Source organism: Solenopsis invicta, chromosome 1 (assembly GCF_016802725.1).
Source record: "Solenopsis invicta isolate M01_SB chromosome 1, UNIL_Sinv_3.0, whole genome shotgun sequence".
NCBI lineage: Eukaryota > Metazoa > Arthropoda > Insecta > Hymenoptera > Formicidae > Solenopsis > Solenopsis invicta.
This window is the reverse complement of record NC_052664.1, coordinates 32960296-33031703: the sequence shown is the minus strand read 5'-3', so window position 1 is coordinate 33031703 and position 71408 is coordinate 32960296. Positions and strand designations below refer to the sequence as shown.

Sequence of the window (71408 nt, the reverse complement as noted above, 5' to 3'; positions counted from 1 at the left end):
AAATTTGTTTAAAAAATATTTTAATGACATCTATGAAAATCAGTAAAAAATTAACTTAAGGGCAGGTTCCCGTTCTAAAGCCCAAAAAATGCCTAAATTTCAGGAATTTTTTTTCAATACAAAATAAAGTATTCTGCAATAACTTTTTTGTAGGTTTTATTTGTATATAAAAGAAGTAATTTACTGAATTTTTTCATAAAAAAATATTTCAAAATGGCGGCTCCAGCTCCCGCCAAAGAAGCCGCTCCCGGCGCGAAGTGACCCGCGCGGTACCTTCTACAGCTTCCGCATGTGATCTGAAATCAAAAAACAAAAAAATTCTTAAAATAGATTAAATTTGTGGGGCCCTATCGGTTTCCGATTTTTAAAAAAGCCCTTTAAAACGAAATGGCGGCCATTTAAACAAATACTCATTTTTTCATGCTTTTTTTTGCACTTTAACGTTAACAAAAAAATATTTATAATAATTTTTCGAAAAAAAACGCTCTGTCAGGGCCCCCCAAATTTAATTAGCTTTAATTTGAGCGGTGAAACGTTGAAATCGGTGCATTTCTCAAAGCTCTAGAGCGTACCGCGCGTCGAAAAACGTTGTTTCGAGAAAAACGCGTTTAATGTTTTATGTAGTAAAAAATCGTATTCAAAGTCAGTTTTTGACAACTTACGTCTAATCGGCTATTCCAACACCATACAGGGTCCCTTCTTCTTCTTCGAAGATCATGTTCTTTTGAATTTGCAAGCTGATTCTTTCAATTCTCGCTTGCTTTGCGAGCTCCGACAATTCTTGCTCCCGTGCGGTGATGCGTTTGTTGTCCGTTTTCTCGGCGAAGCTTCTGCTGTAGTTCCCAACGACGATTCCTAGTGTATTCATCGTTCTCAAAATAGATGAAAAACCTTCATTGAAGACACCAGCAGCTACATATGCTGCTATTTCAATTGTTTGTACACCGCAGTGAAGGTGTTTAGGAGCAAGTTTCCAAATGCAGGCGTTAAAACTTTCATTGTCGTTTTGTGTGTTTCCGCCGGTGCATCTTTGTAATAAATCGTCACTACCTACCGTAGACTCACCCATCAGGTATAGATAAAGGTTTCCCCTCTCAACTACGCCGAGAACGCGTTCGGCGAGTTCGGAGCGCTTTCACACTGCTCCGCCCAATCCCGTATATCTCGAGAACTACATCATATGTCGAAATATCGTTTCTCCCACGTATTCTCGATAACATAAGGATAAAAATTAAGCAAAAAAAAAATTTTCGATTTTTTCATCGATTTTGACGGGAACCTGCCCTTAATATATATATATATATATATATATATATATATATATATATATATATATATATATATATATTTATATAAATAATATACTTTAATTATATATATATTTCGTTTTTTCGATAACATCTATTGACTTGATTTATCAGTGATGTACATGTATTAGCACAAAGTGTTTATAGATCATCACGAGGAATCAATTCGTAGTGATCACAGAGATCAAGTAACGTTCACCGGAATCGCAACTTGGGTGACCGCGTGGAATTTCAGAAAAAAAATTCTTCAAAAAATTTCAATATTAAAAAAAAATTTGTTTAATGTAAAAAGAAATAAATTTTAACGTTTAAAAAACTTTTTTATTGCAAAAGTTTTTAAAATGTTTTTTTAAAAAAACATTTTTTTAATATTGTATGTTGATTGGGACGTGAAAAAAATGGTTAGAATTTTTGAGTATCGTATGCATGCATGCGAACAATATGAGTTTCATTTGGAGAACGCATTTGAGACTTATATCGCTCGCACGCATGAGTACCGCACGCATGCGACTGATATGATTCTCATATGATGACGCATCTGTCGGATACCGTGAGCTCACACCGTGCGGATAATCCGCACGGCATGCGCGCATTTTGTTACCTGAGTAATTTTATGTTGGACCATCAAAATAATTATGGACGTCCGAGCGTGATAATGTTGGTGTAAACAGTTTTGGCATTCCAGCAATCAAGTTAAACGTCCGATACAATTTTTTAAATGGTTTAACATAATTATTTTCCGATCTGTATTATAGCAAAATTGTTCTTAAAGTGCGCGATTCAGAAAGCCACGGTAAAACAATTTTGTATTTAATTTAATACATTTTATATATGACTATTTAGGAAGTAACACAAATATTGTGTAATATATTAAAAAAAAAAATATATATATATATATATATATAACATCGACATAATTTAGAAACAAATTATGAAAGCATTTTCTTCATTAAAATTAATATTATAATATATGTACATTGGCATATTTTATTTGTTTTAAACTTATTTTTTATGTTATTTATTTATTTGTGAATTATGTTATTTTAACAATGAAAAGTGTTTAATATCAATTTAACATAAAATATATTTAAATAACATAGTACATAATCATATTATACAATTAAAATCGAGAAAGACCCATGGACGATTATAATAAAATCTTCGTGCTGAAATAACTTTAGTTTTAATGTGAACATATATACATTTTTTTTATACCGTACGTATACTTTTTTTATACCGTACGTATACTTTTTTTATACCGTACCGTACTCATACGTTTTTATACCGTAAAATATGTATGATTATAATGGTTATTATACGTATCTTATACTGATCTGTGTTTATTGGGTTGTTAATAAATCTAAGTATATGAAGAAATGAATTTATTCTATAAATTGAATAATAATTTAATCTTCCATTTCATAGTTTATTAAACAAGTAATTAAAAAGTTTGTAAAACTTAAATCATCTTGATTTGTTAATTTTGTATTGTAATATCTTTTCGAAAATTAAGTAAAATACGCCAACGCTGATGTGTAGTCTGTCATTAAATCGTGAGCGTCGAACCAACGGCAAAAATAATCCGCCAATAATCTTTTTTCGTCGACCTTCGGAATAATTTAAAAGTGATTGTCGCTTTCCGTAAGAGCGAGAAGGACCAAAGATGACCCATGGACCCACTGACTCATATAGAAAGTGAAAGCAATTTTAGCAAAAGACAGAAACAATTTAAGGTAAAGAGCATTTCAAGTCATTTTCATTTTGTGTAGGATGTGTTACATAATTATATAATGGTGTATATTTGATTATACACTAAGGAAAAAATGTAACATCAATACAATTGGGGAATGCTCTTTTACAAATAATAATACAAATAGGGACGGAGATAAAATGTAATAAATAAGTTTAAAAAATAAATAAGTTTTAAAAAATTGTTCTAAGAGACCTGTCTTAAGGCGATGCTGGACAACATATATATATGTGCTTATTTTCATTCCGGCTTTTCTCTTAATTGGCTTTATTGATCTCAAAATCCTTTTACACGATTAAAGTAGTGACAAAAATATTTGCCGGAAACTATGATTTAATACGAAAAACAAAAGTTGATTAAAAAATTATAGTTTAATTATCGGCATCTGCAGCCGACTCGTGACAACATGTGCCCCATATAAAAGTTTTAGACTTGGTATATATAAAATAAGTAGTTTACGGCGAGTAGAATAAATGAAAGAACAATACGACGCTTGCAGAATGATCCTAGAAGTTCTAGTATAAGAGAAAGGCCTGAATAAAATTTGTTTATGTAATTTGCAAGCGGAATTGATGCGAAGAGCAAAAGTTTAGTTGCTCGATATTCCGACGGCGGCGTTGTAATCGAATTTGCAGCGAAGCGTATCGCTGGATCATTACAACGATCTAATTTATGGACCTTACTCAGGCTCGTAAAACTTTTTTAGTGCTCTGAGAAAAGTTTTTGCATCTAGCGTAACAATGTCGTTGATCGTAAAATCATAATAAAAATATATAACAGCTATAAAGTCTGTATCAGATTACGCATTAGAGATAGAGAATTGCGAGTTGAAAATTAGAATCCAACCAGTCAAAACAAAACGCAAAATTCAAATTATCTGACTGGTCAAATTCTAATATTTAACTTGCAATTCTCAATAATTTGATGCAAACTTTAAATTCTTTTTAAGAGAAATATTCAAATTGATATTCACTTAGATTATAAAATATATCATAATAAAAGCAATCACATTTTATAATCTATATGAATGCTTTGAATATTTGTTTACACGCACGCACGCACGCACGCACGCACGCACACACACGTATGTATATATGAATGCTCGAAATCATGTTTTGTTGCCAGAAAAAAACGTTGAAAATATAATACTAAAAAAAAATAATACTATAAGAAAATATAATACTATAAAGAAAATAAATCGTTCTTTTGCAGATAGACTTTCGAAAAAATTTTATTTTGGTATATTTTTATGAATTATACGTTATTATACAAAAATATTAGGAAATTTAAAAATGCTCTTCTACTCTCAATTCAATAAAAATTTCTCAAGAACACAAAAAATAGATTTGCTATGAAAATTTACAATGAGTGTTTTAAAAACGTCAACAAAAGTTTAATAATTTTTACATATGTTTTTACATATATTTTGTGTCCAATTTTAAGTTAATTTTATTGTAGAAGGGCATTTTTGAATTTCTGGTTTTCTTTTAATACAAAAAAAATTTACAAAAAAAAAATTTTTTGACCCGAGGAATCGACCTGGAACCTTCAACATAGCAGTCAAGAATCATGATCGTCCAACCACAAAGGTCAATTTACGATTCTTCTTCCGTAATGGTACTATAGCTGCTAAAAGTATTTGATCTTTTTCTCAAAAATGCTTGAACAACGGGTTCTATCGCAGTAAATGTGTGAATGAATATTACAATCATATTAAATTTTATAAAATCAATGACTAGAAACCGAGTTCCTCTCGTTAACGCAATATTGAAAAATTTTCGTCGCATGGTCGGCAAATCGAGATCGGAAATTACGTATCTACAGTTGTAACGAAAGAAAAGCAGACAGCTCGAAACGTTAGAGGATAGTTGGAGAGAGAAAGGGAACGCTTGAGAGAGAAGGAAACAGAAGAGTCTTCTCCGACTCAACGGCGCGCCGTTGCTTGTACGATCACGTCGTATGCTTTCTCTCTCAATCCAGCCTCAAGCGAGAAAGATGCGTGGGGAGCTCTTCTGTCTCCTTCTTTTTTAAGCGGTTTCTCTCCTTCTCGACTATCCTCTTCTGTCTCGAGTGTTCTCGCTTTCTCTGCAGTGTTGCCGGCTTGTCTTGTAATGAGGACAAGCCGGCAACACTGCATAGCTTAGTGAAACGATTTCAGATTTTCGTCTTGCGGAACCGAGTTGCGACGCGCGCGCGACGTATTGCTATTCTATGTTTCTCACTTATATACATATATATATATATATATATATATATATATATATATGTGTGTGTGTGTATATATATATATACACACACATGAATAATTATACGTATATTGAACATACGTTCAATTTATATGTATATATATATATATATATATATATTTTTTTTTTTTTTCCAATTTCGATTTTCCGACCATGCGATGAAAATTTTTCAGTATTGCATTAACGAAAGGAACTCGGTCTTTAGTCACCGACTTTATCAAATTTGATATAATTGTAATATTTATTCATACATTTACTGCGATGGAACTCGTTTAAGCATTTTTGAGAAAAAGATCAACACTTTTAGCAGCTATAGTACTATTACGGAAGAAAAATTCTAAATTGACCTTTGTAGTTGGACGGTCATGATTCTTGACTACTATGCTGAAGGTTCCAGGTTCGATTCCTCGAGACAAAATTCTTTTTTTGCAAAATGTAGTATTAAAAAAAACCAGAAATTCAAAAATGTTCTACAATTAAATTAACTTAAAATTGGACACACAGTTAAAAAATTTTACACTTTTTCTGACGTTCTTAAAACACTCATTGAAAATTTTCATGGCAAATATAATATCATTTGTTTTATGTCAATATCATTTGTGTTCTTGAGAAATTTTAATTTAATTAATAATACAAAAACATTTCTAAACTTCCTAATATTTTGGTATAATAACGTACATAGCATAAAATATTTAAAAATAATTTACAAATTATATATGTTACTGTAAAAGCCCGAACTACGGTAAATCCTAAGATTTTCCAGTAAAACCTAAGATTTACCAACTCTTAATGGTAAAAGTCCGAACAGTTCTGTAATCATCGTTCATTTCGAACTTTTACTACCATTCACTTGGTAAATCTTAGGATTTACCTCAAAAGCACGGTAAATGATGAAAAAGACATGTCATAACGTGTTTGGCGCAAATTTTATTTGTGTTATTTTTTACTATTCAAGAAGTATTTTAAAGGTGTTTTCAAATGACTAGTTACTAAAAATTAATAAATAAAAATACCGATTGAAAATAATTTAAAATAGGTAGAGATTTAACTAATTAGTAATATAAATGATTAATAATTATTCTCATATGATACATAAAAATGTGTAAGGTTTTGACTGATAGTTAATTGAAATAAATGCTATATACATATTTGTATAGCATAATTTATTATACATTTAATTTCTAATTAAAATCTTTAAAATACTTTTAATATAAATAATCATCCAAATAATTTATATTTTATTTATTTTAATCTCTATATCTGTGTCGCGCTTTCCTGCTTACTTTCCTTTTAAAAAATGTCCTTTTCAAAAATGTAAATCCGTGTAGCATCGTAAAATAAAATAGTAATTTGTTTAACAAAGTAGACCTTTCTAGCTATAAAATGCTTTTTTCAGAATTTCATTATCATCATTTTTTATAAAGTTTCACACTTGAAATATTTGTCTATTTTTCGGAATCAGAATAATGTTTGATCAATTTTGTTGTTATGAAGTGTATAATGATAATTATCTTATTTGCTATTTAATTTTTAATAATAATAATTTGTTTATTTAGGTAGTGGTATATTATTTTTTTAATATTATATGCTTTTGGATTATATATATATTTGTTATAGGATAATATTGGATATTGGATAATTGTTAGTCGGTCTTATTAATTTTGGTTATTGTCATACATATATAAGGTATATGATTCGTTATTCATTGAATTAATTATCAATTTGTAGTTTTATTGTACTTTTTTGTCAGTTCTGAGCCTTGGTTGTATGTTAATTCAATTTATATCTTGTCGCTACTACTGTCAATTCTACCATGACTACCACAAGTCTTTTTGAAGCTATTTTTCGTAATTAATTTTCCAATTGCCTGTATCTCGTTTTTCTTTTTAGTATTAGTGCTAATAAAGCTTGCGTCAAAATCTGTATGACTTGGGAACACGTATCACTGAGAAAACTTGCTGTCTATTTTAGACTTTTTGACATTCGTCGGTCAAAAAATTAGAATTGAACATTAACTTAATTTTCTAGAATTATATGGTTCTTGGTAACTCGACTATCGTTTTCTCTTCTCGAATTAGTAGCAATGGTACTGGAATTAAAGTTTGTATGTCTTGGGAACACAACTGGCTGAGAAATCTTACTGTCTGTTTTTAAAAAGTGACAAATTTGTATGTGGTGTAAAGCTGATTTAAATGATTCTGTAGCTTGAGGTCACACCACTAGTGTTTTTATTCTACATTCAGTGGTAATAAAGCTTATTTAAAATTCTGTATTGGGAACACGGGTTGTTGAGAAAATTGATTGTCTATTTTAGACATGTGACACTCGTCGATCACTAAATTGAAATTTTAATGTTATGGCATATTTCTCAGCTATTAGCATTCTCAACGTGTACAGACTTTTATTCTGGCATAATTACCACTAAGACTAGAAAAGAAAACGATAGTCAAGCTGATACAAAGCGTATTATTATTAAAAAATTAATAAAACATTGAAATTTCAATTTAGTGATCGACGAGTATCACATGGCTAAAATAGACATTCAATTTTGTCAATAACCCGTGTTTCCAACACATACAGAATTTTAAATAAGCTTTATTACCACTAAATGTAGAATAAAGACACTAGTGGAGTGACCACAAGCTATAGAATCATTTAAATCAGCTTTACACCACATACAAATTTTGTCACCGATGGATGTCAAAGGTGTCAAAAACAAATAGATTTCTCAGTCAGTTGTATTCCCAAAACATACAAACTTTAATTTCAGTACCATTGCTACTAATTCGAGAAGAGAAAACGATAGTCAAGTTACCAAGAACTATATAATTCAAGAAAATTAAGTTAATGTTCAATTCTAATTTTTTGACCAACGAATGTCAAAAAGTCTAAAATAGATAGCAAGTTTTCTCAGTGATACCTGTTCCCACGTCATACAGATTTTGACGCAAGCTTTATTAGCACTAGTACTAGAAAGAAAAACGAGATACAGGCAATTGGAAAGTAAATTACGAAAAATAGCTTCAAAAAGACTTGTGGTAGTCATGGTAGAATTGACAGTAGTAGCGACAAGATATAAATTGAATTAACATACAACCAAGGTTCAGAACTGACAGAAAAGTACAATAAAACTACAAATTGATAATTAATTCAATGAATAACGAATCATATACCTTATACATGTATGACAATAACCAAAATTAATAAGACCGACTAACAATTATCCAATATCGAATATTATCCTATAACAAATATATATATAATCCAAATAGCATATAATATTAAAAAAATAATATACCACTACCTAAATAAACAAATTATTATTATTAAAAATTAAATAGCAAATAAGATAATTATCATTATACACTTCATAACAACAAAATTGATCAAACATTATTCTGATTTCGAAAAATAGACAAATATTTCAAGTGTAAAACTTTGTAAAAAATGATGATAATGAAATTCTGAAAAAAGCATTTTATAGCTAGAAAGTTCTACTTCGTTAAACAAATTACTATTTTATTTTACGATGCTACACGGATTTTTTGATTAATATTCATGCAGTAATTGGTTTTTTTATAATCTGAACATGATTAGATGTGTTTTCCCATATATAATGAGTTTTCACTTCCCACAAAGCTTATCGTAACAGACTTTAGAGCTGAATAACTCATGAAACAAAGCTCCAATGGCGAATAGATAAATCAAAAGTTATTTGTAGTGGCGAGTTCTCGCTGATAAACCTGTTGTTTCTTTCCTGACCTTTCTGGTTTAAAATTTCATTTTTTTGACTGGGAACGATAACTTTCATATATGAGTAATTCTAAACATTGTCGTGATTCTAACGCTCTGTGTGTTTACCTGTGAGGAAATTTTTGTACATTACTAAGTTTCTAATCATAACATGTTGAATTGGCTACCTTTCTTTTATTACTAAAGCTCTTAATTAAAATTTTAACCCATATAATGTCCCAAAAATAAAAAGTTCTGTAAAATGTAAAGTATAAATGAGAGTGAAGACTCCGTGAATTGTAATGTTTAATGAATGGAGGCAATTTTAGCGTACATAATATTTATGTTTAAAAAAAATATTTATCTTTAAAAAAATATTTATCTTTAAAAAATATGTTTAAAAAATTTAAACGTAAATACATTAAAATGTAAATTTTATTTAGTTTTCAGAGGGTTCAGAACATAATAATGTAAAGTACACACAAGTACTATCGTGGGCTGACTATTTTAAGTTTGTATTTGCCTATCTTATAGGCAAACATAAGCAAACGAGAATAGAGAAACTATGAAAAATTTTTGCGTTTCATAAAAATGGGCGATGGGAATGAAGGATTCATTCCATATTGCCTACAAAATATTGCCATATTCATGTTTGACATGAAAATATAATTTTAGTATTATGTATTATATACATCATTTTCTAATGAAATGGCAATAAATGTGCTAAACATTTAGTCTGACTAACGTCAATCTCTTTTTGTTACATGCAGCGAAAAGAGATAGCGTAGTGTCAAAGTGCAATGTATATTGCCAACACATTACGTCCTTATTCAACAGCAGAAACCCAACAGGTCGGACAAAAAATTGTTTCGCATAAACTCATCCGCCTACAAAACGGCCCGAGCGTGCCTGTCGAAATATACGGTACTGAGTTGGGCAGTTTCGTTTGTTGAAAAGACAAGGATGAGTGCAGAACTCAAATGATAATGGATCTAAAAATATCGATATTATCGACATTTTTAGTTCCACTTAGTAGATGGCGCAGGACCGTCGGAGTTCGGCCGTCACTCCAGCATCGCCTTAAATCATTTGACAAACTGCTTAAGGTTGTAAAATATTGCACTATTAACAAAACTGAAAGATGTTTAAATTTAAATAATTTTGTTGCAATTTATTGCAATTGTTATTAAAATATAATAGTTGTTGACTTAAAAATCTATCACATTTAACAGAACTTTGCGTAATAAGTTGTAATAAGTATTTAAAGCATGTATGTAAACTAGCATAATAATATAATAACTAAATAATAATAATCTATAGCAATATTTAACTTAATTTGTAGGTCTATAAATGTTTTTGTAGAGCATTTATTACAATAGCTTATAGAACAAAATTTTACAAAGAAATTATTATGTAAAACTATTGTAATAAAATATTGATTGCTACAAATTGTAAAATTACTAAACAAAATGAACAGTAATAATCATCTGGCATTTTATATGTATTATATTATTTACATTTAATTGTAGGGGATATTTTTATAATTTGTACTATGGAATGTGTAACGCTCATAGAAATTTAGCACTAGTATTGGCCAATTAATTACTTATTTTGAATATCAGAAGCAATGCTTTTAATACTTAAAATAAATAATTAATTAGTCAGTACTAAATTTCTCTAAAGGGAAGAAGTAGTAAAAAACATATTTATTAATGAATTAAATATATTTACACATAAATGCCTACGCAAAAGTTTTACACATTACAAATTTTAATAAGATAACCCTGATATATAAGTAAAGAAACAATTTGTATAAATACAAAATATAAAATAAACATACAAAATTGCGCATAACAGACTAGGACTACATATTAAAATATAGATAGGTCCTTATCAGGGTATTGATTATTAAATAATATAATTTTAAAATCTAACAACTTAATTTTTTAGCATTACAAAAAAGTAATGAATTGATATTTTCGATGTAACGGTAACGGTAACGCGTTACTTTACGAAATCAGTAACGAGTAATGGTAACGAGTTACTTTTTACAAAACGTTCCTTTGTAAAAGTCGGGATGGGTATTAATGTTAACGGACGTTCATTATATTATAGTAAAATTTCCCCTTCTCGAAATATTATAAAGAATTCAAAATATTATAAAGAATTTTTTGCGAAAAATAAAATGCTTGTTTTAACGTTTCATGCTTACTTTTATCATTAATAAACTCGATTAGAATCTTTATTAGAATTAACATTGATTAATAAAACTCAACAGTTACTTTTGATCATGTAATTTATTTCGACACTAAAATAAATTATGAACATCGAGCATCAATATAAAAAGTCTATATCATTTAATTTATTTTAAGAAGATCCATAATATGTATAAATTATGCTTCCACACGCCAAATATAATAACAATACGAATAAAACTCAATGTAAAAGTTTTGACAAACATGGTTTTAACGTAAATATAAAATATTTTTATTGTATATTATAAGTTTAATATCTGACTTTGATATTATTTAATGTAAAAAAACGTAAATTTTTAAAATATTTTAAATTGAAACACAATTTTCTATTAAAGGACTATCGTATTATCCAATTTCACAAATCTTTTCTATCAATGACTTTAAGTATGACTAATAATGAATTTTACATTGAATAGATTTCACTTCAAGAGTAATAAGTGTGTAAAACAAAATTTTTGATAACATTTGGCATCAAATCACGAAAACAAATGCAATGTTCAATGGTAAAAATCGAATTCCGCGAAATCGATGCGAGCTACCTAGGCGACCAAATTTTTTTTTTGCTGCTTCTTCTATTAAAGGAGGAAGAGAGAGAGAGAGAGAGAGAGAAAACTGGAACCGGATTCGTTACGCAATTCGTGATGCGTGAGTCCAGTGGCTATGTAATTAAATGTCAAGGTCCTTTTTCTCTGTTATTCACATTGAATTTTATATTCGCATATACTTGACCGAAGCAAAGTTCCAGATGAAGAAATGACTATTTTAAATCGTTTGTATTTCGTTTGAAGAGTTATGAAGTGCATTTGAAAAGGTTTGTGAGTCCTTCAATTAATTGTAATTAATTTTTTATTTTTACACCGTGTATTTGGCCGGAAAAATTAACCGGAGCTAAATTAAACAAAAATCTTGTATGGATTCGTTTGTATTTCGTTTGAAGACTTTTGAAGTGTCGTCAGAAACGTTTGTGAGTTATCCAGATAATTTTAATAAAATATTTTAAAGTCATGTAATTGACCGAAATATAGATTCCAGGCGCTATTGGTCCTGAAGTACCAGAAGGCGCGTTCGGTGTAATCTCTAATATTTCGATACTCCTGGTTCTTTCTCGACAGTAAGGATAAACAATGTGCAGTAAGTCACATATTTCCAAAATATCTGGGGGGGCTATTACGGTTTTTGAAACGAGGTGAAAATTACAAAAGTGAGCAAATTCATTAATTGTTCATCAATAAAGTTATAGATATTCTAGTAAATTTGTTCACTTTTGTAATTTTCACCTCGTTTTAAGAACCGTGATAGCCCCCCTGAGAAGGTGCAATTGGTGTTGCAAAAGCGAATTGGTATTTAATCAACGAGATTCAGAGACGGAAGCACAAGCCCAGGATGATCCTTCCCGAGAAAGCAGTCTCCGTACTTCGTCTGGAACCAAGATTCATAACTCCAGCGATTAGAACCTGTCATTCGGATGCACTCAAATGCAAAGTACAATAGAATTAATTTTTTCAGAAAGATGAAAATGTATTTAATATTTACACATAAAATAACATTGGATCCAAGATCCTTGACGATAGTTGATGCATCTTTATTTATTTTTGCAAGTAATTTTTTTGGATGCTGTATTGATTTTATGTTCAACGCACTATATTTTATTGCAGGTTTGTCGTGCCATGAGATATTTTCCTCCTGAACAATGCAGTATGGTCAATGTTAAAGTGATCGGGTGTTTACTGTTTGTATGTGATGGCGACACACTATAGTTATACCGGTGATTCAAGAACAGATTGGAGTATTCCATCTGCGACTTGCTCTCTTTGGCGAAAGGATATTTCTTGATGCATTCGACTTTATTTGATAATCTAACGAGTTTGTATGAAAATGTCTTAGAAGTATGGGAGAACATACAGAGGAATGCCATTGAAATGCATGGTAATTTGTTATTTACATATTTTAATTACTGTTTAACAAGTAGTATACAGATTATGAAAAGGACAACGAATATGCACATGATCTTTTGGTATATTTCGTTCAAAACATGAGCATTCTGTATGGACCACAAAATGTTACTTATAACATGCATACTGTAATACATTTACCTGCTGATGCAAAAAGATTGGGACCCCTAGATTCTTTTAGTGCTTTCCCATTTGAAAACTATCTTTTCACTCTAAAAAAACTTCTCAGAAAATTTGATAAACCGTTACAACAAATTTGTAACAGGTTAAATGAACAATCGTTATTTCCTGCAGAAAATCAGCGGTTTTATAATCAACAATATCCTCAGCTGCAGAAAAAGATCAATGATAATTTACCATTAGGTTGCTGTAACGCACATGGTCAAATAAAATTTTCTTCGTTTGTCTTGACAACAAAAAAATATAATAACTGCTGCTACATCGAGGAAAACAATATCACAAGCATTGTTTGCATTTCGAATATTGATTATTATCGTGAAATTCCAACAATTATTGGTCAAAAGTTTACAAATATTTCAACGTTACCTAATTATCCTTGTGATTCAGGAAATTTAGGTATATATGTTGTTACAGGCTTATCGGCCTTACAAATGTGGCCAGTTTCTTTAATAAAAAATAAAGCATTCCAAATGAATTTTGAAAATGATTCAACATACCTCGTATTTCCCTTATTATATCACAAATTTTAATTTCAATTAAAAACAAAAGTAAAATATTATATATATTGTACATACGTTATTATTAAAATTATAATTATTTCAATAGAAAATTCAATAACAGCTTGATCTTTGTAACATTATATACTATTTTCACAATATTTTCATATTATTGTATTAAAATATGCATGTTATAAGAAGTACAGATAATGAATGTATTGATGCTGCTCTAAAAATGTTATTTGTAAAGGTGTGGTACGTTGTTATTGGCGACGAGTGGTGCTCTGTTGTACCCGACTCATGGGTCTTCGAAAGCGATTCAGTGATTTGGTGGCCACCGAAAAGTATCACTGTCACCACAGCAATATCAAAGGAAATACAGCCCAACGATACATGGAGTTTAACTCCATACAAACAGTTGATTGGCCCATTTGGTGAGTTACACTTTATGTATCTAGAACAATAAATATTATATTAAATGAGTGCATATAAATTCATGCTAAATATATAATGATTTTTAATGATAAATCAGGCATGAAGTTTTGCATGCGCATAGTATTTGAATTTTATTAGATTATTAAATTTGACAGATTTATACGTTTCTGCATTATGATTTGCAAAAAATGCTACTTTAAAAATATGTGTGGTTTAAAATAATGTTTTGCATTAAACATACATATGTGTTACATTATGTTTGACAGATTCTTTTCAAGAAGCTCGGAAAATCGAGAAGAAATCAGCAGATATCTCATCGGATGCTGATACTGATGCTATGCGTACTGCATTTGATGAACCATCCAAACGGCCGAAAAAAACTAGAAAACTCTCCTCCGATGAGTCTGACACTTCTGATGCCAGTTCCTGTAAGTTAAAAAAGAAACTACTATTTATTTGTGATACATATATTTGCAATTTACATTAATGCAAAAATAAAAAAACCTATAAAACAATTTGCTTCATACAGATTTAAAGAATGTTCGTAGTATAACTAACATATCATAAGATATCTTTTAATTGAAATATCTTATGAGCTGTCATTTATAACAAATATTTTTTGAATCTTTATGAAGCAAACTAGTTTTATATGTAAAGTGGTTTTTTATTTTTCCGATCATTATATATATCAATTTCTGTATTACAGGTAATATGCCGCCAATTTCCCAACAACGTAAAGGTAAGACATCATTTACAATCATCCATATCAAAAACACTGGTAATTTTGTAAAATACCCCCATCACCTCTGATTTTAATAAAATTAGTTACATCTAGTCGGTGTGACAGATATCCTAACCTTAAAAGTTGTCAACTTTAGTGCGTGATATCTCGGTTTGCGAGGAAATCCGACACTTTTTCTGCCAGATTTGTTCATTTCAGGCAAAAACGCGTCGAATGAGTCTAATTTTATCAAAATCGGAAGTGGTGGGGATATTCTACATAATTACCAAATTATTATTTGAAAATGTAACTTTAAACACTTACAATAATACAATAGGTATTGTTTTGCACGAATTAATCATATATTTTTATTGATGATACTATTCTTAATTTTATTTTAATTTTTGCAGAAAATACACCAAAAACAATTTCCACGATATCCCTACCAAAATGTTCGTACATTACATCAAAACAACGATGCGAAGGTAGTTTAACCAAGGCATCACAATCGCAAATGAATAAGCGTGCTACATTCTCATCCAACTACGAAAAGACTTGTAAGTTTATGTAAAGGCTTTTTTACCTGTGTTGTCAGGTGATTGAGAAATTGACCAGTAGGTATCACGTCTAAAAAGCGGTTGATTTGAAATTTAAAGCGGTAGATTATAAATTTCAGAAGTTTCATGTAATACATAAAACTTATATTTAGAAAAAGTTATTATTATTATAATTAATACGGTGAAACGGTAGACCTAGCAACACTGCTTTCTACAGTAAGCTATTAGTTAGTATTATAAGTCACAAGCAATAAGAATTGATAAATTACAGTCAAATATTCTCTTTAAATTGGACTGCGATTGGTCATTTTTTTTCTAATTATAACAATCATCATTGCTATCAATTGTGTATAATTTTGTTTGTTTTGCAGTAGACTCTACTCCGAAACGGATCAATGATTTGAACGGTATGAAAAATTATTTGACTTGAGTAATGCAGCTATGTGTATATATATTCACTTGGAAATCCTATTTGTAACTTTATTTAAATTTTTGTAGAAAAGCAACACAAATCTAAAAAATTGTCCGGCATCTCATCAGCTAATTTTGGGAAAACCAAGCCCGCAATGATGGAGCGTCATCAAGAATGGCACGATGAATGTTACCTATCTGACATACAAGGTATACATACACAGTATCAATAATTTAAATATAAATGTGTATAATGTTAATATTAAAATGTAAAACGTTATTACGATTTCTTAAAATCATAGTTTCTTAAAAAAATAATAAATTTATTTCTAAGTTTTATTAATCTAGTATACAGTATTGCTTCGTAAGTGCTGCATAAAAGCTATTATCACGAAATCTTATTTATTCTTTAATGCAAGTAAAAGTCATGATTTAATAATAATAAAAAATGATTTTGATAAGAAAAACATTGTTATGAAACAAAGAAATTTGCAAACATAGTTCAACATAATATATATTTTTTATTATATATATATATATATGATTTTCAGAATTACCTGGTTCACTGCAGTTAGATAAAGAAAATCAAACGAGGAATCATAATAACTGTTGTGGTAAATATATAACTTCCTGCAGAGATACATTATTAATTTGTTAATAGTTTTTGTTCTTTTAATGTTTTTATATTACTTATATTTTTATATTGTATTAATATTTTATGATTATTTTATACAGTCATTTTATTAACAGTCACTTTATTAAAATATTAACAATTTTAATTCTTACAATTTTGTAATATTGTTACAGGCGAATGCAGAGATTATGTCCAAAAAGAATTCAAAAAATTGTCACGACAATTGTATAAAATCGAAGCGCTGCTAAAAGAGCCGAATGCAGGACGAGGTGACGAGGTTGTAGGACAAGAATTATTACCGTCGTTCCCGCTGATGACGCTTCAGCAATTTTTCGAATGCGACAATCAATTGAAAGTGGATGCGAACATGAGAAAACAATTCGTGAGTCTATTCATATTATAATATTTATAAAATATTGTTTTTAATGTTGATAATTGTACTGCCTGTTAAGTTGCTGTTCTAATTTCCCAGAAATTAACTCGCTTTTTTATAATTTTATAAATTTTGTCACATTTATTATATATTATCAAAAACTTTTTATTACTTGTATGTATTAAATTTGATAATTTTATATTCAAAATTTGAAAAAAATTTCATATAAAAATATAACAAAATACAAATAAATATTTCTAAGTCGCAAAATTGAATAAAATTGATTTCAAAAATGTATGGTTGGTGAATACTAAATTAATACTATTAGTTGTCTGAATATGTTTAAAAATACGTGTATTTTATTTTCGCACTAACATGTTTTTTTTCAATCATAACATTTTATTCGTGTACATTTTTGTAATTATATTACAGGAACACATGATATATCGAATCGGAGGTTCGACAGGTAAACAATTTATTAGAAACATTTTATTACATATAATGTGTAACGAAATAGGGACCCAAATATCATGGACAGGCCAAAAGAGTGGTGTAGGTTTTAAATCCACATCCTTGTCCAAACTAATAATCGGTAACATTTATTCCATTATTCCTATTTTCCTATAACAAGATTTCCTATTTCAAAATTAACTTTCCAGTACTGACAACATTATTTCATCTCTTTTTAACATTAGAGTTCCGATAGAGATCAAACAACGTTTTCAGTATTGATTACAGTTAATTTCGGAACATAGCTTTATAATTTTATTTATATGTATTTCAGATTCTGTGATGAAACGGTCACCAGCTTCAACCCGTGCAGAATTAGAAGCTACCATGCAAGAATGGCTCCGTCGCTCAGGTGACAGGATAAGAAGTACGATTAATAATAATAAAATGTTTATTAATCAGTAAAACAAAGTTATTTTACTGATTAATAAACATTTACTGGAAGTCTTCCATGAGAAACTTTGCGAAACATTTTGTATCGTGTCTTGTCGTTTCAAAAAGGAATGGAACCGTTAACATTATAATTACGTGACGCGGCACTGGTTTTTAAAATATCAAGGAAATCCAGTGATAGTCTTAATTTGTAACATCTATGCTGTAGATCGATCTTACGGATACATAACAATTTCTAAACGATTATTGAATCGTAATTATCCTGTTTGTACGCGCATAAATATCGATAATAATGCCTAACAATTAGTAATAAAATCAATATATCCGATCGTTAGTTTATATATGCAAATAAAAGGTTTTACATCATACAAGCAATACTTTGAAAAATTTATCTTATATCTTTGTCATATGCTCAACGTTATGATATAGATTTTTTGATATATATTTTTTTTAATTCAGAGTGATTTATATGTTTCAAATCGAACTTTATGTAAGGCAGTAGAAAAATAACAAATTTTACTAACAAAGTTACAATGAAAGAAAAATTGGAAAAGTTAATATCCGTATTATGATCTTCCTACAGTATATGCCTAAATATACGAAGATTTGTCAAAGATGTCATTCTTATTTAAGTGGTATAATTGAAGCTAGTCCATCATACAAACTATTTAAATATCATTGGCGTATTAAGCCATTTTATGTTATGCGATCATCTTGCAGAAATAGCCATTGACAAAATAGAAAGAAGTATGTGAGCATTATTCAAAAGGATTCAAGTAAATGTCACGACGCCAAATTTTGTTTTAGATAATCGTAATGTCCGTACGATGATACTCTCACATACACACATGCGCGTATTTGTATAAATTTTCTTTTTTTTTAAATTTTCATACTTTTAATTTATAATAATTTTGTTTTATGTATTGGCTTTCAAAATATATGTATGAAGTAGTCATTGCATTTTTTATATGAGTAAAAGAAATGTGTGATGTGATAACGATTGATTCGTAAAACTCATTGCTAATAAAAAGATGTAATAGTTAACTTGATCTAGTTAAAAAGGAAACTTGGCATTCATATGCATGATTATGCTGGAATATGTGATATATGTAATGCTATATGTTTGGTAAAAAAAAAAGAGAGAAGTTTAAACGCAAAATAATAATTTTATTACGAGTACAAAGATAGAAAAAAAGTTATTTTCATATTAAGATTGTTTTATTTAAATAAGAGGAATATTTATTTTATTATTTAGCATTAAGAAAGTTAATTGATGAAATTACATTGTGACTAGATATGAATGTGGATAAAGTTTTTGTTTTATGTGACATCTATGAATATAGAATAGTTAAAAGTTTTTATTATTAAAATTGTTTTTATTATTATTCTTAACAAATGCATTTGTATATAATATTAATATTAAGCAAGATAATATTGTATACAATGAGTATTGTGATATACATATACACACACACAAACTTAAACAAATGCGCACAATGCACATACACAGATATAAACAGTTACATTCGCTTTATATATTATAACAATTTTCTTTTTTTTTTTAAATAAAACGAATCAAACAAGTGAAAAATGTCTTATAACATATTTTCCCGATTTCAATATTTCTTCCTTTACAACTGCATAGAATGTCTGTATGATGACTAACTATAGTCGACTTATAGTTGTCTCCAAATGTATGACTTAAAGACGTCTTTAAAAGTCGACTTATAGTTGTCGATTAAAGTGGGACATTGTATGACTTATAGACGTCTTTAAGTCGTCTAAAGTCGACTTACGGACGTCCATTTTCCAGACGTCTAGCAGTTATGGCCGACTCATAGTCGACTTAAAGTCGACTTTGTGCTGTTAGGGTAATAACATTTACCATCACTTACCTATTTTTTTCAAAACTTTATTTCTTTTTATTAGCAAAATAAAACTTATTTTATTACAAATTCAATGGTATATGACAAAGTTATGTTGCGGCATTTCCATTTTCCAAAAATAATTGAAAACCACTCCATAACGCATGGCACGCGCACCCATCCGTGCATTATGAAAGTGTCCCATGTGTGTAAAGGTACACCCAAGGACTTTGATTCTGTCCATGGGGAAATTTTCCAAACTGAGAAATCACCACTTTCTACATACTTGCAGTTTATGGTTAATGAAACGACTAGAGCTTATTGGTTGTTATATTAATCATAAACTGTATGTAGAAAGATAGCTACTTTTCAGTTTGAAAAATTTTCCCATGGACAGAATCAAAGTGGCTTGGGTGTACAATCGTGAGCTAAAAGATTGCAACACATTTTCTTCGATGGTTTTTGGAATGTAGACTTGCTCATCGAACGGCGAACGTAATTGGTTCTTACTTGTGGATCCAACCAATTACGTTCGCCGATCGATGAGCAAGTATATATTCCAAAAACCATCGAAGAAAATGTGTTGCAACCTTTTAGCTCACAACTGTACAATTTCATGGTGTCGCTTGTCGCCGAGATAAGTAGTCACGTGACCAAATTTTGTCCAGTTTCTTATCGCTAGCGATGCCGAAGAAAGTAGATTTGAATTCAACTTTTAGCAACGTTGCTTCACGTGATTTATCAAGTAATTTGAATATGGATATAGATGTAAGTACAATAAATAAATCAATTAATTAATACAGATTTCTTGTACTCTTATATTTATTATATTTATATTATATTAAAATACCGGAACTAAAAATTCGAATAAATAGAATGAATTCAGCTTGTTATACATAATTTTGAGGTTAATTGTGATCACATGCATAGTAGGGTAAAAATTATTATAATTGCAATAATTTCATAAAATTTTCAGATAGCTGTTGTACATACATACCTGCGGGATATGTGAAACAATCATCGATCGAAACGACATTCCGATGCTTGATTGTATAAGAGCATACAAAAAGTTCTTTGTGGATAATAATTATTATTTTTATCCAGTAACAGGTATAATATATACAATATAATAAAAGAGACGAGAGTCACAACGCTATTGTTGATGCGTACCAGTACTTTTGTGTTTATTGATCAGTTTCCATCAAATTGGTACAAACGTTTTAACCCGAGTTTGAGTCGACAATTAATAAAAAATCCTAATCAAGCTTTTCTCCACATTACATGGTGTGACTCTCATTAGCCCTCTTTTATTAAATTATTAAATCTCATAAGTCTTTCAAATATCTTAAAAAAAATATATATATGTAGGAAATATTTCTCGAAACATATCCTGACACGAGTTAGGAAACACTCTTGTAACATGTCCTAACACGTTCGTACAGGATCCAACCGTTACGTAAGCACGTGAACCGCGGAGCTGTGCGCCCAGCGCGCCCCTCCCGCACAGCTCGGGCCAATAGGGCCGCCCGAACGCGCAGTATATATGCGGGTGCGTGATAACGGTCGACATCATTCGATTTTTGAGACGTTGGTGTATAACTCTTCCTAGCAATAAACAAGTGTTACATTTCAACTCTGACTCGTCGATATCCTCTACTTCCACATCAACATCCTACAAATTTGGGGGCTCGTCCAGCCGGAATCGACGCAACTAGATTGAAATTCCGCGAGCTAAGAAGAAACAGCGAGAAAACAGCGAGAAAACAGCGAGAAACAGTGAGAAAACATCGAGAGACAGCGAGAAACGACGAGAGACAGCGAGAAACAACGAGAGACGACGAGAGATAGCGAGAAACGACGAGAGACAACGAGAAACAGCAAACAAGATGAGTGGCAGAGAACCGAGCGATTTCACCATCGTCGAGTTGAAGGAGAAATTAAAGGATCTTGGTTTAAGCCTAACAGGAAACAAAGCCGAGCTAATCGCCCGATTGATCGAAGCGGATCCAACGGGAGCGTGGATGCAAGACGCTCCGGAAGTTGCAGAGACGAACACGACGGGCGCAGCAGCTTTGCCAACCGCCGACAACCACCAAAGAGAGATCGAGTTATACCGGCGGGAAAAAAAGCTTGCTGATCGTGAGTTGGCTCTTGCCAGAGCAGAAATACAATTACTACGAGATATGCAGCGATTAAATGTGTCCGACCGAGAGCAGCGAGTAGAACGGGAAACAGTATCGTCTAAAATGAACATAACGGCCGTAGCAGATCTACTGGGCCACTTCAACGGAGATACTGGCGACTACAGAAACTGGGAGCAACAATTAACATTGCTGAGGAGGACGTACGGCCTAACGGAGAACTATACCAGAGTCTTAATCAGTATGAGACTCAAAGGAAAGGCTCTAGAGTGGTTCCATTCTGAACCTACTCGCGTAGAGTCCGCCGTCGACGACCTGCTGAATGAGCTGCGTGAGATGTTCGACCATCGACCGAACAAGATAGAGCTGAGAAAGACGTTCGAGCAAAGAGTATGGCAAAGAAGTGAGACGTTCCACGAATACGTTCACGCGAAGACAATCCTCGCTAACCGAGTTCCTATCGACAAGGACGAGTTACTAGACTACATTATTGACGGCATACCAGTGGTGAGCCTGAGAGATCAGGCGCGCGTCGGAGGATTTACATCGAAGGCATCATTACTGCGAGCTTTCGAAAAAGTGAATCTGAAGGAGAGACTGCCTGCCAGTGTTACGAAAAAGACGGAGCCATCCGGAGGTCGTCGTCAGGATGCAGAGAAAGCAGGCAAGAAGGAGGTCCCGCAGAACGAGAGACGGTGCTTCAACTGCGGCCAGCGGAACCACGTGAGTGCGGACTGCCCAACAAAGGCGGAAGGACCGAAGTGCTTCAGTTGCGGCGGACGCGGGCATCTGGCATCGAAGTGCGATAAGCAGCAAAAGACGGTGAGCGATACCGACGTTGTTACGAAAAGCGTCCGGAAAAGGTATGTGAAAGAAGTGTCAATTAACAATCGGAAATTAGAAGCACTCATCGACACCGGAAGCGATATCTGTATAATGCGCGCGGATCAATATATTAGAATAGGCGCTCCGAAATTAGAGAAAAGTGAAATTCAATTTTGCGGTATAGGCTCCGGAAATAACGTAACTTTAGGCGAATTTAATACAGTTATAACTATTGACGATAAGAACTATCCGATGCTTATCCGTGTCGTTTCGGATACGCTCATGAAACACAGCCTGCTCATCGGTGCAGATTTTCTAAAGACTGTAAAAATTACGATAAATGCGGAAAAAATCACTATCGATGCACTGGAATCCAATTCAAAAAATAAAGAATTCAGCGAGATATCTAAGATAGATTTAGATCTCGACGAAGCAAACAGTATAGACGTAACGCATATATCGAATACGGAATGTAGAGATACGGTTAAAATTTTAATTGACGAGTATGAGCCAAACAAAACGCGAGAAGTCGGATTAAAGATGACGATATTATTAAAAGACGATGAGCCTGTGTATCAAAGAGCAAGACGATTGTCGCCGTTAGAAAAAGAGCAAGTAAATGCGCAAATAAACGAGTGGATACGCGAGGGCATTGTGCAGCCATCTTTGTCAGAATACGCGAGTCCTGTCGTATTAGCAAAAAAGAAAGACGGTTCAATCAGATTGTGCGTGGACTACCGGCAATTAAACAAAAAGATAGTTAAAGATCGGTACCCTTTACCGCTCGCGGAGGATCAATTTGACTCATTGCAAGGCGCGAATTATTTTACTACGCTCGATTTAGAGAACGGGTTTTTTCACGTTCCGATGGACGAACAAAGCCGGAAATTCACAGCCTTTATCGTGCCAGATGGGCATTTCGAATTCTTACGAGTTCCTTTCGGTTTGTGCAATTCTCCAGCCATCTTTCAGAGATTCATTAATATAATTTTTCGAGATTTAATACAAGCCAAAACAATATTAACTTACATGGACGATTTAATTATACCGTCCGTTGATCTTAAAACAGGAGTGGAGAATCTCCGAATAGTATTAAAAGTCGCGAGTGAAGCCGGATTAAAGATCAATTGGAAAAAGTGCCAATTCTTGCAACAGCGAGTAGAATACCTCGGTCACGTGATAGAAAACGGTTGCGTGAGACCATCGGAGCGCAAAACGGAGGCAGTAAGAAAATTTCCCGAGCCCAGTTCGACGAAACAGGTTCAAAGCTTTTTGGGATTGAGCGGGTATTTCAGAAAGTTCATTCCTCAATACTCAACTATTGCGCGCCCGTTAACGAATCTATTAAGAGCGGATTCGAAATTTGTGTTTGGCGAAAGAGAGAGAGAGTCATTTGAGCGATTGAAGGAAATCCTTTGTAATGGTCCGATTTTAAATTTATATATAACAGGCGCGGAAACCGAGTTGCACACTGACGCGTCGACACACGGATACGGTGCAATTCTTTTACAAAAGAATAAGAGCGATAACGCGATGCATCCGGTCTATTATTGTAGTGGTAAAACCACGCCGGCGGAAGAAAAATACACGAGCTACGAGCTAGAAGTATTAGCTATCATTAAAGCACTCAAAAAATTCCGAGTCTATTTGTTAGGAATACCGTTTAAAATCATTACCGACTGTCGTGCGTTCGCGGCTACAATGAACAAAAAAGATTTATGCGTGCGCGTAGCCCGATGGGCTTTACTGCTAGAAGAATACAATTATACGATAGAGCATCGGCCGGGTAAAAATATGGCACACGTCGATGCCTTGAGTCGCAACCCGTTACCGCAATGTATGCTAATAGAAGCTCATAAAGACGGTTTACTAGCGCGATTAGAGAAAGCTCAACAAAACGACGTTGACATTAAAAGAATTTTTGATATCGCTAAAACACAAAAAATTGACGGGTATGTCATAAGAGGTAGTATACTTTTTAAAGAAGTAGACGATGAATTACGAATTGTTGTACCTGCCGCGTTGAGGTCTCAAATTATCCGACGGGCACATGAGAGGGGACATTTTTCAGTTGCAAAAACGGAGGCATTGTTAAATAAAGAATACTGGATTCCACACGTCAAAAGTAAAATTCAAGAGATTATTAAAAATTGCATCCCGTGTATATTAGCCGATAAAAAGCAGGGTAAACAAGAAGGATTTTTAAATCCGATCGCGAAGGGAGAGGTACCACTCGATACCTATCATATTGACCATCTTGGACCGCTTCCCTCTACAAAAAAAAGCTACAACCACATATTTCTTATTGTCGATGCATTTTCTAAATTCGTATGGTTGTACGCGACTAAGACTACCAACACAGTAGAAGTTTTAAATATTTTAAAGAAACAGTCAGTAGTTTTTGGAAACCCCCGCCGAATAATTTCAGACCGAGGCACAGCCTTTACGTCGAACGATTTTCAAAATTACTGTAAGGAGGAAAATATCGAGCATGTGCTTATAACAACCGGAATACCTAGAGCTAACGGTCAAGCGGAACGAATAAACCGTACATTAATTCCCCTGTTAACTAAGCTCGCGGATCCGAAGCGAGAAGAGTGGTATAAGCATTTAGGTTTAGCACAGCAATGTCTTAATACGACATTACACAGAAGTTTAGGTGCGTCTCCATTCAATGTTTTATTTGGAACTCATGCGCGTCTCCGGGATGCTTGTGAAATGCGCGAATTGTTAGAACGGGAATGGATCTCCGAATTTCAAGAAGATCGCGATGAGATTAGAGATCGCGCTAAAGAAAACATTGCGAGAATTCAAAAAGAAAACAAACACGGATTCAATAAAAAGCGAAAAAAAGCGACGAGTTACAGCGAAAACGATCTAGTAGCGATTAGACGTACGCAGCAAGGCCCAGGACTGAAATTAGCTAATAAGTATCTAGGCCCTTATAAAATCATTAAGATACTACGCAATAATAGATACGTAGCCAGGAAGGTGGGCGACCATGAAGGCCCATGGGAGACATCCACTGCCGCCGATTATATTAAACCGTGGGCGAGCATAATAGATAAGTCTGAAGAAATGAGCGATTTAGATCTAGAAAATAATGCGGACTAACGGATATCCGGGGCGGATATCAAAGCAGAATGGCCGAGTGTAGGAAATATTTCTCGAAACATATCCTGACACGAGTTAGGAAACACTCTTGTAACATGTCCTAACACGTTCGTACAGGATCCAACCGTTACGTAAGCACGTGAACCGCGGAGCTGTGCGCCCAGCGCGCCCCTCCCGCACAGCTCGGGCCAATAGGGCCGTAGGGCCACCGAACGCGCAGTATATATGCGGGTGCGTGATAACGGTCGACATCATTCGATTTTTGAGACGTTGGTGTATAACTCTTCCTAGCAATAAACAAGTGTTACATTTCAACTCTGACTCGTCGATATCCTCTACTTCCACATCAACATCCTACATATATATATACTTAATTTTTATTTTATCATTGAAAAAAATAACATTCTACAAAAATGTATATTATTATTTGTAGGTGATAATGGCATTGTTCGCCTTGTCGATAACAGAGAAGTCGGTTCGTGAAAAGATTAGTGGTAAATAGAAACTTTGAAATCCTGAAAATTACAGTAATAAGTCTGCATTTTTTTAACTGAAATTGATTTTAGGAACTATAACAACACTTTCGTCAAACAAATTAGAAGCTGAAAACGAAAATAGGTCTCATAATGAGAGAGACAAGACCGCAAAGTCTACATTAAATTACGACGACGAGGAACTTCTAATATTATTAGTTCAAGAACGAAGGCCCCTGTGAGATTTTACCGTTCCATTAGAACAGCGATGTCAACGCATAACAAAAAAACTCTGGGATGAAGTGTCAGAAACATTGTGAGGTAAAGAAAGCTTTAAAAATATTCACGGTTAAAATATTTAAAGAAAAATTTTATTTACAGGTAAACTTAGTGGGGAAGAAGCAAAAAGAAAATTTAAAAATTTACATGACGCCTATAGATGAATAATAAATACTGAAAATCGCCCTAGTGGGTCGGCTAGACCTCTCCCTACAAAGAAATGGCACCACTATGAATCCATGGAGTTTCTGCGTGACTTATGCCTTGTCAAAAAGTAAAAATTATATACAGTATTTTAATTATATACACTTTTTAACTGTTTCCTATTTAATTTATAATTTTTATATTTTTAGGGGAAAAGTTTCTAATATTGACGCTATCGATGTCGACTCTGCGAGTAATATTGGCCAATCAATAAATGATGATGCAACTTGTGATGGCCAATCAGAGGCATCAGGTACTTGATATTAATATTTGTTTTGAATGTTTTATGCTAAAGTGGTTTTCACAGAAACTAGAAGTATCAGAATAATCAGTGTCCTATAATAAATGATGAAAGGTCTTGATTACTCTATCAATAATGAAAATATAATAATAATAAACCAATAAATTACAGGTGCGACAACTAAAAAGAAGAAGACTTCGGGACAGCAGTCCGGTGCATTAGATAGAATTGCCGATTCACTCTGTCGACCATCAACTCCACTTGTATTACCAAATGTGATGAAATTGATTCGTCATTAGCAGTAACTGGATGGAGGTTGAGACAAATGAATCCAACACAACAATTACATTGTCATTCAGGAAATGATAAACCTAACTTTTGATGTACTCACAAAAAATTAAGTTTTATTATTTTTTTAAAAACACATATCTGTGACATTTTTATAATAGTATTTATAATAGTAATATTTTTATAAAGTTTAAATTAACTCCACTAATATTTTATATATTATTATACTTTTTCAGACAAGTTAAATTTATGAAGTTTATTTACGATCTGGAAAAGAATAAAAAAAACATTTTCAGATACATTGATTTTTAACATATAAATTAATATTGATTAATGTATAATGTAGTTGAATAATTTCAAAGTTATTTTTACTGAGTTTATAATAAACAGGAATTCTATATGATATGCTTGAAATATTATATGCTTTAATATGTACCTAATAATTAATAATTGTTTTATTAATTTTGATTTGTTTCCGATATAACCACAAACTTTAGAATAGATTAATTAATTTTTACAAACAGAAATTTAAACGAAATCCAGTGTTTATACAAAAAAATTACAATAAATCTAAATTCAAATCATTCTTTTTAACTTTATCTTTGATTTTTTGTGTTATTATTTAAAAAAATAAAGAGACTTTTCAAGCATGCTTCTCGGTCTTCACGCTTTCGTCATCAATCGGATTACATTTGAGACAGCAATCGTCAATCCGATTAGCCTAGAGAAATTTTCTATACCTACGTTGAGTACCATTGTTCAATCCAATCCGAGATCCGATTAGTTATCGTAAACACCCTTTGATTCTGTCCATGGGGAAATTTTCCAAACTGAGAAGTCACCACTTTCTACATACTTGCAGTTCATGATTAATAAAATGATTAGAGCTTATTGGTCGTTACGTTAATCAAGAACTGTAAGGCTGTGTTCCGTTTTTACTGGCAGTACTGAAAATTTATAGTTCACGTCACATATAGGTTGTGTTCCGATATTAACTGCCAGTACTGAAAATGTATAGTATATGTGACGTGAACTATAAATTTTCAGTACTGCCAGTAAAAACGGAACACAGCCATACTATACATTTTCAGTACTGGCAGTTAATATCGGAACACAGCCTAAGTATGTAGAAAGATAGCGACTTTTCAGTTTGAAAAATTTCCCCATGGACAGAATCAAAGTCCTTGGGTGTACAAGCATGAGGGTGCCGTCACATGGGGCGTAACTTGCGTAAGCGTAACTTGCGCCGACCAATGATATCGTTTTACTGGAACATTAGCTTCCGCCTAGTTACTTTACGCTTTTTACGTTATTATCGTTACGTCGAATCTAATTTCCTGCGTAAGAAATGCTGTGTATACATGTATTGGTAACACATGTATTACTTAAATAAGCAGAACAAAATTGAAAGATAGATAATGATATCAGGGTAAATTAAGAAATAGTTTTATGTCAAATTTATTATTTATAATAGCTATTCTGTAATAACATTCTGTCATATCCAATTTTCTTGCGATATGTTGATACAAAATTTTAAGGTTATAGTTGTACATTAATAGATATGTCCGTGTTGCTTGAATTTCTTGCATGTAAAATGCTTTCATTTTCTTAAATGCCTAACATATATTTATTTTGTTTTAAATATATAAATTTTTGAAAATTACGAGGAACAGGAATATATGCCCGCACAAGTTAGATTTGCACATAGATGATTCACACATACTAGTGTGCAGAGTATCAGTTCCACATGAGACGTATTTTCCGAGACGCGTAAATTACAAGAACCATTTGTAAATTTGGGGTGACACTCTTTTGGACACAGCACGATTGGACACCAACCAATCATCTTGACTTATCTAACCAAACCAACGGAAAAACTCTAGGCATCGGCCGCTGTGAGTGGTGGTGTCCAATCGTGCGGTGTCCAATCGTGCGCACCCCGTAAATTTGTTTAGCATTTCTGTTAGAGAGTACAAGAGAAACCCTAATCAGCAATTGGTTGCATTAGATACGCATTTCTTAAAAATCCGCGAAATACGCTTCATGTGAAAGAAGACTTTTAAATGGCGTAACATATTTTAGTAAGTTACTAGAATACGCAAATTACGCTACGCAAGTTACGCTCCATGTGACGGCACCCTGACTCCGCATTGTGCTAGGGAATGCAGTTGAAACAAATGATAGTTGTCTAATTTCCTAGCGCTACTTTAGCGCATATGCGTTGACTAGTGGAACTAAAATATTGAATCGAGCTTTTCGTATGGTGCTGATGGTGCTCCAGAACACTTCTGCTGAAAGAATGCGCGCATTTTCGTACGGCCCATCGAAGAAAATGTTCGCGTAGTATCGTTCAGAAAGATCGACCGTGGACAAACTTTGACTCATTTGGCTAATTTGCGTGAGAAATTGATTGATCGGTACCTCTTTCACCATGGACAGAAGAAAAATGTCGTGAGTAAAAAATATGTCGAGACATTGAAGACGCCCAACGCTATAACTGTGCGCTGTCATCTGCCTTTTCACACACCTTATCGGTTTTAACTGCGACGATTGCCCCGTTGACCATCGATACATTTTTTTCTTAACGGAAAACGGATTCATTTGTAGTCGTAATAACGCCGAAATGATCGTCGGAACTTTTTTTTTCGTTATCTTGTCGCCGGTTGTCAGCCTCCTATCTATTTGCGCGAAATGTTCAGATTTTATAGATAACGTACATTACTTTGATGTAACAGAAATTCACGCGAATCTTCGGTGCTTCGTTACAGCAAAAAAATATTTGAACGTAAAGATATTTCGTAAATTTCTGATTGATAATTTGATAGGTTATCACAATTTTTGCAATATCGTATCATAACTTAATAATTCTACACATTGGCTTCTCTCTCTTCTTTAACGTTATTTTTTGCTTCCTTTAATCTTTTATCTATCGTTATATACGTATTTAAAGTAATATTCTTTGTAAACTAAATGTAAAAACGCAAACTGATGTTAAATATATTTTGAAATTATTTAAAGCCATATTAAATTCATTAAGCAAAATGTAAAGATACACTGGCAACTCTTCCCATAAATTTGAGCTAATATAACGACGGATAATATCAATGGTAGATAATATCTCTGTTTCTATCTGCAGAAGTCAAACAAAATTTGTCTTAACTATTCGAGTGGAACGTATCATTTTAATAATAAAATGACTGGATCTGTATGATCCCTGTGATCAATCTAGCATCGTATTTCATTGACAGATCATTTTATTTCTATCAGCATATTTTTGATAAAATTTATAGTAAATACTTAACAAAGCTATTCTCGACAGAGATACCTGGAATATATGGGAAATTATAATTTTAACCTCTAGAGGACCTCTAGAGAAGCCGATATATCAGTTTTTAATTTAAACGAACGTTATTACTTATTTTGTATTGTATGTACGCTTAAACATTTATTACAAAGTAAATTGCTGTAACTTGGTATAAAGTTTTTTTTTATTACTTTACTATTACACATCCCAAATTTTGGTATAATAGTTTTTCTAAAAATATACAATACTATAAAACTCAAATATAGGAAAAAAATTTGTTTATACCTAACTGAAAGTCGATATATATTGGAGTAGCACCATTTTTTTCAGAGATCGATGTAATAAGTATTGTCGTGTACTCAACAAAATTCTGAATCCGAAACTGTAAAAAAATCACCCAAAAACTTACCAATTCTTGGAAGGTTAAAATACTTATGCTTATCGAGATATTAATAACAGATTGTTTTTTTGTAAAATTTGATTAGTACGATTATATCAATTTTGTATGTTAATCGTGTTAACTTGATACAAATTTCTTAATTTATGTCCATTTGTTCTTTAGTACAGCAGGGGATTCCCTTTATCAGATTTTGGAAGTTCCAAAAACTGCCACTTCGGAGGATATTAAAAAGACGTATAGAAAACTGGCCCTGAAATATCATCCTGACAAAAATCCTAATAATCCAGAGGCAGCTGAAAAGGTTTTTTTTTTAATTTATCTTTTAGCAAATATTTACAATTTTTTAACGATTAATTTTTATAACCGAATGGCACGTAACTTCTCGAGCTCTAAAGACAAGATTTTTACAAACACAAGTATATTATACACATATTTTTCTTTCATATTCTTTTACGTAACATTGAAAATTTTGAAATTTGTGCTTTCTGCAAATATATAATATTATATTTTAAACCACTGTTTGCAGTTTAAAGAAATAAATAGAGCACACGCTATACTGACAGATCTAACCAAACGTAATATATATGATAACTATGGATCTCTTGGTCTATACGTCGCGGAACAGTTTGGAGAAGAAAATGTTAATGCTTACTTCGTTGTCACCTCTGGATGGTGCAAGGTAAGAATATGAATTTGTTTAGCCGTCACTTCTTTTCAATTCCCAAAACAATTGTTTTTTTATGATTTAAGATTAACTATGTTTTGTCTTTTGAAACATTTAAAATTATGTATGAATGTGCGTGTGCGTGCGTGCGTGCGTGCGTGCGTGCGTGCGTGCGTGCGTGCGTGCGTGCGTGCGTGCGTGCGTGCGTGCGTGTGCGTGTGCGTGTGTGTGCGTGTGTGTGTGTGTGTGTGTGTGTGTGTGTGTATTGTGTGTACTTGCAATGTATATACAATGTATATAAGATAATTATCCCAATTACTGTCGCTCTTTTCAGTTGTAGCATTAAAATAAAAAATATGAGAATGTTGTGTATTACAAATATTTTGATGTTAAACTGCGATTATCATATAATCGCAGGCACAACGATATAAAATGTTCGATAAGTTTTATATTTATAAAATAATTAAACAAGTTAGGAATGCATCTCGGAATGTAGCTGCCATCATTTTCTAATGAGAAGAAAAGTAAAACTGCATGTTTCGAAAGTACATGGAAATGTGATATTTTCACTTTTTTATATCTACTAAAGCAATTGTATGATCATGTTTAAATGATATTTAAATAAAATAAGCATAAAAATGTAATAGATTACTTTTAACGTAATTTATTGAGATGACAGCATTAGGAATAATCATTTAGTTAGAACTTGCCTGCATTACCGCCGGTAATGCAGTAAATGCATGAAGAATATATCTATTACGTGCCAATTACTGACAACTTCTATTCGAGAAGTGACAACGGTGCGTAATTAACCTTTGTGCTCTTCGAATTACGTGCTCTAACCGAATTACGAGAGGATTGAGAGAATTATGTAAAATGTTGTTTGATTTTATGAAAAAGACAGGAAGAATAAATAACAAATGAATAATAAATAATAAATATGTACTTTATATTAATCAAATGAATAATTATTGTATTTCTTTCTCATTATATATTGTTATATAACAAAAATATAGTAATATGAAATATAATAGATATGTTATACAAAATAAATTATGTATAGCAACCATTTTTGAAAATTGGTTAATGCAACCCAAGATTTATATACCTGCAGGATGGTTTTGGTAGAGGTGGCAGTATTAGATACGCACCGATAGTGTCAAACGGAGAGTCAATATTAGATACATGCGGTAGTAATCGGGGGACATTGACTGGCAGTAATAGATTCAATAGTATATTTTTCATTTCTTTCACTATATTTGAATAATCGATTCATTTTCGAGCTCGTTGCTATTATTTCGTACGTATTAAACTTGTTATTACTTGAATAACGATAAAAGAGAATGTTTGTTATATACTTGAAATACTACAAAATAAGCACAATCAATTACCACTATGTGCATGAAGCGGCAATAATTGAGACAGTTACCCTACTTATTTTTTTCAAATAGTTATAAAACGCACGAAACATTAAAGACGCCTTCGAGGAGCGAGCGCACTGGCAGCCCTACGCAGCACTGTTACGTCATTTTATCTTTGTTGTTCATTAAACGTAAAACAAAGATAGGATGACGCGATAGCACTAATATAATAAGCGTCTTATATGTAGAAAATAGAATAATGTTTAAAATAATATTGTAAATATATTTTTTTATACATTCTCATTAAAATCTCATTGAGGTAGATATATCGTTAATGAATATTTAAATTGAGGATTGTGACAACTACAATCGCGCGAAAAATATATTTTCATTATTTTCAGGCTCTGTTCATAATTTGTGGATTACTTACCGGTTGTTACTGTTGTTGCTGTTGTTGCTGCTGTTGTTACTTCTGTTGTGGTAAATGCAAACCAGCTCCTCCCGAGGATTCCGGTGCATACCATAATTTACAGGTAAAAACGATTCTTGTACATTTTGTGTGACAGGTTTTATACAAATATTAAAACTAAACAGATACGAGAAAATTAAATACATGATGATAAATGATATGGATAAACAGTAAGAAATAGAGGTAACAAATATGCAAAGAAAATACAGATATTCGAAAGATTTTATTTACAAATTAATTAATTATCATACCAAGCCGACTGAGGAACTCTTTCTATTTTCTTTTTATTTTTATTGCCTTTCTGAAAATTCATTGTCAATTTTTAATAATTCTTATGATTTTAGAAATAGCACTGTGCAAAAAGAAATATGTTCTTTCCCAGCAGAAATATGTTTTAAATCCCAAGAATATTGTTTTCTATACGATTTTTAATACGAAGAATGAGAAATATAATTATTACATTTAATATAATTATGTTCAAACCAAAAAGAATTACGCTTTATATTTCCATCTTATATTTTTCATCTTATTTACAACATGGTATCGCTTTCTTTTACGTATCTTTGACACTTCTGTTTTGTTTGGTTGCATCGCAAAGTAGTACAAGGAATTAGGCAAAGATACGATGACACCTATACCGTTGTATCTACTTTTGGATTTACTTTGAAATTTAATGTGTCCTCGTGCAACGCACGTGATTTTGTATTCGATTGATTCGTTGCTCATTTATATACGTAATCTACGTTGCACGAAAAAAGAAACGTTTCTGTATTACTTGTTTCTATATTGATTTGTATGAAGAGGAGAAAACTGTTCTATGGATTTAGCAATCTTTGTGTGATCCATAATCCCCGTTGTAACTTTTTAAACTTTCCGTATTAATGTTAATGGATTGTTCCGTTCAATGCTGATGTTTCAAATATTGATTCTTTTTTTTCTGTCGACTCTATGAATTCTTTGGCGTACATTTCAATTTTCCTTCCGTAGACATAAACTTTTAACTTTGATCGAATGTAATTTCTTTCTCAATATTAACGTTTTCTGAAAAATGATGAAAAGAGTTTGAATATAATTAAAGGAATGAGCATTGATAATTTTTTCTTGCTTTAAAATGTTCTATCGACAGTCACTTTGAGGCAAAAATTACTAACGTATCGCCAATGAAATCACAGCCGTAGTATTTGTAATCTTTAGTCGACGGAAGACACTGTCCGTTTACCGAATTATTCTAAATTAGGCCTGTCCAAGTTTTTACTCGCGAAATGTTTCCACCTGTCTTGCCGAATGATGTAATGGAGAAGAAATGAAGAAAAGACAAGGGAATGTGTAATAATTAATATCAATAAATTATCATATGGACGCGTTGTATTTAGCAGAATTAGCTATATCAATCATCGGAAAAACTTGTAATAGCACAAACGATTACAGGTGGGGATTTTTCAAGAGATTCTTTCTCTCGATAAACTTGGACAGGCTTGTTATAAATTCCGTATTATGTAACATCTATACACATCTAAATTTAGCGGTACAATTAAAAGACATTAATATTAATCCAACTAAATACAATACATGCATGTAGACACAAACGTATATAGTTGAATTGGAAAAGTATCGAAATATAAATCTAAATTCTCTTTTATATTTATACGTAAATTTTTGGCACATAGTTGGAAAGCATGTCAGCGAGGAAAGAATATCTTAGTAGATATCTAATTGCAAAAACAAGCGATTTAAGGAGTTCATGCAACTTACATATTATCGACGTATGCATAAAAGTTTGTATTCATCTAAAAAGTGCAAGTATTACTCGATGTCTTTTTAGAGGCACTACAATTATAAACGCTTATATCGGCTTGGCACAGCTCTTGAAATTTTTAGCTATAAAAATTTAATATTAGACACACACACACACACACACACACACACACACACACACACACACACACACACACACACACACACACACGCACGCACGCACCAAAGAGAAGTTTCTGAACTTGGTGGTATAATGAAAAAATATTTTTCATGAAAAAAATGTACAATATCGATGTAAATAAATATACAAGTGTGTAAAATTTTCTCTTAAACACTTTACTTTTTAGGAAAATAATTTCAATTAATTAGAGAAATTAATAACATATTTACGTCGCTTTTATAATCTTGATATATATTATTAAACGTAAGATTTTATATGCCAGCGAGTTGTTTTATTCGCAGCCATCAAAATACATGTAAAAATACATGACGTTCTACGAAAGTAATGAATGCGATCTTATATTTATATAACTTCTTTTGTAATTTGAATTAAAATTTTTGTTTATTTAATATTTTTCTACATTTTGTGTTTTGACATTTTTTGTGAACGATTATTCTCTTTTCCATTATAAATTTGATGATATCTCACGACACATACATACATGTAGATACACGCCTGGCTTTATACATTGATAGTTTGTTCCTGTATACAATTGTATCGATATACAATTGAAATGAGACATCGTTCTTGTACATAAATAGCATTAAATAAAATTTTCTGTGCTTTTTAATTAAAAAAATATTTTTCGCACATACGCGGTACATAAATTTAATTTTAACATTATTGTTGCTAGTTTATTTAATTCATCACACTTTCATATATAGAAAATTATGTTTGTTTAGTAAATTCTCATCAATCGTTGTATATCTGTCATTTGTCTGACGCAGCACAAACTGAAAGTGCATGAATCCTTATCGTTACGCATGTTACGTTTCGTTTTACAGAAAGTCTTACATAGTTTAGCGGTTTTGTTTATGTTATTATTGTATTATAGCGGAACCTGAATCCAGAGGGTGTTGTGACAGATCAACCGCGAGGTTTTGGCAAGGTAAGTTTTCACAATGCTTGAAGTTTGAGTTATTTTTCTTTTTTTTTTTTTGCTATGATTAATCGTAAATATTGCTTTCTATTTTTGTTCTTGTTCGAACATTATGTCGGAACGATTTCGCACAGATTTTGCGCAATGCACAATGGTAGATTTCTTAATCATTTTTTATTTAATATTCGCGCTCACTGCTACTTTCCTTTAGTCAACAGTGCAAAAGATGAATTATCGTAGCGTCCATATATTTCTGCACAAATGCATGATGTATTTGTAGTTATTCAAAATGGCAAATTCTTAAGTGGATTCGTTCTTATTAAATATTATAACATATTGTAACGTATATAGAATTTGAACGTGATAATAATTTGTAAAATTTTTTACATCTTAACGATTAACACTTTAAACCTTTTTAATACATAAAGATATGAATTTCTTAAACGTGAAACGTCATAAAATACTCATTCTTTCAATGAAATGTTTTTTTTATATTTATTTTTATTTTAATAATGCATTCCTATTTGAGATCAAGAAATTGTGTCACGTATTAATCAGAAAATATATTGACAACAAATTTATTGAAATAGGCATGTATCGTAGTAATTACACACACACACACACACACACAGAGAGAGAGAGAGAGAGAGAGAGAGAAAGAGTGGAGGAAAAGAGAAAGAGAGGGAGAGAGAAAACAAATGCTTCCAAGTAAAAGAAGCAATTACGTATTTCTTTCCGTTTATTTGTTTTATAATTTCATACTAGGTATATTTCTTCAATTCCAATAAGTTGCGCTAGTTTGAAAATCTTAAGTAAATTTACAATAATATTATATAATATTATTTTAATATTTATATAATAATATTTTTTTTTTTATTGTAAAATTCGTCATCTTTATTACAATCCTTTTACGTGTATTATCTCAAACACGTCACTCAAGCAAGTTGACTTGGTATGAACGTAAAATGGTAGGTACTATGTAGATAAAATTGAGATTATTTAACAACTGAATTGAAATAAATATTCAAAAATGTAACAAATTATTACGTATATTTACACATATAAGAATAATTTTAGAAAAATGTTACAGTCAATATAATTTTAGATACGAAATGTCAAATTTATATTTGATTGCGTTAAATTGACGAATTTTTAGATTATAATTAACAATCTGAAGTACATAGAGTAAAGTATATCGAGTAGTTTTCAAAATTTTGAAAAAACCGCAATTTTTTCTTTAACTTTAACACCCTGTACCTTTGAAACTAAGCTGCAATTTGAATTTAATCGGATGTCAGATATAAAGTTGTCATCTTGAATTAATGTGAAGAATCACCTCTTAAAATCTTTTAAAATATTTAGAGAGACATTCTTACGAGTATAATTCTTTATTCGATATTTTATAATTGCAAGAGAAAGAAAGGATTTACGATGAAAAAATATGATTTATGACATCAAAATTAATATTAATATATTCTTATTACTTGTGCAACAAATATAAAATTTATTTCAAATGGTTTAATGAAAGATATTGTATTTTTCAGAATTGGAAATGTTAAGCGTTACCGTTACTATTACTTTTTTGTAAAAAGCAACTTGTTACAGTTATTCATTACTAATTTTAAAAAGTAACGATTCGTTTTTGTAATGCTAAACTGTAAGATGTTAGATTTCAAAGTTACATTATTCAATAACCAGTATTAAATGTAATAATTAACTTATTACTTTTTAAATTAATCTCTACACAGCAAGCTTTTCTTCGTGTTAAGTTTATCTGATAATTCTTCTAATTTTTTATATTAATATTTTTTTTCTTTTTTAGAGTATACTCTATAAACATTTTGACTGTAATTTACAAACAGAAATTTTATTAAAAAGTTTCATTGTTTTTAAAAGCGCGCACTTTGCAATAAAGAATTAAGACTGGATTCCATATTCATTGCCATCACAGAAAATCTATAGTTTACATTATACTTTTCGTTGCGTACATATACGTATACTTTCAGTACTGTCAATGATTGTCGGAATACAGCATAAAACGTTAGATACAAAATATTTTTTTAATAAAAATATTTTTTTAATATTTAAAATATGTGTTATAAACATATGAAAATAAATAAAATATACAATTGCATTTAACGGAGTTAATGGCTTTGATCTGGCACGTCGATTACTGTACATATTTGCGTACTAAACAAGTGCGTGCTATTAAATTAAGCAAAGATAAGGGAAGTAAACTAATGAAAAAGATGGTTGAATTTGTAATATTGTTATGTTGTTGAAATGTAACGACGTTACCATTACCATTACCGTTACAGATGGAAAAAAAGTAACGATTGTTATCGAAAAAGGTGACTCTCTTTACGGGTAACGGTGTTACGAGTAATTACGCGCTAAACTCGCCAAACTCTGATATTTTTCGATGTCCAAAATATACTTTCACAGGAAGACGAAAGCGACGATGACGCTGTGACATCTCAACCTCAAAGTGGTGCGTCGCAAAATGCTTCTAATATACAACAACCAATATTTGCCATGCCTGCACCAGGATCAGCGGCACCAGCGACAACGGTTAACGAAAGCACGAATCTGAACAGCGGCGGTGAACGTGTGATTTATACCACTGGTATTACGAGTTCTTGAATGTAGAAAATGCATATTATGAGTTTTATCTTTTGCATATTGATTATTCAAACCACATCTCTCATCCAAAATCATTCATTCTACTTCTTTCTTGCCCACTCTTGTTGTTAATTAATTATTTTATCACTTTTTCACATGGATAGCGATTTTAGTAAACGTTGAAAAAGACATTGATAAAAATTCTGAAATAATTTTTTTAATTATGCCAATTATGTTAGTTACATACTTTAGTAAGTATGGTTACTTAAAAAATTTTAATTTTAAAGTCATTGTCGAAAGGTGTATAAAACTACGATAATTGTAACTTCTTTACATTCTAACCAAACGGAATGTAGAACTTTAGCGATATCTTTTAATATTTAGTTTTTTTTTATATATGGCAAAATTATCCACTAGTTTGCCACAATTAGAAATTATTAAAACTGTGTTGGAAAGATAGTGCGTGCTCTTCCACAGAGATCAAGCGGAGATCTCTGTTCTTAATAAGAAAATGCTAACGCGTTTTAATCTTCAGAAAAATAATATTGAGTTTTTCAAAGAGCTTCACATTTCACAGCGATTCTTCATATAATTAATGTAGTGAACAAATTAGTTACTTACGAATGTATGCTTTAGTTAATTATTTTATCGTAAATTCCCGTGAATAACTGTATATATTCAAATAAAAACGTGTAATATAAATATACATATCAAAGAAATAGGAATACGCTTAATAATACTGTTTAGCTCGTCGAAATATCCGTAATTCCTAAACTGCAAAATTTATATACGGAAAAGAAAATAATGCATATTCGCTAGGAAAGATCGACTCTAAATTGACTTTTGAGAAAAATCAATAAAAAAGATGTTTTTGGTGTTTCAATATCATTAGAGATATCTTTTTAATGACAAACTAACTTGTTTTTTTCTTTTCCTAGCATAACTACTAAAAAACATCTATTCAATATCCAATTATTTATCTCTGTCGAATCGTCTCTTAAATTTTCTTTTAAACTAAATTTCATTTAAAATCAATAAAAGAAAATAGTTTTGTTTATTTAAAGTCTAATTATTATTGATGCTTCGATATTTTCAACGTAGCAAAAAAAATTGATTTTAAATTAGCCACCGACAAATCTATCGTTAAAGCATTTCTTTTTTTATTTGCTTTCAAAAGTTAAAAATGTAAATTATTATCCAGTTGCAATCTTAATATATTTTTTTTCTTTATATCTATTTTTTTCTGGGATCACACAAGTTTTTATTTAAAAAAGACTTATACATGTTGCACTTACGAAAAAGAAATGTATACATTGTTATTTTAAATAACTTTTTCCGTATCACTGCGTGCGTGCATGTAGTTATTAGTATACACATATCATATTCCAATTTAAATATTTAATTTAAACATTACATTAAATGTGTATATACACATATATATATATATATATATATATACTTTTTTATAAAACTTCTTGTACAATACCATTAGTAATGAGAACAAAAAGATGTGTGTGATATAAGCGTGTTTGTACGTGCGTACGTGCATGCGTATGTGTGTGTATTGGATGTACAAATCAATTCAGTGCCTTTTTATACATTCGGTGTCTTGTAACTGTAAAATTAAATATTTTTCCACTCTTTTGCACACAAGTGTGGATCTCTATGTTTTCAAAACACTATATAATATCTTGGCGACGCAGGCGATATAGCTTTACGAAACAGCAGTGAACACGTGGGCATCCGTGGAAAAACAGCATTTGAGGCATTTTTTCGCATTTCATTAAAAAATAATATTGCTGAAGACATGAAAGTATTTTAATCCGCTGTCTCACGAAACGTGCAAAAAGTGGTATCAAATGTTTCGGAGTGGAGATTTCATTTTGCAATACGACAACATTCGGTCACGTGTCGCGAAAAGACGAAAGACGTCATTTCGATTGGGAAAGTTTTCTTCGTGCAGATTTTTCCCAGACTTTACCATCTGTTCTCGCGAACCGCCTCGACATCACTATAATACATATTTTAAAAGACAGTGAGAGAGATTGAAAATTTTGAAAACTATTCGAAACCATCAAGTTTTTTTTCGCGGTGGTATTTGTCAGCCGCTCGATAAACGGATCACAGAAATTAATGAAAACTATTTTAAACGTTAAACCTCTATTTAACTTTTTATGAATAAGCTTGGAATTTTATGAAAAAAGGCAGCAAATTATTTTGTACGTCTAATATATTGCGTATGTATTACGTGCACACATTCTTTTCTTTATATTTTATAAATAATTTATATTATTTCGTAGAATTTAATAAAAAATTCCAAATTTCTTTACAAAGTCTTTAATTCAAAAGTATTGAAATTATCAGTTGTAATAATAAATTACACTCATATTTACTTTTACTATTTTTACTTGTAAAAAATACGATACTCTAATTATCTGATAATATTGATGATAATATAATATCATATTTCATCATATAAAAGCATGTGCTGACGATAGTAAAATAAATAAGATTTTTTTTTAATCTCTCGTTTGTTTTATCACTAATAAGATATTTCAATGTAGCGGCTGCCACAAATCCATTCATAGGAGCCAATGCACCTACAAGTGACACCGGACCAACCAGATGGTAGACTGAATAAACTCACCATGGAAAATCTGTTACACAGACATTGAATTCATATTTGTAGTACCGGATCTCTACTTTAACATAGCTTATAAGTTGTCTTGATTGTCTTGATAAAATAGGTGGTAATTGGTATATGTTATAACGTAATTTATAACGTATATTGATACCTAAATTATAACGTTATAAGTTATAAATTTTTTTTTTTGTATATTCTGTATCTCTAGAAATCGTTATTACGTTGTATTTATTCAAATAGTCTCGATCGAAACGATCTCTTTGTATTATCCGAATGTAATTTAACTAACATAGCGATCTTCCACTGTATAGAAAATTATTTTACAATTTTCTCGTACATGAGTAGAGAAGTATGCTTTACACTTGTACTTTTCTAGTTTATAAAGTTTTTTTTTTATGTTTTAGTGTATTTCTAAAATAGAATTTTTAAAAGATTAGCACTTTTGCGAGCAAAGAGTAAACTAAGACGAAGCCTTTGATAAGAAATATGAATTCTTATACCAATTGTGTAAAACACGCGCGCGTGAAATTACTCAGCTACATAATATAAAATAATAGTCTTTCTTCTCTTTAGAATATTTGCACATAGTATCTTAATGTGACCATCCATCTTCAATTAAGTTTTTGAAATAATATGTAACATTTGGAGATATTATAATAATTACACATTATAGAAAATATGAGAGTATCAGTAGAACGAAAAGGAACGATAGGTCTCGAATAGAGTACGAAAGCATTTTTTAATCACTTTCAAGTTGGCTACTCGTTGAAGGCCTAATTATAAAGTTGTGCAACGTTTAACATTTATCTATAATATAATTAATAAGCTCTTGTTTTTCAATTTTCAAATTAGTGCACTCTTGTTTAATGAAAATTTAATCTTGATCATTGCTTAAAAAATTGACATATATTTACTAAATTTATTAAATTTTGGAAAGAGGTGCACTTACAAAGAAAATTGATTCAAATTTATTTTAAAAAATACTATACACACATGTGAGTGAGTGTGTGTATGTGTGTGTGCACACACACACACACACACATCAATCTCACAATTTTTGCACCTGTGTATATTGGTTGTTAGTAATGTTAAGAAATGATATTCGCGTGTGAATAATCTTTATGAAATATATAAAAACTTGTTACGATAATTACCTTTTGCAAACTAAATCTCGTACCGTGCATTTATGACATTTGAGAGTATCTCTTAAGGATAATGATGTGTAATATTAATCTGAAATTCCACTTATCTTAAAATTTTACGTCGTTCCAATATATAGCCTAGACCAAAAATATTAGGCACGTTAAATTTTTTTCAAGTATTTTTAACTGGAAGGATTTAAACAGAAATAAAAATGTTACTTATCCGTTAAATCGTTTCTAAAGCCCTTTAAACTCGTGTATAAAATAATCAACGTATGAAATGGATATTACAAATAAAACAATTCCAAATAAACGGAAAAAATATAGCTACCTAATAATTTTGTCCAAGGCTGTATCTGTTTATTCCATTTGTTTCATCTAATTTACTTAAAAATCACATGTTTATTTTATACATCGGAGTAAAATTACTGATGATATAATTCAATATTTAACACCATGATTTCCAATGATTTATTTTTTAAAAGAAAGTATAACTCTTGAAATGAATAGAGGGTATAATCGAAGTAAAATAAATAAAATAAAGAATAAACATTGCCTTTATGCAAAATAAAACTTACATTTTTTTTAAGCATTTTATACCTTGATGTTATTTTGTAATAAAAAATTAATATTAGAATCATACACATAATTTCCGAATATCAAATGATTATTTGATTCTGATTTGAATCTCATTCTTTAGAAAATTAATAATTTTTTACAGACAAAATTATTTCGAAACGATTTATCGATATTACCGCTAAAAACAATTTTACTCTCGGTGTCTCAAAGTTGTAATTTCTTTTATCTATATATGCATGTATATTGCATTGACTATTATACTATTATTACGGTGATTAAACGACGAAAAGATTAGAACACGTCTTGGTGTGATGTATTCTGTAATATCTCTTACAATTAGATGATACGTACACAAGCGCGAAGTTTAGACGTAACTTTTTGTAAAAAGTGTAATCTCGCGTATGTATCTGTCGATTAAATTTTCAAATTTTCACGCCGCGCACGTGAACGCACGCATCGATTAAATAATATTGCATGTTTACAATAAGATTTCTTTAATTATAAATATCTATCTGTATATTGTGTCGAATGTGTGATCGTAAATGGCAAATATTGTCAACGTGCAAAAATATTTTCAAACCGTTCCAGCAATGTAAAAAACAACATGGACATATATATTATATATATATACATACAATCGCGCGTGATGAATAGTTGATCGTACATAATTTATATTATTATATATCAAAAAGTGTGAGATAAATCTAAACGACTGAACGTAATATACGAAAGCCTGAATTTTTCACAAGATATGCGCGTAAATATCTGTTAAAGATTTTTGTTTTTTAAAACTACTTCGAATAAAGTCAACTTTTAAATATTTTATTATGTCATTTATATCAAGGTCCATTATAGCTATATCGAATGACATTACCGAAAATGAAAAATCGAATGAATTCTTTTTTTTCGTAAATAATTGATCGATAGATAAACTGTCCCTCCTTCACTTGATTCAACTGACACAATTTTTAACTATTTAAAATTTTTTATTTATTAAAATCGAAAAAAATGTTTTGGATATAAAGTATGTCGCTGTGGACTTGGCGGCGTATTTATGCTATCAAACGTGAAAATGTCAACTTGTTTTCATCGTGTGTATAGTAAGAAGAAAGAATTCGTAATTCAACATAGTTGTGGTGTGAGAGAGAGAGAGAGAGAGAGAGAGAGAAAACCTTAATTACACATTTGTTTCAAGCAATAGCATCGAATTTATATTAAGTATTTACATAACAATTTACATTATAAAATTTTAATTTACAACAATATTTTTTAAACTTTATTACTCAGGAATTATAGGTTTTTTTTCTTTTTTGCTATTTATTCGTCATTAAAGTGTATCTTATACCAATTTACAGAAGTGTACGGAATGTTCTCGGTAAAATAATTATATACGTATATATATGGAGATTGAAAGAGAAATTTCAATTCAAGATCCGTATATACTCGTTCAGTTGCCTGTTTCGACAATATTAATATCAATGACGATCGCGTAATAAAGTTCTACCTATTACATAGATATATAATTATGTTTATTACATAGCATACTTCTACTTAATAATGTTCAAGACATGTACTATGTTCATGTAACTTCGTACCAAGATTTAATTACTTGTATTATTGAAAATGCTGTACCTAAAATGAAAGAAGTAAAGAATTATTGTAAAGCTAATACTATACGAGAAATGTAAATAATAATTTAGGTTGATTCAATAAACGAAACAAAATACGTTTCGAGTTTCTTTCGTCATTCTTTCTTCTAATATTTAAAGATTTTTTTAATTGCAAAAAATTTTTGAAATATCCGCCATTAGAGAACAAAGGAAGAAAATCAATTACTATTATGATGGATGATTGAATGAATTGAATCAAACTTCACGCGTATAATATGGATTTTCTCAAATAGGATCGATAGGATAAATACAAACATTGTGTGTTATTAAACATTCTTTTCTTTTTCAATTTCTTCTTTTCTTTTTCTATGCTCCAAAAAGATCTTGCGCCACCAGCTTTGAATAATTCTTACGGAGCGTTCTTGCTCGGTCGTAGCTAAAGATTCGTAGAAACGTGTAACTCTAGGTTTTTCTTTTAAAATAGAATATATCTCTTCTTGTCGCTTCATTTCTTTCTGCAATGAATAAGCGCGCAACGAATTAAATCGCCACGATACAATTTTTTTCCGCAATAGATTACGCGCGCGCGTAAATGCATGAATTATATATTGTAGATATACAGGGTGTCCCGTAATGCTTCATAAATATTTCAGGGATTGAAAGAGGATGAAATTTTGAACTAAAAGTTTCTTTGCCCATTTTGGCTCAGATCATTATTTACCGACTTATTAACGGTTAAAGTTGATCAATCAGATTGCGCTCAGCCGAAGCGCCCAGAAGCGTAGCGTGCCGTGGGGCTCCTCGCGCTTACTGTAAACATTCTCCCGATTAAAATGTTATTCTAATTCTTCATATTAATAAATAAATAAATCAATAAATAAATCAATAAATAAATCAATAGGTAAGTAAATAATTAAATAAATAGGTAAATGAGTAAAAATAAATTGCAATTGAAAATTTATCTAATTTTTGAATATTTTTGATTCTTTTTATTATTTATTTATTTATTCGTTTGCTTAATTCAATTATTTAATCCATTTGTTCATTAAGTTACTTAATTTCCATGGCTAACCTCGTAGCGATGGGGAAAAATTAACTACAAGATGTTTGTCATGGGTATAAAAGAAGATTATTGGAAAAAAACATTAACAAAATAAACTGTATAATAAATAGTTTGTTAAACATATTCTTCAAAAAAATGTTTTGACATGTATCACGCATGATTATTTTGTTTTATTGTTATAGAAACCGATAAAGCTATCCGTTTTTATTTAAAATTAGATTTATAAAAAACTGTTTAATTTGTTTGAAGAGAAACTGTTTAACAAATTGCTTGTAAACAATTTATTTTGATTATTTTTTGTTAGCATCTTAATATTGATGTGTAACATACAATTCTACCTTTTTTTTTATAATTTGATCACGTTATAAACGTACAATTAAAATTAAACGTACAATTAAAATTTACGAATACGTAATTAATTAAATTCTCAATTGTCACTTTCATCTTTTCGTTACACAGTAAACAATTTTTTGTAAAATTTAACATACATATTTTATTATGTACCAAACAGTAGATTTGAAATGTAAATTCTAAGCTACATTAATAAAAGGCACGTGTCGACATTATTAATGTTAATTTTACTGAAGAAATGTGTTTCCACAATTTGTTTCTAAATTATGTCATTGCTATATTTATTTTATGTTAATTCTTTACATTTTTTTGAAGAATATGTTTAACAAACTATTTATTATACAATTTATTTTGTTAATGTTTTTTTCCAATAATCTTCTTTTATACCCATGACAAACATCTTGTAGTTAATTTTTCCCCATCGCTACGAGGTTAGCCATGGAAATTAAGTAACTTAATGAACAAATGGATTAAATAATTGAATTAAGCAAACGAATAAATAAATAAATAATAAAAAAAATCAAAAATATTCAAAAATTAGATAAATTTTCAATTGCAATTTATTTTTACTCATTTACCTATTTATTTAATTATTTACTTACCTATTGATTTATTTATTGATTTATTTATTGATTTATTTATTTATTAATATGAAGAATTAGAATAACATTTTAATCGGGAGAATGTTTACAGTAAGCGCGAGGAGCCCCACGGCACGCTACGCTTCTGGGCGCTTCGGCTGAGCGCAATCTGATTGATCAACTTTAACCGTTAATAAGTCGGTAAATAATGATCTGAGCCAAAATGGGCAAAGAAACTTTTAGTTCAAAATTTCATCCTCTTTCAATCCCTGAAATATTTATGAAGCATTACGGGACACCCTGTATACATATTATATATGTGTATAGAAAAATCACCTCCAAGTTGTATTTATCCCGTTTGTCTGATTTATATTCTTCGCCAAGTTGCTCCACCATTCTACATCTGTTACCAATTTCTGTATCGTACTTGGTCGTTATCGTTAATAACTTGGAGTCGGTCATCGATCTGTATGCAATAATACATACGATTACAATATATTATACGATTTCAAATTGATCGAAAAATTGATAAAATTGAAATGTATGCAACTTTCAAAATATGATGATTAACAATAAGATTTCGATAACGATATTTTTGGAAGCATTTCAAAAGTCTCAAATCAGCTTTCAAATGCTGTTTGAATCAAGTTTTTTCTCTCAACATTACAAGAATTTGATCATCGAGTGATTCGATGATGCTTTAATTTTGGTGCGTAGTGTACAACGTACGTGTATATAATATAATAATAATAATAATAATAATAATAATAATAAAGAAATGTTAATTCAAATTTTATGCACACATACTTTCGCTTACGAATAACTTGTTCCAATTTTGTATTTGTATCTTTCAAGGACTCAAGATCATCGATAACGTTTTCCAGTGCTGACTGTATTTGGTTTTGTTCGTATTCCCATATTTTACATACGGCAATTTGTTTCTTCTCATATCTCGTGCTATCGTGCAAAGTAAAGTGTGAAGATAAATATGTCAAGTTGTACATAGGTATATGTATTACAATATTTATATAGGCACACAAGGACATATACATACTTTCTCACATAAAGTTACACGCATAAATGTATATACTCCATGCGCGTTTCAAGTACAAAAGTATATCAGCTGAGAATTTTATAATACATCTACAATCTACAACATTGTTGAAACATTTTGACGCAATATTAATAATGTACGTCTCTGAATAAACGACTCTGCGATATTACATTGCAACTTATTGAAATACGAAATGAGCTAGTTGCCATTTTGAATTCGGATGGATTTATGTTATTTGTATCATTTATATTATATTTGGATTTAAATAGATTCAAAAAATCTGAAGCGCGAATTCGAAAATGTCAAAATAAATTTAAATTTCTATCCATTTCAATTCATTTTCGTTTACTGGATTACTTATAAACTTACAATTAATTATAAATGTAACGTTAATTGGATCGTTTTATTATGTTTTTTCCAACACTGAGAAAAAAAAGTAAAATATACATATAATTAGGCCATGTCGAGTAATGAGTATATATGTACACCCAATATGACCTAAATTTAATGATACTTTTTCTTTTTGGTCTTCGATCGCTACATGCACCCACACATATTAGTGAAATATTTGAAAATATTTAGAAATATTTCCTATTTATTGAATCCTAGCCATCAGTTTTTAATTTTGGACTTGGCAAAAAATTTGAAAAAAATCTTAAAAACCATATAGAGTATTGCAGCTTATATATATAATTTATTTTCTTTAAATATAACAAAAATAATACTTGATAAGTGAAGTTTTAATTAAATGTGCAGCATGTAATATCTTACAATTGGTTCTTTTAGTCGCAATAATTAATATAGAAAGATTGAAGAATAAGTACTTGGTATTTGTGACGTATTCGTTGCATTTTCTGTCAACTCCGTCGATAGCATCTATATTTTTCCTGTGTCGCTTGATTATGTCCTCGAGCGTTTTTCTGTGATTAATTCGTAGTTTTTCTAAATCCGTAGTAGACTCTACGGAAAAGTAAAATTATAATAAAAATTCTATTATTAATTATTTATTAATTTCTGTTCCGCGAGCTTAATTCGCATGTATGTATGTGTACCATCATTGAGATTTAATATTTCTGTAACTCTCGAGGGATTTGTATATACCTCTTACCTACTCGCAAGATCGAAAAACACATATTTTTAGGAATTTTTTTTAAACTTGATAATCTTTTGACACTAACGTTTATGTATTCAAATATACGTATTTTAAGGATAATTCAATAATTTCTTTTTTTATTGTGAAATATCAAAGTAAAGAAGATATATGAGCAATATCTTTTAGGAGCAGTCTATTAGAAACGTTTTGCAGCGACCATGCACTCTAGCCTTGAACCGATTCATCTAAAGTCTAAAGGATCGACAAATTTAATTAATATATAAGACTAGTGCCCGATTCTTCTCTCTCTTTTTTTTTAAACTTGATTTGCGACAAAATGGCGGTGCCATGAGATTGCCATTTGTTCAAAATCGAAGGTATGATCTTTCGACCAAAATATATTTATCTTTGAATCTCATGCATTTAAATTTTCCACGCGCACAAGGATTAGTAATTAGTATGAAAGGTCAATTGTCAAAGTTCTGATAAATTTAAATATTTCGATGTTGTCCGAAAAAGGAAAAAATATAAATTGTAATGCGTGTCATCGATTCACAGTTGCGCGGATAATTTTAAAACGTATCGTATACACTTATTCCGTGTGAGAAGTTATATATATTTTACTAGCAACTTCTTCAATAGATTTCTTCCGACAATGCCAAAGCTTTCTATAATGTAGTTTTTTGCTTCTCTCTTGTTCCGGCGTAAAATTTATTCTGCGTACAGCATGTTGCAAAAAATAACGAATATGATGCACAAAAAAAGCCGATGTCATTGATTTAATATGTTTACTCGTACGAAGAACGTCGATATGTTTATCAAAAATCTATAAAGAATAAAAATAAGAGTGATTAGAAAAGTTTATAAATTTATAAATTCAAGACGAGAAGAAGGTATAATTATTTTATTATTAATTACTTAACTAGCAATATAATTTTATTGTAACTTTTAGTTCACGACACATCCTTGCTGAAAATTTTTCTTAGAATTTTTCATATAATTTTTCAGAATTTTTAAACTCTACGATTAAATACGATTATCGAACTATCACAACTAAAAACAACCTTCAGTGCTTTGCAGACTGCTTGGTCAAATTTGAATGTATCGTACCGAGTTTCTTTAGAATATACATCCAATTCTTCGTTAATAGATACTGAAATATAATAAAAATTTTTAATCATTAGAATTAGAAATGGTGAATGAACGAATGAATGCACGATCCAAGATATTGTATATTGTACATTTGTATGTTATAAGAGAGAAACAAATATTACATCGATCCTAGAAAAAAATTGTCATTATATATTTTTTAAAACCTCATTGTATTACCTGATTGCGGCAAATGTTTAGGAGAAAATTCGATATTGCACAAAAGGATATCGTTTATTATGTTTATTTCATCAGTTGTAAGGATTGCAGATAATTCAGGATTCAACATAAGAGAAGGCAAAGCCCCCTAAAATCATAAATCGTAACGATATTAATAATAAGTGAATAATAATTTAAGTGATATGCTGTTAAAGTAATAGTATATTAATTACTGCTAATTCCATTTTTTCTATCGCATATTCAAAAATAGTTTTTACAAGCGTTAACGTAATTGATTCTCTTCCAAATTCTCCCACCTTTCTCGCACGTTCGTCGTCATATCCTTTTTTAGCAATCCTTCGTAACATAAAATTTAGCATAATCCAATTGCAATAAATTTTTAAACATATAAATTAAGATACATACAATATGTTGTGCGTAATAAGAAATATATTCTGTCTGTTTTAATTTTACATTACTGATATTATCATCGTTATATGTATGTGTATCATTGATAGAAAATCCGTTCACAGATATCTCTCCATTTACGATTGCGAATGGCCAAAATTACGACTAACGTGCGCAGTTTCTCGCGATAATTTTTAAATTATTTCAGATTAATATATATTAGGTTAAAAATATTAATTTTATACAATATGTAATACCAAGTATATTACAATATTTTTAAGAAATGCTATTTTGTCATTCTTTCTCAATTGATGTCTATAATGATTTTTTAGTAATAAAATTATTTTACATATTTATATAAAATAATAGACTAATAAAATGTCAGTTTAAATTGACACGAATACACATGTATAGCAGTAGTTTAGCGCATTCAATGTTACGATAACGTTTAACAACGTTATTCGACTTGTAGCCAAATCGGAATGTAACCTTGTCGAAGGTAGAGTGATATTTGTAATTAACATTCAATTTGATACTGTGTACTTGTCTCTTGTACGTATGTACAAATGCATAAAAATTATTTGTAGGTATGAGAGACGTGTAAGAAATTTTACGTTTATATATTCTTAGACAAATACATACATAATATAATTTTGTTTCATGAATCCTTGTATCCTTGTTTTCCTGATTTTTGTATAACTTTTTAGCACAATTATTCAAAAGATGACATGACGCAAAATATACATGTATACATACAAGAGAGAAAGTAAAAGTTGAAAGAACAAATAAACATCAACTAAACACCAATGCTATCGGTCTCTCTCTTTCTTTATTCAGAAATTCTCACAGTATTATCTTGCCAAAAGTAAATAAAAGCGATAAAAATATAGGAGCATGTAAGTAAAAGATCCAGTTTTAAACTTTTATTGTGTGGAATACGTAATAAGAGACGTGTGATAAAAAAAATTCAATAAAAATGGATTATTATTGTTTGCCGCATATCCTAACTGATGATAACGAAGGCCAAGCGAAATAAAGGCGATAAATAGAAAATTAATAAAAGACACAGCAATTGTATTCATCATTTTAATCTTATAACACGTCTATATATTATACGTACGTTAGTTATATATGTATGTAAGATATAGGCGACAAACGGTATATCGTACGGTTTACTTGTAGAATTCATGTTCAGATTCATCTTTCTTAATATTATTTTTATAACCTTTTTCAAAATCTTTTGCTAAAACAATGTAACGATTTTCACGGACCGCGTGCATTCCTGCCTCTTGACAGATAGCATTAATATCAGCGCCAGAAATTCTATCTGGACGTGCTACATAATCCTCAAGATCCACTTCTTCGCTCAAGTTCATTTTCGCGGTAATTGTGGAGAAAATTAAGCGCTTCTGTCGACGATCGGGTAATGGAAATTCAATCTTACGATCCAATCTACCAGGACGAAGCAACGCAGGGTCCAACGTATCCGCTCTGCAAAGATGTAAAAGTAGAAATAACAGCAAATGTATCACTCGTGACGACAACTATAATAAAATGAAATATTTAACATAGTTAAAATTGACTCACCTATTTGTCGCCATGATAACTTTGACATTAGTCGTCTGATCAAAACCATCCATCTGATTGAGTAATTCCAAGAGAATACGTTGCACCTCACGATCTGCTCCAGTTTGAGCGTCGAATCTTTTTGTAGCGATAGCATCTATCTCATCGACGAATATTATAGCCGGTGAATTTTCTTTCGCCAAACGAAACACGTCTCGAACCATTCTCGGTCCTTCACCCAAATATTTTTGCACAAATTCCGAACCCACTACGCGAATGAAGGCAGCTACGAGAAAGGTAATAATATGGTTAGAAAGTTGAATAATCATTTTTTATCAATGCAATTGGATATTTTTCATCTATTTAGTACCAGTGGTATGTCTGGCGACAGCTTTTGCTAACATAGTTTTTCCACAGCCAGGTGGTCCGTACATAAGTACACCTCGTGGTGGATCGATACCAATCTGTTTGTACAATTCGAAATGAGTGAGAGGTAACTCCACTGCTTCTCTGATCTCTTGCTTCTGCATGTCCATTCCACCTATATCACTGTACTGAATATCTGGTTTCTCATCTACATCACAAATGCATTGCATTTTTATATTTACACAATGTTTTTATATTTTTTTTTATCTTAATGTAATATTTATATTTACAAGACCAAGAAAGGAATAAATGATGGCAATAAAAACAAAAATGATTGCCAATTGTCAATAACGTAAATCAATTAAAAAAAAAAACATTAAATTAATAAGTCTAATTCTATTTAGATTTTTATTAAATTTTATTTTTAATGCTTCAAATTTTATTCTCACTTCTTTTTTGACTGAAATTTGACTGAAATTTTTGATTTCTCTGATACCTATCGTACAACAGACATAAAAAAAAAACTGTTACCTGCTTGTAACATGGAAATGCTAGAGTCAGCTTCCGGTGGCAATACATCCACTAAAGCATTACTATGCTTGTGTAGCGCTACACTAGCGGAAGGCTTCAACAGTTCTCTGTCTATAGTAGATAAAATTCGTACGTAATAATTTGAGCCTGTTGTAGAACCCACTATACCAGTATTTTGATCAACAGCTTCTAAAAATTGTCCAATAACCAAAGGTACACTCTGGATACGTTTAACTTCTTCTTGCGCATGCAAATATTCTTTCTTCAGGTTACGTTGTTCATCTTTGATATATTCTTCTTGTACCTCAAGAAATTCCAGCATTCTTTGCAGCTTCTACTCGAAGAATTACAATATTTACACATAATTTATAACACATACTTTTTACATATGCATATACTCAGCGTAAGGCTGAGTAAGTTAATATATATTTTTATTAAGCTAATATAATTAAAATTAAGGACTTACAAAATTAATTTAGTTACGTTAAAAGTTACATAAACAAAAAACTAACTAGTTACAAATTACATTAAGATTAAGTTAAATTAAAAGTTAATTTTAAAAAGTATTATTCACATTAAATTACAAATTCATAAGATCAAAACAACTATAGATCATCAAATAAGTTTAATATTTTATTTGTAAATTAAATTTGTATGAAATAACAAAGAAATATTGATTTTTATGTAGCAATGTATTTTTTTCTTTCGTAACTTTTCTACAGATAAATTTTTGACTTAAGAAAGTTGGAAAAAAAGTTAATTGCATTTAAAAAATCACTATTAAAGTTCAAAATTAAATTATTTAAAATTAACTAAATTAAGTTAAAAATTATTACATTTTCACTTCATTAACTTTTAACTTTTCAAGTTAAACTAGTTACTACCTAACTCTGCATGCATGTAAGTACATTTGTACATACACATACATTCATGTATACATATGTTGCATTTTATATGTGCTCGTGTGTTCATGTATTTGTTACAATGTGTTAACAATTCTTTTAATATAACGTTCAATGCTCAAGGAACTGTACAACTACTTTATCATCATAAATATTACTACCAAATTATTTAACTGATCAAAAATGACATTTGAATAATCAAATAAAAAACACAAATGTATTTTTTTAACCCTCTGAAAGCATTGGTTTTTCGATACTTTCTCCCAGTGCACATATGGATGCTAGCTTATATTTTTTTAAATCTAAAAAAATTTATGAATTTGTCAATATTGTAATTGAATATTTTATAGTTACTTGATAAATATTGTTTACTGAATTTTATTTTTAATAAACTTTGGTGCAAGTAATGAACTTTGTCATCTAGCATTCCGTTTTTAACAATAACTAAATATAAGGAATATAAGAAAAAAAATTTGTCAAAATCTTTTCAGAACATTGTTTTAATTAAAAACATTTTTCATAAATAATTATTAAAATTGTTACTTATAGTACAAAATCCCATGTGGGATCACATGTGGGGGAGGGGAAAAATCTATGCGAGACTTTTTAAATTCTTTGCACTTGGCAATACATTAGTCTTTCATAATGGCTGTGAAGCCTCAAATCTCTTCTATCTCTTACTTTTTTTTTAAAGAGTAAAGCCAAATAGACAGATTTGCTCGTTTACAGTTACAAGTGCATATTACTCTACGAATGCCGTAGACACGTGTGTACATGGAGAGTTAAATTACTCTAGATTTATTTTGAAAATATATGCCCATATACTCGTACAGTATTATAATAATGTTATATATACATACACACACACACACACACGCACACACACACACACACACACACGCACACACACACACACACACACACACACACACACACACACACACACACACACACACACACACACACACACACACACACACACACATATATATATAAAATGTATTATGAACGTTTACAATACCTTATATTTAGTGTAAAGATCTTCAACGTCCAACTCATCTCCAGCTCCTGTATAATGACCAGCAGCTGGTTTACAATCAATTTCACTTACATCCTGAAAAGATAAGCATAAATTTGAAGTACACGAGTACGTATCCGTGTATGTGTATCATATTGTATACAAATTTTATGATTCAAAGTTACCAGTCATAATCCCATAAAAGTATTTAATAATTTGAGTTATACATAAAAGGTTACCGTCGTCTTCATATAGACCCGGGGATAAGCAAATACGATTAATAAAATTCGAATATAAACGTACCTTATCGGGTAAAATAATGCCTAGTTCTTCCATCGTAACCTGAGAAAACTGTACGAGTTAAACGAATTACCAAACGTCGATTCAAACAATCCGTATCAAATGGTTCTCAATTGCACTGAACTGCTATATGCTGCTAAACAGTACTGAATGACTTCAGATTTTTGAGCATTATGTCGAATACCTAACCTCATAGTAGAAAGACAAGGGTATGCTCTTGCGCATCGTAATGGCGGCCAGCCAATGAGAATCGTATTGGATTTCCACCTCATCACTGCGTCACATTAAGCGGCAAATTGGACTTTTCTAATAAAATTAGCTTAATAGTATTAATAAATTTTACGTAATTTAATATTAAAATTACGGACAAATGTTTTTCTTGTGACGTTTGTTAATCTTTATATTTTTAAATTTTTTTTATAAATCTTTATTGTTTAACGTCTCCCGCATCAATGATATCAGAGACAAAGCATATTGCTGTTGACATTATTTACATGTTTTGAAGGTAACGATATTCCAAAAAACAGAAAAGTCAAAATGACATCGATTTAACATCAAATTGATCAAATATGCTAGCGATATCGTGCTAAAATTATAAAACAAAAAACAGGGGATACTTTAAATTACGATATCTCGCTAAATAATGGGTGTAGTTTTTTTTTTTTTTTTTTCACTTGAAAGAGCAAATTCCGTACTTTGCGATGATGTTAATGATTATGTTCGCCATTTTTTTCATTAGGTGATAGAGAACTGCAAATTTCAAGATTTTCAATATCTCAAATATGTCCTTATTCAAAGCCAATCACATCTTTGAGTAATTAACTGAATAAAAGTTGAACTTAAACACCTTACAGCAGAGAATTTGCATTGTAAAATTCCTCTGAAAAATCCTTTTTTATTTATTTTTACGTTAATTGTTAGCTGAGTAATTACAGTTTAAAGATAGGCAAAAATTTACTGAGAAAACGTGATTTTTGTACTTTAAAAATAATAAATGCGTAATAATAAATGCTCTACAAATATATTGAGAATGAAAAAATGAGTTTAATAATCAAAACAGTACATTTTATGACAATATATAGTTACTACATAATTATAATTACTACATGGAATATAAACTGTGTTGCCACGTCTCAAACATAATATTATCTCAAATTGAAATCTCAATCCTCTTCAGCTTGGGCCGCTTTCAAACTACCAAATACTTGTGATGGTATAGTTTGTTTCTCAATCGGTATATCTGAAAATAAATGAAACATTAATAAAAAGTCAAACTATAATATGTATTTGTTTAAACACTTCTGTCAAATTAAATTTTAATTTTAAATATTATAATATTAAATATTATAAGTAAATTAGAACTATATAATCTCACAAAAATATCGATACATTAACAGTATTTTTCATTTTTTTTTTATGTTACGACTGACAGATAATTAAACTTGAAATATGCACAGCTGTCAAAATCTTTTTCACCTATAAGTTAAAAAATGAATTCTTTAATTTAAATAGCAACGTCGATTATTTTGATTACCCCAATATCTAATATAAATAAGAAAATTGTAACAAATAATTAACATTTTTTTTAGGAAAAATGTCTAAAGATATAATACAGTAGAAAACGCGCGCGCGCGTGTGTGCGTGTGAGAGAGAGAGAGAGAGAGAAATCTACTTAATTAACCTATTATTGAAAGATGGGGAAAAAATAGCTTAGATATATCTATACATAAAACAGTTGAATTCTGAAAGTAAATGTGTTGTAGTACCTTCTTCTACTTCTTCCGTGTTGTCATTTTCATCATCTATGTCGATATCAATCTCGTCTGGATTATTTACATGAGAATCTGCTTTACCATCCTTTTCTGTTACACCACGTACAAATTTGATACCTCCTTTGATATCAGCAGCATTATCTAAAATTTAAGATTGTTTAAAATTATTTCAAGATTAAAATAGAGCGAGATCGTTTTTTAATTTCTATCACTTGCAGTAATTCTATTACCTGATGTAATTTTACTTTCCAACAAACGCATAGCATCCATTGGAATATCTGATACTTGATTGGCGTTATTCAACATTTGTGCAGACATCATGTTTACTTGAGTGTTATACATAGCTTGTACACTACGCTTGATTCGAAGCATTTCACGCATTGTATCCTCGTTTCCATGCCTGACTTCAAATTCTTTCCAAATTTGCCAAAAACTGGACGTAACCTGCATTTCATAAGTTAATAAGTAAAATGCACATAAGTATTAGAATGTATTATAAATATAGTAGCATACTCTTGGGTCACATATTTGGCTACAATGCGCGTATATGGCTCTAGCTCTATCCACTTCTCCTAATTTGGTCTCCATTTCTGCAAACCGTAAACACATTTCTCTTGTATTCTCATCGTTCAAGACTTCTATAGCCTTTTCGTATATTTGTCGGGTTTTCGGCACACCATATATATCAGCAGCTTTCTTTATGTATATATTGAACATCTGTGAATTAAGAAATTAATTTTGTAAGTTTTTTATATCTAGATTATGAAACAGTATTATGAAATTACACATCAATTGAAAAATATTTCATATTTTTATTTAAAAATATACAAGATGTCCCGTTTAATTTTCGACATTCAAAAATTATAGGAAATTACGGAATTAAAAATTGGATTGGTTGAATTTCAAGGTAAGAACCAATCGCATTCAAATGTTACTTAACCGCTCACAATTAGTGAGCGATTGTAGTACTAAATGTACCTATTATTTTTGTATTCGAATGGATTCGAAAAATCTGTAACATTAATTCAAAAATTTCGAAATAAATTCATTTCTATCCATTTCAACTGATCATTTGCTAACAACTTAAGGCTCCTGAGTACTCGCCGCGGCCATATTGAAGTCGTGACGTCAGAAGCGAGAAATTGCGTGAAATGACACGTAATTTTGTTCGACATGCCATTTGTAAATAAAGCCAATTTGGATAAAACAAACTAAGCAGATGACTTTAAAACACTTCTAAATATCGGTCACGACTATCCTTTTTCCGCCTAACAATCAGTAAATAGTTGTAAAAAGCATGTAAAGTGAAGCAATTGAAACAGGAAAACACATGGGCACATAATTTTGTCCGACGTGCCATTTCTAAATAATGCCAATTTGGATAAAACAGACTAATCAGATGGCTTTAAAACACTTCTAAATATCGGTCACGACTATCCTTTTTTCGCCTAGCAGTCAGTAAATAGTCGTAAAAAGCACGTAAAGTGACGTCTATTCAGACAGGAAAACACACGGATAGCTATTAAAAGGAGTGAAAAATGTACTTTTATGTATAAAATTCAAAGAAACTTTACTCGCGGTCCATTTTTACGAATTTGGTAAATACGAGAAAAGTCATGTTTTTACAATGAAACACATAATAACAAAATGACATGCACGATAACATTTCATCGTCAATCTGTCACGTTTCACGTGTATTAGTTCTAATTTTGTCCGCGACGAAATGTCGCTACCGTCAACGCGGAGTTCTCGGCTGAGGAGTCAGGAGCCTTAACATTAGTAGCAAAAAAAATATTAATGATAAAAAGATATTACATCAAATCTTTCTTCCGGGAGGACGGCATTCGTCGCACGTTCATATACAGACATGGCGTGTCTCGCTAAACCATGTTCTTCTTCTAGTTTTGCGTATAACAAATATAAGGCTGTAATAAATTAATAAATTAAATTATTTGTTCTCTTTCTCTTATTACATTATATATATAGTGTCAGATAATAAATTAGTCGGATAACGCAAGACAAAATGTGTACCTTTAGCATACTTTGGTGGACAATGTTCCAAACATTGCTCAAATAAATCTCTGGTACGTTCTAATTTCGTACCACCGTAACGTTTTAAAAATTTTGTAAGATATGTGTTCCAAATATCATATACATTAGGCCACTTAAATAACGCAATACCTTTTTCATATGCCTAAAAGATAAATATTACAAGATTCTGTTAAATTATCATATATTTAATTAAAGATATTTAACATACCCTAAATGCTTCTTCAAAGTAATTGTTTTCCTCTAAAAACAATCCGTAATTGATGATAATTTGTGGAGTTGCAATTTTCAAATCAATTATTTTGTCGTACACTGCTTTACAGGTCTATTAACAAATATAAAATTGAAAATACTAATTTTATAATTTAAATAAGTGACATAGAAATTGATTGACATGTAAACGTACCTTGAATGTTCCAAAACTTTCTTCCAAGTCTGCATACATAGACCATACTTTTAAAGATTTGTATAATCTCATTTGTACTGTTTCTGTTTCATCATGATATGCTACTTTTCTAGCTGGCATTGTAGTAGCACGATGCATAAGTTTTAAAGCTTCTTTGCAATTTCTGTATAACAATATGTATATATATGTACGTATACATATTGAATTGGATTCATCGCTAAATCCAAGCGCGCGGCAAAATGCGGCCATTTCTTATTGGAATAGCCAAGCGATGTATGCAAGTAGAGCGGACTGAATCGAATCGAAAAGTTTTGAACTATTTTGCAATTTTTGCAATAGTTAATGAGTCACTAATGTACCCTGTATGTATCTATCTATATATGCACATGTGTGAAGTGTGTGTGTGTGTGTGTGTGTGTGTGTGTGTGTGTGTGTGTGTGTGTGTGTGTGTGTGTGTGTGTGTGTGTTGTATATATATTGAATTTAATAATGCTTCTTAATCGATTAAAAAATTAATTTTTAGATTTTTATTTAATTATTTGTACATGACAAAACCAATATGATAGGGGAGAAAAATAAATTAAACTTACCCATGTCTAATTTCCATTTCTGCCCATTCGCACCATACCGAGGCAAGATCATCTACCTTAGTGTATGGAACATGAGTTGCCTTTTCAAATACCACTCTAGCATCTTCTATTTGTCCATTTTCCTCATAAAATTTGCCAAACGCGACCCATAATGTGTGCAATTTACCAACTGCTAATTGTGGTTGCACTGTCTGCACTGCTTCTGTATACGTATTAATTATCTACAGAAAAACATATCAATTAACAAAATGGAATTTATACAAATATTCATCTATTTATCCTTTTACCTCATGTGGTTGCCCTTCGTAAAGTTTTACTCTTTTATGCCATTCTGCTACGTTATGTGGATTTTGTCGTAATAAAACAGAATTGAGCAATAGTAGTCTCCTTTCCATAAGATGTTCCAATCGTGCCAATCTCAATTCTAACTTTATGTCATCTAGTAAAATAAGAGATATAATTAAAATAATCATTAAAATAGTAACATAAAAATATTAGTCTAAAGTAATGTACATATTAGTTACCTTCTTCGGTAGGATTTCTTGCTGCTTCCTCTATGAGCTTTTTAAGACTAAGTTCTTCAAATTGCGCATAAGCATCAAAAACTTGTGTAAAATCTCTGACAGTGGATACAGTCTGTATAGCTTCTTCATAAATATCCCTTGCCTAAATATAAAATTATTTGTTTATTCAAGTGAGTGTGAGTGTGAGTGTGTGTGTGTGTGTGTGTGCGTGTGCGTGCGTGTGTGAGCAAAATATACATTCAACAGCAAAATTAAGGTATTATCTATTCTGACTTCAAAAAATAAACGAAATTCAAGAGTGTAACTTTGTCAAAAATGATCGTAAAAAAATTTTAAATAAAGCATTTTAAAGCTTGAAATTTCTAGTGTGGAGATTGATAAGTCATTAAACGATTCACAGATTGTTTACGAAGTTTATGCGAATTCAAATGGGGATGCGTCAAATCTCAAAATTTTTTACAAACTTTGCAAAGCTCCACAACGCGAAGTAAACATTGCACGCAAATGCGGTTTACAGCATTCAAAAGCGTAAATCTTTACCTTTAATTTGCGTTTTTGTTGAGCGTTGTACGATTTTTTTTTCACTGAGTTAAGAAACACTGAAGCAAAAATGGCCTTTCTTGCTTCAATGTTGAATAATTCGGTGAATAAAAATCGTACAACGCTCAACAAAAACGCAAATTAAAGGTAAAGATTCACGCTTTCGAATGCTGTAAACCGCATTTTTATAAAATTTTTATTTCACATCGTGGCGCTTTGTAAAGTTTGTAAAAAATTTTGAGATTTGACGCATTCCCGCATAAACTTCGTAAACAATCTGTGAATCGTTTAATGATTTATCAATCTCCAAACTAGAGATTTCAAGCTTTAAAATGCTTCTTTTTTTTAATTTTTTTACAATTATTTTTGACAAAGTTACACTCTCTTGAATTACGCCTCTTTTTCGGAGTCAGAATAGGTGATCTCTTAATTTTGCTGTCGAGTGTATGTATACACATGCGCGCACGCACGCGCGCGCGCATCCGCACGTACAGATATTCTTTTTTTTTTCATAATTTGCAAGTACAAAGCTAGTGATACCCTTTCGAAAAGACCACTTCGGACGTAATAATCTGCTAATGAATTCCATAAAGGTCCCAATTGATCTGTATAACGTCTTAAGCCGCCTCTAATAATTGCATCTACATTCAAGGACTTTATCTTGGAAGGATTTTTTGATATTAAATCGCACAATTCGTTCCATAATTGATGATTAGATTTTCCATGCTTTGATACAAAATCATCCTGATTGACAATCTGGGCAAGTTTTACAGCAGCTTCGTCGAGTCTTCCAATTGATATCAAATATTCGATATACTCTTCTGTATCTTCAGGTGCTAGCTGTATATAAAATATGTATAAAATAAAAAATAAAATACATATGATAAATCATTTGCGAGACACAAATTTTTTCAAACTTATAAAAAATTTAAGAGATAATATAAAAAAATTAGTATTATTAAGAAGAGAGCCTAGTGTAAAATCGATTTTTTTCACGTTTTTTGCCAAAATTGTTAGGAAATTATCTCAAAAATATGAAAAAAAGAAAAAAACATTAGAAAGTTATAAGAAACTTCCTTTTGTGTTGATTTCAAAGAAAGGTGAATCGACCTCAGTGGCTGGAGCACGTAGGTATACAACTTTAAACGCCTTTTTCTCAAAACGCTAAAATTTTGCGCGCCGGCCTATAAAACTCAAAAACTACTTGTGACTGATCGTCTTCAAATTTTGCATGCTCATTCTTCAACTATCTGTCCCAGCATATACTTATCAAATCATTAATATTTTGCTATAGACAATAATTATTAACAATTGTTTAAAGTGCTTTTTTTTGTTTACGTCGCCGTTTTTGCAATTTTATAAATTTTTGAAATTATTTAGGTATATGCTGTGCGTTTTTACATAAACTAACGAAATTTCTTGAAATTTTTGTTTCACATAAATTTTGTGACCTCGGCGTAGGCCAGCGCAAATTCAAGGAGCCAACTTCAAGCAGCTGCTTTGCTGCCATTTTGAAATTTTGCAACAACAAAAGAATTCTTTTAATTAGTTTAAATAGTAAATATTAACGTATACTTTGTCTACATTCAATAAATTTTATATTTTATTTAAAAAATCGAGAAAGAACGGCTATTTACACTAGGTTCCTCCCTTAATGTGAACATATTGTTCATGTTATTTTATACCTTTAAATATCTCCTAAAAACTCTAACAGCAGTTTCATAAACATTGTGTTTCTTTAAGAAATGAATATACAATGGCCATATACGATGATGCTGCGTGATAGGAAGCGCTCTAAGAGACCGATCGAACACTTGACGAGTTCGTGTTATATAACATTCTTCGGTCATTAGCGTACAATAATCCATCCATATACGTGGCATTTTGTGCATAAATACTAATGCACGTTCAAATGCATTATTAACATCTTCGTACAATGGATCCGTTATACATCGACCCTTTAATTGACTCACACGTTGTCGAAGATAATTATACCACAGCTTGTAACTATCAATATGATACAATATTTAAGAACCGATACTTTTGTATGTGCATAGTTGTAAAGCTACGTATAAAAAAATTACTTTACCTGCCTGGAAGTTCTTTCAATGCTCGTTCATATACAACATTTAAATTCGTACTATTTGTATTTTTAAGATGATCGATATAGCGTTGCCAATGTTTCACTGAATATGGATTTCGTAAAATTTCTTCTTCGTATGGTAAGTCTTCCTCATTCTGTTTAATAATTACAATTATAATATGTCGATGTCAATTAACAGTTACAAATTATACAAGGTGTACTCACAAAGAAATATAAATTTCCTTCATCATCCTGACGTTCCAACATCCCTAAGGCTGTTATATACGACCAACCAGTTGTACAAAAGTTGTACCAATTTTAATAAATGATGAGAATTTTCTTCTTTCTTTAATTACGGCACTCGATCCCCAAGCGTCAATTTGAAATGAATAAAATAAAATAAAAAAAAATCTGAAAAGAACCTCTTTTTCTCTCTAAATAGGCTTTTTTCTCTCCTTAGACGAATCTAGGTTAGAAATGATCGGAAAATGAACACCACGTATATTACGATACAATGCGCAACTAGCGCACACACGCACAGAATTGAAGCTCATTGCACAACGCCGCTGGACCAATGAGAAATTAATGCAAAGCAACATGGCGACTATAAGCTGGATGCTCATTGATCCAACAATCTTAAGATTGGTTTATGCAGGCAATAATCGCTAACTTATGCCGAAACCGTTGAGAAATTGACAAATCATAGTCGATTATTCTTCTATAAATCGATTATGATTGGCTAATTTCTTACCTGTTCCGGCATAATTTAGCGATTATTGTCTGCATAATCCATATTTCATGTAAAATGGGCTTTATGAATCGCCCATGGCGCCCATAAGCCCATAGTCCATACCAGTCCATACGATTTCGTGTTTAACAACACGTGATTAGTACACGTCTAAATATTATTCAAACTTTTTAAGAGATGCCAGCCAAAATAAAAAACAAAATACTTATATACGAGGGCAGCAATTATTTGAGATATCGCTTATTGTTATCCACATTATCTGGAAAACCAGTAAGGATTACAAATATTAGAACGAAGGATGATGATCCTGGTCTTAAAGGTTAGTAATATGTATCAAATATATAAAAAAAACATCAATATTTTCACTGATTGTCTATTTATGTTGAATAATTGAAATAACAGGTGAATAATTTAAGTACAAAAATATTACAGTTTATTGTTGTCGATAACTCTACGTATAATTAATTTTATCAGATTTTAAAAAAACGTTACTCTTGAAAAGGACAGACCAAATTTAAACAATATTTTTGCTTGTAGCATAGTTTAGTTAAAAATTCTATAAAAAGTAGAATCTTATTGCAGCAAGAATGTTATTCCATTAATTGTCCTATAGTATCCCAATGTTGTACACTTGGATTTACCATTGTCATTTATCTATACATGTACATACTTGTTTCAATAACCATACTTGATTTTTCTAACAGAATATGAGATTAGTTTTATTCGTCTATTGGACAAGATGACTAACGGTACAAAAATTGAGCTGAATGAAACTGGTACCAGTATATATTATAATCCTGGTTTATTAAACGGTGGTGAATTGGAACACGACTGTAGTTTACAGAGAGGTATTGGTTATTATTTGGAAGCAGTTATGATACTTGCTCCATTTTGTAAAAATTCTATCGACTTGAAGCTCAAAGGAATAACCAATAATACTATAGGTACTAGACAATATATAAAATATATACGCTTGACGTTAAATACTTGCGTTATTAAAGGTTATTAAGATAAAATTAGTATAATTTATATTACAAGATCCATCCGTGGACAGAATTCAGACCGCTGGTATACCGATATTAAAAAGATTTCTAGCAGGCGACAATGAAATTTTACTAACTATTCGCAAGAGAGGAGTAGCACCTTTGGGAGGAGGAGAAATACAATTTAAATGTCCTATTAGTCGTCATCTGAGAACAATTCAGGTACTCGTCAAACAAATTTTCAACTCGTGCATACATATTTATACCGTTATGTTATAATGTTCTACTATACCATCAGTTGGAAGATAGTGGAATGGTAAAACGTATCAGAGGAACTGCATGTAGCGTAAGAGTTTCTCCAGCGATCGCTAATCGTATTGTTGAATCGGCGAAAGGTGTTCTCCTCAAGTTCATACCAGATGTATATATTTATGCGGACCATTGTAAAAAATCAACCAGTGGAAAATCCCCAGGTATAATCAAGCATTTATCCATCCAAATGTTACTTGTCGTATTGCATTGCATTAAATTTTATCACTTGCAATTTGTTATATCGATCAGGTTTTGGAATCACATTGACAGCGGAAACTACTAAAGAAGCATTTTTCAGCGGACAAGCATTCTCTCCATTAATGACAACAGGTTCTTTACCATGTGTACCCGAAGATCTTGGTAAAGAAGCTGCGATGAAACTTCTGGATGAAATTTATAGGTAAAAAATTTTTCCCTACAAACATGTTAACTCTTGATTAAAACTCTTGTAATTTTATTCATAGGAATGGATGCGTAGATTCTTCTTTTCAAGTCGTAACTGCTGCATTTATGGCTCTTGGCAAAAAGGATGTTTGTAAAGTTAAAGTAGGACCGTTGACTCCAGCAATGTGAGTGTGTATTGCTATATAATTTCTCATTTGATATAAAAGAGATTATATATACATAGTATATTTGCGAGTTATTTTCAGGGTACAATTTTTACGCGATTTACGAGATTTTTTTGGAGTTACCTTCAAAATAGAACAAATCAAGGAAGGAGAAGATGAAACATTATCGCAAGTTCGTTTGACTTGTTTAGGTATAGGTTATACTAATATAAGTAAGCGAACTCTATAATGTAAATATTGTTATAGAATTATATTAAGTTATAATACATTATGCTTTTTCACCTTTAACATCAATAGTAATGGAGTTTATATTTATTTACGATATAAATACGTATAAAAAATATGTGTAAAAAGAAATGTATCGCGTTAACATAATTTTATAACACAAAGTTTTGCAAGTGCCTCGGTTTGCATGGCCAATGATAAAACGATTCACGCCTCAATCGTTTCCATTCGTTTTGATAAGTTGTCGACCATTGCTTCCAATCGTAATATGTAATCTTTTTCGGATGTCTTATTTCACTATAGTGATTCTGATATTTATCAAAAATTTGCAAGAAGCTTCGTAAGAGCATTCGTCTAGTTACAAATAAATTATTGCCCTTTTTCTTTTTTGTTAGCCCTTGTCTTCTGCCTGCAACTGCCATTTCTAATGCACTGTATATAAAATCTAAATTTTATACACTGTACAAAAGCATATTCCAGATAATATTGAGGTAAATATATTTGAAACATTATGGATACCTGTTTCTTACGGCACACCATACAATGCTTATTGGACAGGGATAAGATCTTTGTTGTCCTTTTTTATGTGAAAAAGCAGTATTTGCTTGAAAAATGTCGAGTCTGCCCAATTTGTTATTAAATCTCTTATATAACCCACGTTCCATGGCGTCGAGAGAAAATGGACAGTCACCTCCAATCGTGATACTTTCCAGCTTTATCGGTGGTATCATCAGTGATAAGAGTGATCCTTGTAAACCAAGAACGAGCCACCTTGAGCAAAAGTATTGTCAATTTACACATACAAGTACAATGCACACGAATGATCCATTGTAGCTATAATTTACACCTTACTTTGCCATTTTATCCGAACAAGACAAACTACTCGTGGGATCTCCTCTGCCTGGTTTGGTGCGCAAAGGACCTATGATATGATAACTTGCACCAGGCAAACGAGGATCTTGCTGCGTTTCCTCTCCTTTCACACATTTCGCTCCTGTTCTATACACATCTTTATACTGCGATTCAGCAATTATATGTCCATTACTATCTTTATTGATACGTCTAATTTTACATGGGGACGGGCTATCCGAGTCTCCCGTAGTCTCCTCTTTAGGAAAAATTGAACAATCCCCACAAGGTGTTTGACTCGAAAAAAAATGAAATGATATGTTATTATTTAATTCGATTTCATTATCGTCATTCCGCGAGAAAATTGCACTCTCAGAGCCGCTCAAAGTCAAATCGATCTGATCGTACAGATAACGAATGAACGCACGTCTGGTTAAAACTTCTGCGTGCGAGTCACTCAACCGAGAACCTCTCTCTTCTCGAGTACTCTCCGACAATTCCGAGTCTCCTAAACATTTCGTCCCAGTAGCGAGTGCTACCAGAGACAATAAACCGTCAGCATTTTTTAAAACGATTCCAGACAATACGGTCCATTCGTGGGCCTTAGGTTTACCAGTGTTCTTCAGAAAATTATATTTCTCTATACATAGTCTAGCTACATTATCCGCAAAGTTCTCAATCATTTTATCGTCATATCATTATGCTTATAATATTTTTATAAATCCAATGATGATGGACTTCATACGTCAACTTGAAAATTGACATGTGCATCGCACGTGTCACGCGACAATGCGGCGACAATGTGACACTCAATCGACGATGAAGAGCAAAGTTAGACTAGTCTAGGGCTATGTTCCGATATTAACTGCCAATACTGAAAATGTATATAGGCTTGTTTTCTATTCCTGCACTAGACTGCACTGGAACGTTCCTTCTTGTTTTCACTAACTTTCAAATATATATCTATTTCACTTTAAGTGCACACTAATTCAGGGAGTTCAGGAACAGAAAACAAACAGTGGCTGTGTTCCGTTTTTACTGGCAGTACTGAAAATTTATAGTTCACGTCACATATACTATACATTTTCAGTACTGGCAGTTAATATCGGAACATAGCCAGTATGTGACGTGAACTATAAATTTTCAGTACTGCCAGTAAAAACGGAACACAGCCTGTAGCGGAATTCTGTAACTCCTTAGCGACAATTCGGTATCGTTACAGCGTCGTTGCGCAGATATTATACATGGTAGAAAAGCTGCGCGACGACACGTAACGATATCCCTAGCTGTCGTTAAGAGTTACAGAATACAGCCCCTGGGGCCGTATTCTGTAACTCTTAACGACAGCTAGGGATATCGTTACGTGTCGTCGCGCAGCTTTTCTACCATGTATAATATCTGCGCAACGACGCTGTAACGATACCGAATTGTCGCAAAGGAGTTACAGAATTCCGCTACTGGGTTACCATTACCTTTACCTAACCAAAGAGTATGGCGGCTTTCCATTACGCCGACAGACGGTTGGACAAGTTACCACTGGACAAAGAAGACGACCAATCAGAACGGTGCACGCAATACTACGGAGTTCGCGCGCGATTCTTGGCGCAAGTGGGAAGACGCTCGTCCAGCGTCATTCACTCCATTGGCCTAGTTTACACCGCGAGCACTTAGGCCCAGTTTCACAACTTTGGGTTTAACCCGAGCTTAGTTGAACTACCGTCAAGTTTAACGCCACGGTTAAACTTCTATCGCGTTTCATAACCAGATTTTAACTCTAGGTTACGTAAACCTATAATCTATGCGAAGAAACTTCAACAGACTTATCTTTCTTCTAGAACAAGTAGTGTGATTGGTTGTTACCATGGGACTGCAACTTCATGTTAAACGATGGAAACGGTGGGAACACAAGCGATCGACGCGATCCAAGCGGCCTGGCCTTGATACTACATGATTCTATATATATATATATATATATATATATATATATATATATATATATATATATATATATATATATATATGGCTACTCTACATTAATTTTAAAGTCTTCGGCCCACACTTAGAATTTTTATTGATAAATGTTTTTAAACATATAATATATATAACAGACATTAGGTGCAATTAAATAAGAGGTACAAAAAAAGAGTAAATTAATTAATGTTACATAGAAATATATTTTTATTTCACAAAATAATGACAAATATACATTACATAATTTTTATTTATAACTAAACTTACAATTATAAGATCTTCCAAACGTTTTAATAAATTCTCACTTAACATAATAGGCAAGAACATAAACCAATTATGTAGCGTATGTCAAAACAGAATTTGTGCCTGATCACTTTAATCACTTTCCAACTTTCAATAGTTGCAACTTGCCATTCTGACCTTTTTTACCGTTGCCACATACCGTTTGTTTTCTGTTCCTGAACTCTCTAAATAAGTATACACTTAAAATGAAATAAATAGATGTTTCAAAGTTAGCGAAAGCAAGAAGGAACGTTCCAGTGCAGTCTAGTGCAGGAATAGAAAACAAGCCTATAGTCATAGTCGTTCTCTTGGTTCTCTTCTTCTTAGGTTAATCACCTGATCACGTCCCACTCGCTATACATGCGCGCGCATACATTCATCTCGATCCTGCCTGGCCCGATTGTTTCCTGCTTTTAGATACTGCCTGCACTCCCGTGGTTGTTACCGAAGAGTAGGGAATGAGATATTACAGGTTCTATACACCAAGGCAAAAAGTAATGAACAAATTTAAAAGTTTTAAAGTTTTCTTCTTACATGTTTCCAAATCAGTTTGAACTAAACAATTAAATTCAATTGTTACTGTAAAAATTTACACTTTATTAAGTACATTAAACATTGGAACACTAATTAGAAAAAAATTTCTCATAAAATAAAGAACAACAGATTAGAATAAAAGACAAAATTGAGTTTTGAAAAAAATAAATAAATCTAAAATACAGCCACTCGAAATAAAAAAAAACTGTTCTTTGGAAAAACACATATATGGTCATCGTAATTATAGTATGTAATCTATAAGTACTAATTTAATAATATTACAAAACTATTTTTACTGTTCTGTTTTATGAGAAATTTTTTCTTTGATTTCTCTTAAGACTGCAGTAACAGATTCCTTGGTTAAGCGAAATCGAGCATAAAAATCAATTAACCCCCCTTAGGGCCAGTTTCACAACTTAGTTTAACCGGAGTTTAAACCTTTAAACTTGGTTTACGGTAAATATTGTGTTCCACAACTGTCTTAAACCTCGGTTAACGTTGTTAAACTGCGGTTAAAGTTGAACGGCGAAATTCGGGCGTTTAAGGTAGATAACCGAGGTTTAATACTGCAGCGCCACTGCTTTCAATAATCTTTCGAGTATTGTACTTCATGGCTGATATCTCCACGGAATTGTAAAAAGGTTATGTTGCAAGATATGGCTCTGGAATATATGTTATCGTCATCTGACGATGAAGATTTTGTGCAAATAATAAATCGACGCCCGAGAATAATTAGAAGACGACCGTCATATTTTGAAGAATTTGATGACATTGATTTTTATGCTCGATTTCGCTTAACCAAGGAATCTGTTACTGCAGTCTAAGAGAAATCAAAGAAGAAATTTCTTATAAAACAGAACAGTAAAAATAGTTTTGTAATATTATTAAATTAGTACTTATAGATTACATACTATAATTACGATGACCATATGTGTTTTTCCAAAGAACAGTTTTTTTTTTATTTCGAGTGGCTGTCTTTTAGATTTATTTATTTTTTTCAAAACTCAATTTTGTCTTTCATTCTAATCTGTTGTTCTTTATTTTATGAGAAATTTTTTTCTAATTAGTGTTCCAATGTTTAATGTACTTAATAAAGTGTAAATTTTTACAGTAACAATTGAATTTAATTGTTTAGTTCAAACTGATTTGGAAACATGTAAGAAGAAAACTTTAAAACTTTTAAATTTGTTCATTACTTTTTGCCTTGGTGTATAGAACCTGTAATATCTCATTCCCTACTCTTCGGTAACAACCAATCACACTACTTGTTCTAGAAGAAAGATAAGTCTGTTGAAGTTTCTTCGCATAGATTATAGGTTTACGTAACCTAGAGTTAAAATTTGGTTGTGAAACGCGATAGAAGTTTAACCGTGGCGTTAAACTTGACGGTAGTTCAA

At 31.2% G+C, this 71408-nt stretch overlaps 8 protein-coding genes and 1 long non-coding RNA gene across 19 annotated transcripts; 3 read left to right on the top strand and 6 right to left on the bottom strand.

Annotated features, from left to right (window-relative positions):
- Positions 1-65: 65 nt before the first annotated feature.
- LOC120358183 lies at positions 66-1279 on the bottom strand. The gene is made up of 2 exons (XM_039451308.1): positions 663-1279; positions 66-296 (listed from the first exon to the last, which is right to left on the bottom strand). Exon 1 carries the CDS (start codon positions 1067-1069, stop codon positions 665-667), a length of 405 nt encoding a protein of 134 aa, XP_039307242.1. The 5' UTR covers positions 1070-1279; the 3' UTR covers positions 66-296; positions 663-664.
- An 11060-nt stretch (positions 1280-12339) lies between these two features.
- On the top strand, positions 12340-19544 carry LOC105207309. Of its 4 annotated transcripts, none has more exons than XM_039447582.1 (12): positions 12990-13216; positions 14170-14353; positions 14621-14782; positions 15061-15093; positions 15486-15632; positions 16007-16039; positions 16131-16253; positions 16595-16657; positions 16851-17059; positions 17483-17516; positions 17835-17931; positions 17983-19544. In XM_039447582.1, the coding sequence occupies exons 1-12, from the start codon at positions 13199-13201 to the stop codon at positions 18074-18076; spliced, it is 1197 nt and encodes a 398-aa protein (XP_039303516.1). In that variant the 5' UTR covers positions 12990-13198; the 3' UTR covers positions 18077-19544. The 4 variants fall into 4 exon arrangements, 3 of the variants coding, with proteins under 3 accessions (XP_039303516.1, XP_039303510.1, XP_039303520.1); XM_039447576.1 differs by having other exon boundaries at positions 16004-16039; XM_039447586.1 differs by lacking the exon at positions 17483-17516 and having other exon boundaries at positions 16004-16039; positions 17835-18072.
- Positions 13221-15538, bottom strand: LOC120357405. Its single transcript, XR_005574433.1, has 3 exons — positions 15400-15538; positions 14596-14780; positions 13221-14373 (listed from the first exon to the last, which is right to left on the bottom strand). It is a non-coding gene; the product is annotated as an uncharacterized LOC120357405 (long non-coding RNA).
- A 10077-nt stretch (positions 19545-29621) lies between the features above and the next one.
- On the top strand, positions 29622-44902 carry LOC105198275 (dnaJ homolog subfamily C member 5). 5 transcript variants are annotated; one of them, XM_039454869.1, is made up of 8 exons: positions 29622-29834; positions 31250-31388; positions 31614-31766; positions 33514-33645; positions 35249-35356; positions 36392-36445; positions 38882-39062; positions 41623-44902. In XM_039454869.1, the coding sequence occupies exons 1-8, from the start codon at positions 29815-29817 to the stop codon at positions 41688-41690; spliced, it is 855 nt and encodes a 284-aa protein (XP_039310803.1). In that variant the 5' UTR covers positions 29622-29814; the 3' UTR covers positions 41691-44902. The 5 variants fall into 5 exon arrangements, with proteins under 5 accessions (XP_039310803.1, XP_039310828.1, XP_039310848.1 ...); XM_039454894.1 differs by lacking the exon at positions 41623-44902 and having other exon boundaries at positions 38882-39783; XM_039454914.1 differs by lacking the exon at positions 35249-35356 and having other exon boundaries at positions 29623-29834.
- LOC105194726 lies at positions 44608-50648 on the bottom strand. The gene is made up of 7 exons (XM_026139850.2): positions 50505-50648; positions 50240-50328; positions 49800-50001; positions 48907-49042; positions 47836-47985; positions 47365-47494; positions 44608-45548 (listed from the first exon to the last, which is right to left on the bottom strand). Exons 1-7 carry the CDS (start codon positions 50611-50613, stop codon positions 45360-45362), a joined length of 1005 nt encoding a protein of 334 aa, XP_025995635.1. The 5' UTR covers positions 50614-50648; the 3' UTR covers positions 44608-45359.
- A 1296-nt stretch (positions 50649-51944) lies between these two features.
- Positions 51945-55775, bottom strand: LOC105194725 (26S proteasome regulatory subunit 6B). Its single transcript, XM_026139849.2, has 6 exons — positions 55578-55775; positions 55278-55370; positions 53355-53688; positions 52828-53031; positions 52479-52743; positions 51945-52382 (listed from the first exon to the last, which is right to left on the bottom strand). The coding sequence occupies exons 1-6, from the start codon at positions 55608-55610 to the stop codon at positions 52064-52066; spliced, it is 1248 nt and encodes a 415-aa protein (XP_025995634.1). The 5' UTR covers positions 55611-55775; the 3' UTR covers positions 51945-52063.
- An 819-nt stretch (positions 55776-56594) lies between these two features.
- Positions 56595-63805, bottom strand: LOC105204175 (pre-mRNA-splicing factor syf1 homolog). Its single transcript, XM_026139853.1, has 15 exons — positions 63764-63805; positions 63545-63693; positions 63141-63462; positions 61996-62295; positions 60916-61057; positions 60679-60830; positions 60392-60612; positions 59802-59964; positions 59607-59720; positions 59378-59540; positions 59162-59271; positions 57860-58063; positions 57577-57790; positions 57341-57487; positions 56595-56814 (listed from the first exon to the last, which is right to left on the bottom strand). Exons 1-15 carry the CDS (start codon positions 63803-63805, stop codon positions 56738-56740), a joined length of 2520 nt encoding a protein of 839 aa, XP_025995638.1. The 3' UTR covers positions 56595-56737.
- A 539-nt stretch (positions 63806-64344) lies between these two features.
- On the top strand, positions 64345-66507 carry LOC105194729 (probable RNA 3'-terminal phosphate cyclase-like protein). The gene is made up of 7 exons (XM_011159796.3): positions 64345-64605; positions 64991-65230; positions 65325-65491; positions 65568-65742; positions 65831-65981; positions 66046-66150; positions 66232-66507. Exons 1-7 carry the CDS (start codon positions 64464-64466, stop codon positions 66377-66379), a joined length of 1128 nt encoding a protein of 375 aa, XP_011158098.1. The 5' UTR covers positions 64345-64463; the 3' UTR covers positions 66380-66507.
- Positions 66379-68151, bottom strand: LOC105194728 (tRNA-specific adenosine deaminase 1). 4 transcript variants are annotated; one of them, XM_011159792.3, is made up of 3 exons: positions 67228-68151; positions 66895-67146; positions 66379-66820 (listed from the first exon to the last, which is right to left on the bottom strand). In XM_011159792.3, the coding sequence occupies exons 1-3, from the start codon at positions 67905-67907 to the stop codon at positions 66745-66747; spliced, it is 1008 nt and encodes a 335-aa protein (XP_011158094.1). In that variant the 5' UTR covers positions 67908-68151; the 3' UTR covers positions 66379-66744. The 4 variants fall into 4 exon arrangements, with proteins under 4 accessions (XP_011158094.1, XP_011158095.1, XP_011158096.1 ...); XM_011159793.3 differs by having other exon boundaries at positions 66379-66790; XM_011159794.3 differs by having other exon boundaries at positions 66379-66784.
- Between the last annotated feature and the right edge of the window lie 3257 nt (positions 68152-71408).

Bases quoted from the DNA above. Each gene is read 5' to 3' on its own strand.
- LOC120358183 (XM_039451308.1), bottom strand. From the start codon at position 1,069: ATGGGTGAGTCTACGGTAGGTAGTGACGATTTATTACAAAGATGCACC.
- LOC105207309 (XM_039447576.1), top strand. The intron at 14,783-15,060 runs GTAAGTTAAAAA...TCTGTATTACAG, and splicing joins CACTTCTGATGCCAGTTCCT to GTAATATGCCGCCAATTTCC. The intron at 15,633-16,003 runs GTAAGTTTATGT...TTTGTTTTGCAG, and splicing joins ATCCAACTACGAAAAGACTT to TAGACTCTACTCCGAAACGG.
- LOC105198275 (XM_039454869.1), top strand. From the start codon at position 29,815: ATGGACAGAAGAAAAATGTC. The intron at 31,767-33,513 runs GTAAGAATATGA...CATTATTTTCAG, and splicing joins TCACCTCTGGATGGTGCAAG to GCTCTGTTCATAATTTGTGG. The intron at 33,646-35,248 runs GTAAAAACGATT...TTTGGCACATAG, and splicing joins GTGCATACCATAATTTACAG to TTGGAAAGCATGTCAGCGAG.
- LOC105194726 (XM_026139850.2), bottom strand. From the start codon at position 50,613: ATGTTGAATCCTGAATTATCTGCAATCCTTACAACTGATGAAATAAAC. The intron at 47,495-47,835 runs GTATGTGTGCAT...TATTGCATACAG, and splicing joins CAAGTTATTCGTAAGCGAAA to ATCGATGACCGACTCCAAGT. The intron at 45,549-47,364 runs GTGATTTTTCTA...TATTCATTGCAG, and splicing joins GGGATAAATACAACTTGGAG to AAAGAAATGAAGCGACAAGA.
- LOC105194725 (XM_026139849.2), bottom strand. From the start codon at position 55,610: ATGGAAGAACTAGGCATTATTTTACCCGATAAG. The intron at 55,371-55,577 runs GTACGTTTATAT...TTATCTTTTCAG, and splicing joins GCATTATTTTACCCGATAAG to GATGTAAGTGAAATTGATTG. The intron at 53,689-55,277 runs GTATTGTAAACG...TTCTTCGAGTAG, and splicing joins ATCTTTACACTAAATATAAG to AAGCTGCAAAGAATGCTGGA.
- LOC105204175 (XM_026139853.1), bottom strand. From the start codon at position 63,805: ATGTTGGAACGTCAGGATGATGAAGGAAATTTATATTTCTTT. The intron at 63,694-63,763 runs GTGAGTACACCT...ATTATTAAACAG, and splicing joins AAGGAAATTTATATTTCTTT to AATGAGGAAGACTTACCATA. The intron at 59,965-60,391 runs GTAAGTTTAATT...ATTGTTATACAG, and splicing joins GAAATGGAAATTAGACATGG to AAATTGCAAAGAAGCTTTAA.
- LOC105194729 (XM_011159796.3), top strand. From the start codon at position 64,464: ATGCCAGCCAAAATAAAAAACAAAATACTTATATACGAGGGCAGCAAT. The intron at 65,231-65,324 runs GTACTAGACAAT...TTATATTACAAG, and splicing joins AATAACCAATAATACTATAG to ATCCATCCGTGGACAGAATT. The intron at 65,492-65,567 runs GTACTCGTCAAA...CTATACCATCAG, and splicing joins GTCATCTGAGAACAATTCAG to TTGGAAGATAGTGGAATGGT.
- LOC105194728 (XM_011159791.3), bottom strand. From the start codon at position 67,907: ATGATTGAGAACTTTGCGGATAATGTAGCTAGACTATGTATAGAGAAA. The intron at 67,147-67,227 runs GTAAGGTGTAAA...CTTTTGCTCAAG, and splicing joins TGTTCGGATAAAATGGCAAA to GTGGCTCGTTCTTGGTTTAC. The intron at 66,808-66,894 runs GTATCCATAATG...TTTTATATACAG, and splicing joins TGGTGTGCCGTAAGAAACAG to TGCATTAGAAATGGCAGTTG.